Source organism: Protopterus annectens, chromosome 9.part0 (genome assembly GCF_019279795.1).
Source record: "Protopterus annectens isolate FY-2018-M chromosome 9.part0, PAN1.0, whole genome shotgun sequence".
NCBI classification, from domain to species: Eukaryota; Metazoa; Chordata; order Ceratodontiformes; family Protopteridae; genus Protopterus; species Protopterus annectens.
In genome coordinates, this window is record NC_056743.1 from 1,199,797,402 (window position 1) to 1,199,869,490 (window position 72,089).

Here is a 72,089-nt window from a genome sequence, read left to right on the forward strand (position 1 = left end):
TGAGGTTGACCAGGAAGTTCCTCCAATCATGGGATTTTACTCTTTTTGCAACAGTTTCTTTCTTCTGTTGTAGAGTTTGTTTATGGCAGAGGACCACCAGATTGGCTTCCTTTTTTTGGAGGATAACATCTTGGTTCTATTAGGGATAGCATGATCCATGCACTCGTGTAAGTGCTTATAAAGTGCATTTGTGTAGGATTTGTCAGTCATACCTCTATTGCCCGTCTGCATGGGTGTCATGAAGTTTGCCACTTCTGTCTTAAGAAGTGTGAAGTTGGCTTTGGAGAAGTTTTTTACGATGGTTTCCCTAATTGGGGCTGGGGGTGGGATGTGGATATCTAGGCTAATTAGCTTGTGGTCGGATCTGACCAATGTGGAATTGACCTCTGGTGTGGAACACCGGTTTCCCATGTTGGTAATGACCAGGTCTAGGATATTGCTGCCCTGGTGGGGGTGTGAATAAGTTGATCCAAGGCATTGGAATTTATGAATTCTAGAAAACGTTGAGCAAAAGAGTTGGTACATGAGTAGTTTTCCCAGTTAATGGTGGGGTAGTTGAAATCACCCATTATTAGGGTGTTGGGTTGTACCCTAATACTTTTCAGTGTATCAAGAAATGAGGAGTGTGAATCCTGGGGCATGGTGGGGGGTCTGTAGCAAGCTACAGTTTGGATTGTGGTCTTGCCCAGAGTTAGTTGCACTTGGATAATCTTGGATGCATTATGCTGTGCAACTAGCCTGGAGGTGTGGATATCCTTAATGAATATGGACACACCTCCACCTTTAGTGCTTCTTTCTGGGTTAGGTGGCCGAATGGTGTGGTTTGAATTGAAGCCTGGTAATGCAGGGCTTGCTCCCTGGAGCTTTGAACCAGGTCTCTGTCACTGCACAGATGTCAATGTTCTCCATTTTAAGGAGTGCCTCGAGTGAGTGAATTTTGAGGTTTAGACTTCTAGCACTGAGTAGCATTACCCTCAGATTTTGCTTGCTTGTACCTGTTACAGTGGTGAATTTGTCATTTGAACCTTGCCTAAAAATGGCACTATAGGAGTGGCAAGAGCCTTAGCCAGTATCCGAAATCCTAAGGGCGACAGGTGCAGGCCATCTCTGGCAAAGCATCGTGGACTGTCAATCATGTCGTCCCAGGCAGACAAATACTGGATCCCCTTAGAATGACACCAGAAGCTTAGCCAATTGTTGAAATCAGTCATTTTGTCCTTGTACTGTGGTATCATTCTGGGTGATGGCAAGATGCTACTCAGGGTTAGGGTCATACCTGCCTGGGATACAAGATTGGAGAGCTCCTCCTTTCATGTAGTCCAGGGAGGTACATCTCAGGTCATTCACACCAACATGGACAATGACAGTGTCATATTTGTACTTATTGTGGAGTGACCTGAGTGCATGCGTTATGTGGCGGACCCTGGCACCTGACAGGCAGCTGACAGTAATTTCTCCTTCTTTAATCTAGTGAGTGGAACATCAGTGTGCCTGACTATAGAGTCACCTATGACTAGAGTGTTGTGTTGTTATGCCTTGCGGGCTGTGGTTGAGTGGCACACTGAGTTTGTGGGCTATTTGTCATTTGGGTTGTGTTGGGGGGGGTGGAGTTTGCTTGCGTTTATGCTTTGGATGTCCCTGATGCTTGGGCAGGTTTTTATTGAGAGCCTCCGTGAATGTAGGTGTGTGTTTTGTGTTTCTATGTGTGTGTTTTGGTGGTGTAGGTTTTGAGGGACTATGTGATGAGTGTGGTGTGGTGCAAGTGTTTACCTTCTCCTCTTGACTGTCTAGTCCAGTCTTGGGTGAAGAGAGCTTTGCTTCCAGTTTGGCTATTATTGTAATGAAAAAAACTGTAATGAAAAAACAATGCAGTCTCTCATGCTGGGTCAGGTGCTTAGACAATTACATAACAAAACAGACATTAGACTCTGTTAGTTGTCCCTGGTGATTAGGTAAAAGGATTACCATAACATTAGTGGATACATAACATCAAAATATATCTTCTCTCTAAATATCCAAAGCATTGCTAACAAAACAACTGGATTGCACTCTTAGATCCAACTTAACTCCCCTCATATCTTAATCCTATCTGAAACCTGGTTAAAGCCTCACATATTTAACTCAGAAATCCTACCTCCTGGCTACAACATCTATCGTGTAGACAGAGCTAATAAAAGAGTTGGAGGTGTTGCCATACTATACTCCAACCAACTTACTGTCTCTCCACTCTCAACTCCCTTACCCAGCTTTGCTCCTGCAGAAATCCTTATCATAAACCACCAGCTTAGCCCCACAAATAATTTGCCATTGTCTCCATCTACATCCCTCTAGTCACAGCATTCCTGTTCTTGAAAGCTTTCTGTCCTGGCTCTCCAACAATGTTACCTATGAAACCATTATACGTGGTGAAGTAAGCACTGATTGGGCTTTACTCTCCTCCTCCTCCCCTACACATGGCCTCAATCTATACTGTTTCCATCAACTCATGTCCTCCCCTATCAGGACCAACAAAACCTCTACCTCTGGATCCTAACTGCCAGTCACTGTATTTATCATAACCCTGGCACACTTCCCAACTTTCTGACTGACCACTCCCCCACCTATGTCCATAGGTACTCTCAATCGCCCAAAGAACACCTTTGCAGAGTATGTCACAATCTGAACCACTTCAACCCATCAACTGGACCTTCCTTTATAACCTCCCCATAAATGATGCTATAACTGCATTCAACAAAATATTTCTAGACATATTAAACACCATGGCCCCATCTAGAAAAATCAGAGTAAAATCAAACTGTGCCCCCTGGCTCACCAAGCAAACATGCTCTCTGGAAAAGCTGGGTCAAAAATAAACCCCTCCCCTACTCCAACATTACAAAGAACGCAGAAACAAGTGTAAACATTGATCATTAATGATAAAAAAGCATTTTTCATGTCCAACCACTGCAGCCCATGTGCCAACCCCAAGATATTCTGGTCCACCATAAACACAATCCTTCACCTCAGTACCCCTCCCACCCCCAACCCCTTCCCCTCTCAATACTGCAACTGAAACTGCTGCCCTATTAAACAATTACTTCATAGAAACAATCCAAAACCTAACTCAACATACTCCCAAAGCCTCTCCTCTGCCTTCACCCCACAGCCCTTCTTCTTCTAATACCTTTTCCTTACGAGCTGTTCCCACTGCCTTTATCAAATCACAGCTAAATAAACTCAAACCCTGCTCTCCCTCTGTAGACAATGTACCCCCCCAATTCTTTAAAATTGCTGCCAGTTCAATTGCCCACCCAGTGTCTATCCTCATTTAATCATGCCATTACCAAGTCTGTTGTCCCCAATTTATGGAAATCCTTTTATACAATCCCTCTCCATAAAAGCGGCAACTTCACTGATCCCTCAAACTATCGTCCCATTGCTATACTATCCCCACTTTCCAAACTACTAAAAATATGTGTTCATTGTCAGCTACTCAAGCACTTGTTTGACACCAATCTGTTAACTCCCACCCAACACGGTTTCAGACCCCATCACAGCACATCAACTGCTCTACTCTCATTCACCCAAACTGTAGCAGAAGCCTGTGATAACAACTTACTTCTTTCTTGTGTATTCCTTGACCTCTCTAAGGCTTTTGATAGTCTCCCACTCTAAACTCTTAATTAAACCTTCTGACCTTCACCTTTGTACCCCTTCTTTAGACTTGGTTCACTAGTTATTTAACTAATAGACTACAATCTGTACACTGGCAAACTGTCACCTCTCCATTTCTGCCTGTCTACACTGGTGTTCCCCATGGGTCTATTTTGGGTCCCCTCCTGTTCAGTATCTTTAATAATAACTTAAACTCTGCTACTAATCTCTCAACACTCTTACAATATGCTGATGATTCCACCCTTATTACTACTGCCCACAGTATCCCTGAGCTCCTCTCTCTTACCCAAAACACTTTCTCTTCCATTAAAACCTGGCTCACTGATAATCAACTAATCTTAAATTCCCCCAAAAAAACTAAATGTCTACTTTTTCTTCCTAAAACACTAACACACCATCAGTCTTCTTTCACTATCACCTCCCTTAACAATACCATCATCAGACCTGAACCACATTCTAAATTACTTGATGTCACCATAGATGATGAACTAAAATTTGATTTACATATCAATAAATGCATAAAGAAAACCTACCAAAAACTTGGCCTCCTGTACAGTAATCATAGATTTCTTTCTCTCTCCTCCAAACCTTCCTTAGCCACATCTCTCCTTTTACCCTGTCTTCTGTATGCTGCTCCTGTACTTACTAACCTCCAGTCAACTCTTCTCAGCAAACTAGAGTAAACCTATAACAAAATAGCTAAGTTTGCCTCCAGTCTCCCCTATAAATCTCAACACTGCCATGCCCTGAAGTCTCTACAATGGCCTGAATTCCCCAAACAACTGCTCCTTCCTCACCTACATATAACACACTCAGTTCTTTATAACCCTACTTTCTGCCCCACTATCTCTAACATTGTAGCACTATACAACCCCAGTGTCAGCTTCATACATCTGACAGACATCCTCTGGACATCTACAAACCCAGGAAAAATATAGGGAAGTCACTATACAAATACTCAGTAGCTCCCTCCTGGAACTCCCTCCCACATAATATAATTTATTTATTTATTTAATTAATTAATTTCCAGTTTGATGACTGGGGAGGTCCACTGGGTTCAAAGAGCCCGTTTTCAGTGGAGGCCCGGGGAGAAAAGCTTCAATAATACATAGTACAATCTCCATAATATGAAGTACAATACATAGTGGAAACGGAAACAAACTAAGCAAATTTTACATACAAAATAGCAAAAACTAAACAAAAGTTAAACAGCAGCTTGGAGAAGGATGTAAAGCATATTTACACGTTTAGTGGTTGAGAACAGTAGTACAAGGTTAAATTAATACAGAGGTTTAAATCGTCTGAGAATGATATAGAAGTAACATTAGCATGGATGAGTTCTTTATGCATGAATATTAGCATGAATTAAATTAATACAGAGGTTTAAATCCTCTGAGAGTTGTACAGAGGTAGCATTAACATAAAGGCAGTACATAGGGTTAATCAATAGTGTGTAAGGAAGAACAAACTTTGTGTGTTATAAAGTATTTATGTATTAAGCAGGTTAGGTAGGTGGAGTGCAATTGCATTTCCATTTTTGGGAGAGGTAAGATTGCAGCTGGGTTTTGAAGTGTTCAGGAGCATCTGTAGGTTAAGAAACATCCCTCATAAGTCCCTGTTCAAACTTGAACTTAAACACCATCTCCTAAACATCTGGTCCTGTCCCTGTCAAGCTCCAACTTGATTCTAGCTACCTACTTCCTAAATCCACTCTCTTCTCTCACATCTCTCTCTCTATCCTCTGTTTCCTCCTAAATCTATTCTCTTCTCTCATATGTTACTCTTTCCTCATTTCCTGCTCCTCTCCATAGAGCTAATACTACAACACACCAACTCCCCATTTCCTTTAAATAAATCTTTACATCAGCCTTACTTGTTGCTACGATATAGATACACACTTAGACCTGTTCATAACTGTTAAATTGATTATTTTCACTTTGTTGTATAGTTGTCTTGTTATATGCCATCTCTAATATATATATGTTTGTCTTGAATGATTGTAATTGTAACTGGAGCTTTTTTCCTTGGGTCTCCACTGAAAACGGGCCTTTGGCTTAGCTGGACCAACCCGGTTAACAAATGACAATAAATAAATAAAAAATAAATAACTAATTGTCAGTGAAAGTGCTCAGCTCCCTAATGACTGAGTCAGTTTTGCTTAAAGACATAGTGCTATTGCTGCATTTCTTGGCATGTAGTTTTAGTGTGTGCTCCAGGCACAACCTATTCCTGTATGCTAGTCCTTCCTGAAAAATCGGGAAGTGAAACATTGGGGTAGTGATACTACAAGCCTTTGATGTCAGCTTTGACACTGGAAAAGTAAATACCAAAGACATGTGGTCCCTGAATTGATCACTGGGGGCAGCAGGTGAATACTCTATTCAAAGAGACCATGCCTCCCAACTGGTAGACATGGCTATGACCATTAATTAGGCAGTTTGTTACATATTAGGTAACATATGAGTTTACATTTAGTTTGGTTAGCTTATCGATTATGCCAGAATGTAGGGTGATATCAAGTGCCATCTATCTATCTATCTATCTATCTATCTATCTATCTATCTATCTATCTATCTATCTATCTATCTATCTATCTATCTATGTCTGTCTATCTATATATTTATTTACATATACACACGTACACACACAAAATAAACACATACTGAGACACACATTTGCTTAGTTGTAGGATTTATTTTCATATTGGTAACTGGGTACGTAGTCTGGTCAGCACTGCATCTTGGCCACAACAGAGAACCCATAGAGAAAAAGAAGATAATTATAGTAGTAACCTTGAAGTGCACTTCTAAAACAGTTATGTACACTGCATACATAATTTGAATAAAGACCTGCATTATCAGGTATGTAGCAAATACAGAATTTATAGATATTCAAGAATGACTTGAATTACAAGTCTGTCAGTAAAACATGTAGAATCTGTGGTTTTCAAACCACATGAATGTAAACAGATTGTGTTACATGCATACATATGCACATACATATTATTTATTTATTTATTTATTTTACATTTGTTAACCAGGAGAGTCCGACTGGATACATGTCCATTTTCAGCGGAGGCCCGGGGAGAAAAGCTCCAGGTACATAACAGACATATGAACATTGTTAATGCAAAAAAGGAAGATAGTTGAGTTCTAAATACAATATAAAGATACATCACATCTTGGGGAAAAAATAACAGCAGCATATAAAAAAAAAACATAGGTCAGTTACAAAGGCGAGGCACCTTGTTAAAAAGCGGTTAAGGATAGTGAGGTAAGAGAAGGGTAAATGATAGTGGTTAATCAGGTTTGGAACAGGGACATTGCCAGAGAGTATTGAGATGGGGTTTAAGCTTTCTTGAATTGTAGGAGTGAAGGTTCTGAGGTGAGCATGGTCGGTAGGGAGTTCCACATTTTACCTACAAAGTTTGAGAATAGAGAATCCCCAGCAGAATTATTGGCTTTGGTAGTTTGAGCTAAGATCTTATTGGAGGAGCGTAAAGATTGCAGGTTAATATAGGGGTGAATGATGTTTTCAGAGCTGGTGTTTTCTCTGGGTGATACAGTATCTGGTGAGCCGTTTTGAGTTGGTTGAAATGGAGTTGGCTGGAAAACTCTAACCACCCTAGTTGCTTCAAGTTAGTGCAGTGGTGCGTTCTAAAGGTGGAATTTGTGGCAAATCTAGCTATGTGATTGTAACAAGAAGCAAGTTTGTTAAGGGTTGTCTTGTTTAGGTTTGTAAAGGGGGGAGGCATAGAAAAGAGTTGATAGTAGGTGTGTGCTGGCAATTGTAATTTTAGCGTGAGGAGTGAGAAAGTGTTTTACTTTATAGAGAGCTAAGCTTTTATTGACGGTTTTGATGGTAAGATTGAAATGGGTGTCAAATTTTAAGGAGTTATCAATGGTAACACCTAATAGCTTTGTGTGAGCTTCTGGTGATATAGTGATTCCATTGGAGGATGTAATAGAGAAGGTGGGGGGAAGAGTCTTGTTAGTGGGTGAGAAAGTAAGTAGTTTTGTTTTGTTGGGGTTGAGAACTAGTTGACGACTTGAGAACCATTTTTCTATTAGGTTGAAGGTGTCTTGGGTTGAAGCAGTGAGGTCTGCCAGGTTGGAGGCAGTGCTGATGATAGTCGAATCATCTGCATATTGAATGCATGTGGCATGGGGGGTGATTGTGGGCAGGTCATTAACAAAGATGGTGAAGAGAAGAGGGCCAAGAATAGATCCTTGGGGAACTCCAAGTGTAACAGGTAGGCATGTGGATAATTTGTCCTGCCATAGAACAGCCTGTTGCCTATTGGACAGGTAGGATTGGAACCATTTCAGCGTGGAATTGCTGAGTGATAGTTTTTTTAATGTATGGAGGAGTTGAATGTGGTTCACCATATCAAAGGCCTTGGAGAGGTCTAAGAAAAGAGCAGATGATAGTTTATTATTGTTTCTGAAGTTATTGATGGTATTAGAAAAGGATAGTAGGGCTGATGTGGTACTGTGATTTGGCCTGAAGCCATGTTGGGAGTTAGCTAGAATTTTATTTTTGGTGAGGTGTTCCATCAGTTGTTTGTGGACACACTTTTCCATACTTTTGGCCAGGGTGAAAGTATAGCTATAGGTCTGTAGTTGGTTAGCTCTAGTGAGCTACCACCTTATGGAGAGGAATAATGTGGCACATTTTCCATATGGAGGGATGAAGGCTTCTGACAAGGTACGGTTTATGATTATGGAGACGGATAGGAAATGGCCTCAGCTGCTTTTTGCAGAAACTCAGCTGGGAGAAGGTCAGCTGCTAGCTTAGTGGGTTTTAGTTTTTCAAGAAGAGATGTTATAGAGGATATGGGTACCGGATCGAAGGTAAATAGATGATCTGATGTAGTTGTAGTATTCTGCTGGCATGGGTAGTGGAGTGGGCTGGTTGTTTGTTTGAATTCTGTGGCCAGGGATTGTATAGTTTCTGTGAAGAAACTATTGAATGTGTTAGCAATGTTTACAGGGCACTGTTGTTTGCAAGTTGTTGGAGTGGGGGTGGTTGCCTGGCCTGGGTGCAGGAGCTTGTTTAAGCCTGCCCAGAATTTTTGTGGATTATTAAGGTGTTTGTGTTGGAGGTGGAGGAAGAAGTTTTTTTATCATTTAAGATCATTCTTTTAGTTTCATTTCTAAGTTGCCGGAAGGTTTGGTGGGAGTGTGGATCTTTAGAGGTACGCCATGTGACCCACATCTTGTTTCTAGATAGGATTTTGGATTTTGTTTCCTTAGAGAGCCATGGTGCGGTTTTGGTTTTAGTTCTAATGGACCGTATTGGAGCATGGGAATCTAGAATCTTGAGGAAGGTGGTGTTGAAGTAGATAACTGCCTCTTCAAGAGGAAGAGACTTAAGTATTGTCCAGTTGTGGGCTTTAAGTTCAGTTTGAAAAATGGAGGCGTTGAATTTATTATTGTTCCTGATTTTTTTTATGGTTGTAAGAAGGGGTTGATTTTCTTGAATTTGATAACATAGGTGAGTGAGTGATCACTCATGTCCTCTGGGTGAGTACCTGCTGAGTACTGGTCAGGATCTTTATTAGTAAGGATCCAGTCCAGGATGCTGTCTTTGTTTTGGGGTTTACCTAGTCTGGTAGGAGTGGATATGAGCTGAGAAAAGCCATGTAGATTTATGCTGCTAGATGGGGAGCTAGATGAGAAGGAATTCCAATCGATGTTGAAGTGACCTAACACTATGGATTCCTGGGGGTGAGTTTGAGTTAACCAGTGGAGAAAGTCCTCTAAGGTTTTGTTATTATTGTTGCCTGGGGATGTAAATACATGCTATATTTATGCTTTTATGTTTGTTTGGTTGAAGTTTTACAAGTAAAATTTCGCATTGTTTGTTAGGAGGGGTTGTGGAGAGGCAAGGAGATTTGTAATGTATTTTTGTAGAGTATGGCTACACCGCCACCTTACGAGTTATTCGGTCTGCTCTTAGTATATCATACCCTGGTGGGATTATCTGTGTGTCTTTCGTACTTGGTTTAAGCCAGGTTTCTGTGAGACATAGTAGGTCTGGGGAACAAGTAGCTAAAAGGGCATGTAGGTTGTGAATCTTATTGTTTACACTTCTGATGTTTAGATGACAGGTCAGAAGATAGTTAAAGGGTCTAGAGTTTAGATTGAGAAGTGGAGGGGAGGATAGGGTGGAATTAGAATTGAGTGGAGGGGAAGGGCCAGGGTTGGGGTGGATATCACCATCTGTGGCTAGTCTGTGATTCAGAGTGGTAATGAATTTGAGGGCTTTGAGTAGAAGTTTGTAGTAATGTTTATCATTTGGACTAATATTGGTAGGTTTGATAATTACATAGTGTTTGAGTTCTAACAAGGTGGGTGAGTAGGGAGTTGAGTCATGGCCTCTGTTGTTAATTATGGGGGAGGGGTTGGTTTGGTAGCCTGGGTGGTGGAAGCCTATGTAAGACCAGGTTTCATATAGAGTAGCTAGGTAAGGGACAAGTAGGAGGGGAAAAAGAGTTAGTATGATGAGCTTCCTGGGTGGTGTCATATTCCGTTTGATCTTAGAGGGCGGTAGTGAGGTACAGGAAGTTAGTGGACAGTAGGGGGAGTGGTTTGAGGTTATAAAAGTACAAGTACTGGGGGCGGGTGAGAATAGGGGGCAGGGCGAGGAGCGGAGCGAGCACGAGCTAAGCGACTAGAGCCCAGGTTTCAAGATGTAACTCCTGAATAATTAACTTGCAGGTGAGTAATCTCGTCTAAACAAACATCAGGTTCAATTCCTATGCTTTGGGAGCTTGTTTTTAAAATTTTATAGCTGTTTGCCTTAGTTTTAGAGTGTGTTCTGTAGTTTAAGTGGAGTATATGCAAACAAGCTTGGATTTTTTGTTTGGGTAAGCCTAGGGAGATTCGTGCTAGTGCTGAGGACCCTTAAATAATACTTTACTTTAAAGTCTGTACTAAAATGACCAGATAATGACCTGTTTTATACTATATTAAAATAGCTACTATAACTTGTCAAAATATAGGGTCATCAATGGCATGAGATTTTGGTTGCAGAACTTAATGTTTACTGCCTTTAGTAAAAAAATAGCCCTCTAATTACCTACTGTAATATACTAGTAATAGGACCGGTGTTAGCATTTTGGAGGCCCCCAACAAATGTCAAGCTAGGGGCCCCCTAGGCACTTCCAGTCTATGTATCACTCTGTCACTGCCACCTCTCCTAAGCAACCTTTTAGATCATGCTGCAAACATTTAGGAGTAGTAAGCACAGAATGACCTGTAGCTACAGTGCTCCTGCATCACAACAGGCCTGTGTACCAGATTATGTTGGCCCATCTCAGAAAGGGGCATTTACAGTTATTGGCATTTAGTTGCATCAGTGATACTTTGCAGCATCTCTATGTACAAGTCTGGACTTGGGTGAAATGATGCCCTAGGCCTACTGTTTCAGCTGCCACCCCCAACATACACACACACACACACACACACACACACACACACACACACACACACACACACACACACACACACACACACACCTCATTCTCCAGTCTTCCACTGTTTTCCCCCGATCTTGGGCTCCCCATGCCATGCACATTACTTTTTTCTTCCTTTCCTCACATTTTGCCTTACTCTTCAGCTTTTTTAAGACGCCATAACTGCCTATGTGCTCTAAAGTGCATTTTAAAGTTTTTTTTTTCTTTTTTACAAAACCTTTTCATCCAATGGTGGCTTGAACAGAAATTATGTTTAAGGAAAGAAATTGTGTTACTGTTCAGCTTTAGTTTTCCTTGCATCTTTTCAACACACCTTTCCTGACCTTGACAGCACAGTAATAACCATTTAGGAAATAACTCAAACAAGCCAGGGCCCAAGAAACTATAGGGGTTATAGATGTTCTGAGATGTATTTTAGAGCATTTCCCCACACTTTTAATCCAGTGGTGAACTAAACAAAAGAACACGAGAAAGAAAAAAATTCAGTCTTTTTTTTTTCTTTCAAGGAAGACATAAGTTGTAACCAAGGCTTAATGTTAGAGGATGACAAAACAGTAGCTCACAATAAACTAAGAAGTCAGTTGTTGTCTGGATACACAGGTCTTATCTGGAAACTGCCTGCCTCCCTAACCCCTGAAAAAAGATTGCCTATGCATTCCTGTGGTATTAGAAGTTCAAATTGCCACAGTCATGTATTTCAAGTGACTGCTGTCATACATATACATAGCATGCCTCCTCACTCCTCAACCCAAACTGTCAAAGGCAACTACCTGTATACATGCCTGAAGTGTGACTGTGAGGAAAGTGAAAAAAATAATGATTATGGTAATATATTCTACTTTATTGCTCCTAGACAGAAGACTGCCCCTTCACAAGCTATAGTAACCTTCCTTGTACACCTCTGAGATCTGTGAGAAAAGTGAAAGAAACAATTATCACACTGTCCTCAGCCCAAACACAAGGTATAATAACCTTGTGTGTATACCTCTAAGGTTTGACTGTGATGAAAATTAAAGAAGTAATAACCACACATCCCCTCCCACATACACATAACCTACAGCAGCTTTCTGTGTACACACACATATCCAAGCAAGGCTGGTTTTGGAATGGGTGCAGATGACAGCAGAAGCCATTATTAGCTTTATCCTAACAGGGCCATATCACAGCCCTGTTCAGGTTAAGAAGTGTAATCAGAAAATATATTTTTCCTCCTCATTTTTCCCCAACCTGCAACAGGTTTTGTAGGGTCTCCACACAGTCAAAGATGATCAAGGGGACCCCCTTGCAGCCACGGGTATTGCAAGCACCTAAAGCTGGCTATATTGTTAGTTTTAGTGGAGTGAAAGTCCACTAGCAGGTTTTAATTAAGTCAGGGGCACTATGTCAGTAGTAAAATATTTAATGAAACTGTGAAGCCTGTTGCTTGATAAAACACTTGTTAGTATAATCAGAGATATATTTAAGTGTTAAAGGAGATATAAGTAAGAGTTATTATCCAGCTGGTTTATTAAGTGCACAAGATTGATATACTAGCTATTGTTGGTTTGACAGACGTATTACAAAATATCAAGATAAGATAACTTGCTGTGGTCGGGGGGCCCCCACTGACTGCAAAGTTTGCTGGTGCCTAAAGTTGGCTATGTCCTTGAGAATAACTGTTCTGTGTCATTCACAACACAAAGTATCCCCTATTCCTTCCACTTTTGTACTCTACGCATTTATTATATTCCTAAGAGTGCATGCCTCTATACACTAGCCACTTCAACCCTTATGTGGTTATTGTTTATTAGCAACCACTGCGTAATTCCTTACTTTCTGTCATTTTTCCTATAGAATATTCACTGGCTCAAATATTCTATATATAATTTTGGCACTAAATGAGATATGTTCACAGGTTGTTCTATAGACCTGTACAGTTTTATGTGAACAGAAGAAAACATATTTAAAATATCGGCTGCATATATGTTACTAAGCAAGAAAACAATACAGACATACTTGGCAAACTGGAGTTCTGAGAACCACAAAGAGATACTGTTAATTAGCTTCATAGATAATGAGTCGATTTTTTATTTAATATACTGTATGCAGTTCAAGAAGTACATCTGTCTTTAGTTCAGTCTTATTTAAAACATTGCTTTGTGTAGTCACAGTAAAGCAAGCATATAGTACAAAATGGAAAACATAACGTAGTTTTCACACACTGTAAAAAAATCTTTTGGCTTTTCCTATTAGGGGTCACCACACAGAAGGAGCGAACACAGACAGACACACACACACACACACACACACACGCACACAGTACTGCATGTCTTTAAAACCTCATTTGACTGCAGGGAGGACATGCAGACTCCTCAGAGAAGGTGCTCCAGCCAAGAATCAAACCAGAGGATCGCTTGCTATAAGGCGACAACGCTAACCGTTGTACCACTGTAGCCAATAGTTTTCACATTCTGTAATAGTTCTGATTTTCTGCTTTTGCTTTCTCTGGCTCTGCTGGGTATGTCACTAAACACTGTTAATTATATGCCATCAGATATAGTGCTGTTTCACTGGTTGCAATGCTTGTCAAATGATATTAACACTGTTGCTGCTGATATATGGAATTATTACAAGGAATTTATGATTCATACATTCATGTTTGAAATAATTGGTCTGCAAAGCTCCCATGGGATAGTAAAAATCTGGATTCTTTAAATATCCTATGCTGGTATAATTTGGAAGATGACTACTGAGGAAGAAGGCCAACATTTTCAGTTATAAGCTGTGTCATGTTTAATGCAGTCTGTGCTCTTGAGGGACATAAGGTCCCACATACTAGAAGTGCTTGTGGGTGTAAAGTATATATAAATTTCTGATTATGTCACATGACATTCTTTGTAATATTTCTGAGACAGGTAGCAGTTAGGAGGATAGAATTCCAGTACTGTGGTACAAAACTGATATTTCATGTCCTAACAGGTTATCTTTCAGGAAATTGCACATCTGTCGAAATAAATACAACCCAGGAGGAATATCATAGTTTAGGCATTTACCGAATAAGCCAGTGGAAAACAGTGGCACAAGAGATAATTCTATCCAAGCAAAGGACAGTGGAGACTAAACATAAACATTAATAAATAGTGCATGCATGATGTACAGGGGAGTGTAAATTAGCTTTTCTGTCATACCATTTGGAAACTGGTTTATGCACTCAACTCAGGCAAATATATACTGAGACAATAAGAAAGACTGCAAAAGTCTAGGAAAAGTTTGCAATAATGACAAAATGGTATTATAGGGTAGCATTTAAAAATACCAGACAATATTCTCTTACCTATAGCTGATACAACTGTCCCCAGCGAAGTCCCACCTGGGTTGCAGTAAATCTGCTCATATCCCTGCAGTCATTGCTGCTTCATAATCCCGTAGAAAGGCTCTCAGCTCTGCAATGTCAATGTTAAATGCATCGTTAAAGTTATTGAAGGTCCAGTTCCAGCACTTGTGACCTTTCACTTCTGCCTGCCCTTCCATTAAAGAAAAGACTGCAGCCCCAGCTAACTAATAAAGTACAATAACTATAGCTAAAGCAGAAAATGCCAATTATCTTCATTCGGATGTAACTGGGAATGACAGCCCCTCAATCCTCGCCCAAGCATCATCCCCAAGTTTCAGCACCAAAGTTCCAGCAGACAGCGACCAACACCTCATCCGAGAAACTGGCATTAGACTAAACAGTTGTCTGAAGTAACGCAGAGATTTGACAAAAATATAATCACACCCAATAAATTACCAGAAGAACCAGTGTAAAAAGGAATATTTTGTCTATCGATACAAAGGGTACCTGTTATCTAATCGACCGTCTTAAATGTCGAGTATTGGAAGTTCGAACGGGGAAGTTCAAAAAATAAAAATGTCGAAGCCACGGAAATTCAAATTCTTTCCCAGGGAAAGAATTTGGTTGTCTGTTTCCGCAGCTTCGACATTTTCTGTAATGTGGTGCAAAAGTTACGGATCGGGTTAAGGTAAGTGTGTGGGTAAGGTAAGTGTGTGAAAGTGACGGACATTAGGGTTAGGGAGCGGGTAAGGTAAGTGTGCAATAGTGACGGACTTTAGGGTTAGGACGTGGGTAAGGTAAGTGTGCGATAGTGACGGACCTTAGAGTTAGGGCGTGGGTAAGGTAAGTGTGCGATAGTGACGGACCTTAGGGTTAGTGCTTGGGTTAAGGCTAGTGCATAGATAGTTGTGTATGTAAGGTCTAGCGTAGGTTTATTAGGTTTTTGGTGTGCTGATGTTGTGTGTGTGTGTGTGTGTGTTTCGGAAAAGCAATTTTTTTCCCTGGGAAAAAATTTGCTGTTCTGAGGTTTTGTTGTTGTCATATTTCAAACTTCCAAGTTCAAACATATGGTGTTCGAAATTTTGGAAGTTCAATTATATGACATAGACCCGATACAAACGATTATCAGCTCTAGTCCAAAGATATTTTCATTTGATAGTGACTCAGAGCAACACGCGGCTGCTGGATGGGGGCCCTTGTTCGAACTGACATAATCTGGGGCTCCCCCCTGGCTGCGGGCTCCGTGGGTGCCTAACGCCAGCTATGACTAGGAATGGTACTGAAAAGTATATGAAGAAATGTGTAGACTGCATTTGTATCAACTTTCAAATGATAAATCAGTGTAAATAACTACTTCAGTCAAACATTCAGGAAAGGTGTGAAAGCTCAGAACATTTTACCACAATGAATTGTAGAAAAAGTGAGAAAAGAAATTCGGTAGGATATAATGAGTATTAGTGAAATAGCTATGGTCTGGACCAGGAATCAGGATTTCTGAAAGACAACATACATCATCAGATAATGAGAAAATACTTTTAAAACAATGATTAGGTTCCAGTCCAAAGCTGCATGACATCTTTAGAGAAAAGATGCAAAATATGTTATTGGTTTAGAATATTAGTACATTTGCTCCTCAACAGGTATCTTTGCAAGGCACAACTGTCCAAAGCAACGCTGTGCTGCAATGAGGGAAAATCTGTATAATTATAAAAGTGTACCTACATGAATACAGACACACTAGCAAGCAACACATAGCAGACCTTATGAAAAATAATTACCAGTGGAGAAAGAAACATATTGCCTAGGCTTGAATAAGTAGACACACTTTTGCAAAAGCAAGTACATAGCAAAGTAGATAGCATTTCATTGCTAAAGAGGCTCCAGGTCTGTGTGTGGTAAGATAGCACCTCTAGCAAAAAATCTGAGAAAATGCCCCTTTAAGGATCCAGATCTATGCTGCTTACCTATGTTCTTGAAATCTGTTAAGGGCAATAGAGCTGTAGCAATTTCTATTGGTACTGTGGGCAGTGGCCCATTTGGTTTGCTCCCTGGTGTAAAGTTGGGAACCAGGAGAAGAAAACTTTCTTCTCATAGGTAGGTACTAGGCTATCTGCCCAAAGGCATTTATAAGCCTAGCCAGAATGTGTTGGCTTTCGCCGCCCCCTTAGATTAGTTCTCTGTGCCTCTGTCCAGCAGAACCACTGAAGTGATCCCTGGGGTAAACTTTCTGTTTCCCATCCACTCGTCAAGGCTTCTCTTGAAGAGTGTTAGTGAGGAGCTCTGCCTAATGTAGATTGGAATCTTCTTCCAAAGCATGGGAAGTCTCTGGGACATGAATCTATCCCTCCAGCATGTCCTATTTATTGTTGTGGTGAGGTTTAGATCCCTAGAGCATGTGGCTTGAGGGGATATGTTTTTTTTTAGGTGGAGCATGTCCATCAAGTTTGGGTTGGACATGGCCTTGTATGTCAGGCAGAGATCACCTCTGAGTAGGCGGTATGCAACCGAGTACAGCTGGAGTTCCTTCAGTCGAGTTGCATATTGCATCTGTTTGTGGCCAGTGATCCTCTTGGTGAGGTACTTCTGTGGTCTTTCCAGCTGTTTCAGGTGTCTTGTAAGGTACATCTGAAATGGGGCGTTGTACTCTATGATGGGTCTGATTAGTGTTGTGTAGAAGGACACAATGACCTCTTTTGTTCTGGATGTGAACCCTTTTGTGATTAGGTGGGCCACATAGAAGGATTTTCTAACCAGTTTGGCAATGTGATTATCAAAGGAGAGATTACTATCTACTTTGGTCCCCAGATCCCTTATTACATCTTGACTACCACCTATGTGGTAGTTTGTGGGTACTTTGTTTTTTCCAAAGGGGATGACTATGCACTTTTTGGCATTTAGCTTGAGGCCATGATTTTGACACCAAGTATCCATCTCAGTGAGACCCTTTTGGAGGATGTCTGTGTCAGCCGGAGAGTCAATTATAGCCCCTAGTTTGCAGTCATCTGTGAACTTGGTCAGCCATAGTCCTCCTGTGCTTACCTGTACCTCTGAGAAGTATATGCTGAACAGGAGGGGTCCTAGGACTGAGCCCTGGGGAACGCCACTTGTAACCGGTTTAGAGTCAGACCTAGCTCCCGCAACTCTTACCATGTGGGTTCTGTCCGTGAGCCAGGTGGCAACCCATCTTGTGACATAGGGGTTTATGTTCAGGCTGGTGAGTTTGTCTATAATACCAGAATGGGGAATGGGGTTGAAGGCCTTTGCGAGGTCTAGGTAGGCTGTGCCACCTTTCCCTTGTCTATAGCCTTGGTAACTGTCTCAAAGAAGTCCACCAGGTTCAGGAGGCATGATTTGCCCTTAACAAAGCCGAACTGGGTAGGGTCCAGTGTTTGGAGGTTCCCAATGTCTCTGTTAATGAGTTCCATGATGATGCACTCCATAGCCTTGCAGACCAAGCCAGTCAGGCTTATAGGGCAATAGTTCTCGGGGTCTGTTGTGGCTCCATCTTTGTGAAGAGGAATAACCATTGCTGTGTGCCACTCTATGGGTACGTAGCCTATGGAGAGGCTGAGTTTGAACAGTGTGTTTAGGTGAGGGGTTAGTTCGTCTTTGATCTCATGTAGGATGCAGCCTGGGACACCGTCCGTTCCCATGATGCTGTGTTTTTGGCTTTGGAGAGGGCTGTTTTAACCTGAGTGTCTGTGATTTCAGGGGCTCTACATTCTTCTGGCATGGTTATGGGCCCTTTTGGGGGTGAGAGGGGTGAAGTTTGCACTGAATGTGTCTGCCATGATGTTGGCGATATCGGTCTGTTCAATGTATTTTGTGCCATTCTGCACTAACTCCGAACAGATCTGAGCATTGCCACTTAGATTCTTGACATAGCTAAAGAATGCCTTGTGGTTATCCTTGGAGTCCTTGGCAATTTTTCTTTTGAAGCTAGCCTTGGATGATTTTATGAGGGATCGTAGTTTCTTGCTGATACTGATCAGGGATGTCTTCCCTTCTTAGGATTTTACTCTTTTCTGTACTAGTTTCCTCCTTCTGTTGTATAGCTTGTTTATGGCAGGGGTCCACCAGACTGGTTTCCTTTTCTTGGAGGAGTGAGTCTTGGTTTTGCTTGGGATAGCATGATCCATGAATTCTTGTAGGTGCCTGTAGAATGCATTAGTAAAGGATTTTGCAGCTTGGACAGCGTTATCCTTTAGCATGGGGGCTTTGAAACTTTCCATTTTGGTCTTAAGTAACGTGAAGTTTGCTTTTGAAAAGTTTTTCATGGTGGTTTCCTTAACTGGAGGTGGAGGCGGAATGACGATATCCAGAGTGATTTGTTGATGGTCAGATCTAACCAACAAGGAGTTGATCTTCGGTGTGGAACACCGGTCGCCCATGTTGGTGATGACCAGGTCCAATATGTTATCACCTCTGGTGGGAGTGTTGACCAGTTGATCCAGGGCGTTTGAGTTTATAAAATCTAGGAAATGTTGGGCAAGGGAGTTAATACTTGAGTAGTTCTCCCAGTTAATGTTTGGGTAATTGAAATCACCCAATATTAGGGTGTTTGGTAGGACCTTTATGTTTCCAGAAACGCAGAATGGGGGTCCTGGCACATGGTGGGTTATCTGTAGCAAGCTACAATTTGAATTGCAGTTTTGCCCATTGTTAGTTGCATGTGGATAATCTCTGAAGCATCGTGCTGTGCCACTAACCTGGATGTGTGGGTATCCATGAATGTGGTATTGATGAATGTGGATAAGCCCCCGCCTTTTGTATTTTGGTCCTGGTTCTGTGGCCGAAATGTATGGTATGAGTTGTAGCCTGGTAGTGCTGGGGTGCTCTCTGGAGTCTGAAACCAGGTTTCTGTTACTGCACATATATCGATTTTCTCCATACTGAGGAGTGCCTCGAGTGCGTGCATTTTGAGGTTTAGACTTCTGGCATTGAGTAGCATTACCCTCAGTTTTTTGTTACTTGTGCTATTTACAGTGGTGGGTTTGTCTTTTGAGCCTTGCCTAAAAAAGGCACTATGGGGGTGGCAAGAGCCTTGGCCAGAATTCGAAAGCCTAAGGATGACAGGTGCAAGCCATCTCTAGCGAAGCAGCGTGGCTTGTCGAGCATGTCATTTGAAGGACAAAGAGAAGAGAAACAAGTTTTTAGTTAAGCATTCACATACATTAAAAAAATAAGACGAAGAATAGTAAAGAAGGTGGTTAGACTAAGCAGAAGGGCATTCCGTGGTAACTATGTTATACCATGTTACAACAGTTCCTAGCACTCAAAACACTAGATGACTTTTATTTCAGAGATCGTGATCGTTGCTGCTGAAGTGAAGGCCAGGTATGTTTGTAGGGACTGGTTGGCAGCTCTTCTAGATTTCCGGCTGCATCTGTGGTGGCCGCTTTCTTCATCACACCCCCTTTCAGCTTTGAAAGATGATTTGTTAAAAAGAGGCAGGAAAGAAAGAAAAAGGTGAAAGAGAAATAGTGATTGTGTGTATCTGTGCTCCAGAAAACTGTTTCTGACTTTCTGAATTGCTTTAAATTGTTGGTTGAAATCATAAATGTTTTCATAAGGCTACTAAAAGCTGAGTTGCAAGAGAAAATATCTAGTACAATTGCAGGTGTAAGCAGTGAACATGTACAGTGGCATAAAGAATGAATAAAAGAATCACCTTTTGGTTTCATGTGTTTATTGTGGGTGTCAGATTATTCCAGTGTGTTTTTTTTTTAAATCTTTTCAAGAAGATACTTTATGGAGGAAAAAATTAAAGTGTTCACTGCAGACATTTTGTATTGCAAATTGTGAACCTCTGATCCGATGTTGCCAATTTTCATTCATTCTTGACTGTTGGGTCTTGGTTCCTTCCTCAGAACCGACTCAGCCATTGTAACAAGCTCGTGCAAGCCAGAAACTCTCGAGCTAAGGCTACCCATAGTGCCTCTCTTCCCTTTTCCTCAGATCTCATTTGCAGGGTAGAATTTTAGGACACGTCAGCCATGCTTTCAAGCTAAGTGCTAGTTTTTTTGATGTATCTTCTTTAAATTTTTTTTCTTCCTGTAAAAATTTGTCGTTAACTTATCTTCTTGCCTAAATTGATATTTCACATGTGTGAGTGCTGTATCTTTCCCCATTTTTACCTTTTGGTATTTCTTGTTTACCATTGCTGGTATAGGCCCCTCTCTTCCCTCTTACCTTTGGTAAATCTTCAATACCATCGATGTTTTTTTCCCCCTTTCCCTCCTTTTACTCCTTCTGGGTATTATTTCTTTGTTACCATTGCTGGTACATTTAAAAAAAATCCTTTTCTGGTTTTCTGTTATCTTTCTGTTGTATGTGTGTGAATGGTTTGTTGATTGCCTTTCTAAGGTTCAATTTGGCTTAGAAACAGAAGGGTACTACTGGTTTTAAGCAATGCAAGGAATGTGGCAGAAAGATGCCCAACTCGGATGGGCATCTTTCTTGCGTATATTGTGCCGCATTTGGAAATCCAACCACCGTGTGAGCTCTGCAAAGGCTTTAGTGGTCAGACGCTTGCAGAGTGGCACAACAAATTGATCCTGAAGGGGCCTTAGGGGCTGTTAAAATGCCCTTTCTCAGTGGCTTTGTCTGAGGTGGAGATGTCAATGTCTCCAAAGAAAAGAAGCAAAAAAGAGGAGCCACTCTGTTCCAATGTCTGCTCAATCTCATGATTCAAAATCGTCCAAAGGGCAGGTTTCTACTTCAGAACAGAAGCCTAAACAATCAAATTTGATACCGACAACTGTTTCAGCACCGAAGCCTATGACTCCTTCCATGGTGCCGATGACAAATCCTATGGAACCGACAAAAGTTACTACGGTACCAACACCTTCATTGGTACCTATGACCGTCTTGGCACCAACAATAGTTTCTCCTATAGTGGTCACTTCCCCCTCCCACACAAATAATTGGTCAGCTGACCATGATGCCGAAGGTGGAATCCCTGCCCAGGACTAGGTACTCCCCATCTGTTGACCCTTTTTATGGTCAACAATAAAACCCTTTCGTAGAACATCCAGAATCGCTCTCAGGGATGTCTGTTCATTCCGCCAGGAGCCTTTTGGAGTTTCATGTAGTCAGGTTAGTGAATCAGCTCTTGACGGCCAGAGGTCTTTCAGCCCCCTCTAAGACTCCCCTCCCATCCGGAGCCGAGGTCTACTCTCCAAGGACTCCATCATATCTTCCTCCTTCAACCTCTCCACAGGTCTTGGAGCCCTCAACTTCGATGCCACTCCCTGTGCCACCCACTTTGGTGCCGATGGTGGACCTCACCATGGCTTCGGGATCCCTAGTTCAGCACTGATTTTTTTCCATGGTACCATGTGTGGTTCCGGGTCTGTTGACAGTTCCATGTCCTCTTGGGTCTCCTGCTCTGGGGGTGGGCTCATCGCAACAAGGCATGATCCCAGTTCTGAGGTTGTCTTTCTTGGTTACGGGCTCCCATCCTTCTTCAGGTGGGCTTGCCTTCTAAATTGTGGAGAGGGCTCTTGCCTCATGCAGTTGGCACCATCTCCATCGGAGTGTCACATCTACATATCCTCTGGCTCACAGCTGTCACAATCTGCTACATGGGGGCAGTGGGCACAAGAGCAGCAAGACACCCTGCTGCAGGGTACCCTTTCTTCGGAGTCCTCCTCAGACCTTCTCCCTGAGGAGCCACCTCGTAGGAGATCTTGCAAGAGGAAGCAACTAGATTCTCCGGAAGAATCTCTCACTGAGGATACTGACTAAATTGAAGGGGAAGGGTTCCCATGGTCACCCCCTGAAGAAGTCTCCTTCGAAGACATCCTGAAAATCTTGAAACAGGGGGGGTGATTGGAAGCCCACCACCCCTTCCTCTGAGGAATCTGTCTTTTTTCAGGCTTTTTGTGCTCGGCCTTCTACTTCTTGGGGGACCTCACCTGCTGATGAATTGGTCAAACTCATCATGCAGCATGCTTGGAAGGCCCCTGACACTCTAGAGCCAATTCCCTGGAGACGGGACAAAATTCGTAGTGCACCTCTAGACCAGCCTCACAGATCTAAAGGCTTAGCGGTAGATGCTATGGTGGTTGCGGCTGCCACAAAGAAGGAACTTACAGAGCAGAGTCCAACTGTTCATCCTCCAAACCAAGAGTCTCACATGATGGACAGATTCAGGAAGTGGGTCTATGCTTCAATGACCTTTGCCATACAAATGTTGAATTTCTTGGCATATTTTACCCATCTTTAAAGGGACCTGATCACTGAGCTGTCAGGCACCTTGGCAGGGGCAGTGCCTGACGAGGTATGCGATAAAGTTGCCTCCCAGCTTGCGACCCTAGAATCTATATCAAACTTGTCCATGCGGCTTATTGCACACACAGCCGAAGGGTCGGTCATGGCAGTGGGTAGAGGCATTGCCATCAGGCGCCACACCTGGATGTAGTTGTGTGATTTCATGGACTCTTCAAGTCTTCCTTTGTCAATGCTCCGTTTGATGCTACCTCACTTCTTGGCCCAAAAGTCAGAGACACACTAGCCAGGTGTGAGAAGGACAGAAAGACCCTTTCTGCTGTGGGCATGCCTTTTTTTGCTCCTCAACAACCTTACTCCAGGAATCAGAGAAGTGGAAAGATATGGTTCAGGAAGTCCCAAGGGCCTTTTCGTGACACACGTGGCGAGTTTTCCCCCCAGGGCAGAGGGGGGCCCACATAACCAAGGTTCCAGGGATTCCTTCTCTGGACAACCCTACCATTGCTCCTGAGTGGTGTCCTAATTGCCTACCTCTGGAGACAGTCAGGGGAAGATTCTCTCTGCACCACGTAGCCTGGAACTCAATAACATCAGATTCCTGGGTGCTAACAATAGTTATCAGAGGTTACCATATCCCCTTTAATCTTTATCCAAGACCACAAAGGCGAATCCCTGATGTTACACCCGGTCAGAAGGATACAGCAGCACAAGAAATTCAGAAGCTGATTATTCAAAAAAGAATCCTCCAAATAGTCCCACCTGATCAAATAGGATCCGTTTTTTACTCAAGATTCTTTTTAATGACGAAAAAGACGAGTGACTGAAGGCCAATTCTAGACCTCAGTGTCTTGAAAAAGTTTGCTTGACAGACAAAATTCTGGATGGCCAGGGTACAGTCTATCCTTCCATTTCTGGAGAAACATGATTGGATGTGCTGTTTAGATCTTTGGGACACATATTACCACATAAAATGGACAAGCGCTCCAGAAGATACCGCCGCTTCTGGCTGGGAGCCAGTCATTACAAATTTCGAGCAGTGACCTTTGGTCTCACCACAGCCTCCAGGGTGTTCACCAAATGTATAGCAGTGGTAGCAGCTCACTTAAGACTACAAGGATTCCGTATGTTTCCATATCTCGAAGACTGGCTTCTCACCCCCCCTAGCAGACATCGACTGCTTCATGCCTTGGACTCCGTCCTACACCTTGCAGAGTACTTAGGCATTTCAAACAGGAAAAAGTCAAAGCTGTCACCCACGCAAGAGTTAGAATTCATTGGAGCAACATTCATCACAAACTCCTGTATGGCTGCTCTACTTCATCATAGGCTACAGAGGTTAAGATCACAGCTTCAAGTGATACTCTCTCAAAACAAAGTCCCGGCTCACTTAGTCTTACAACTTCTAGGGTCAATGGCTGCCACGATCACTGTAGCTCCCCTGGCAAGGTACCATATGAGGCTGTTTCAATGCTCCTGGCATCACAGTGGTCTCTAACACACCCGATGTCTTACCTAATCTGCATAACCAACCGATGCAAGCAGGAGCTAAATTGGTGGATGAAGTCAGAAGAGGAATTATAGAGTCGCCCTTTCATGCCCAGTCAGCCCAAGGCCATAGTGAACACGGCTGTATCCCTGATGGGGTGGGGGGGGCATTTTTCAGGGAAAGACAGTCCAAAGCACTTGATCCCCCTCAGAGGCCAATTTGCATATCAATATCCTAGAACTGAGGGCTGTGCTTCTAGCATTGCAGGCCTTTCAGTTGGCCTGCCCATCAGGGACAATTGCTATGCAATCAAACAACATGTTGGTGGTCTGGTACATCAAAAAACAGGGAGGAACCAGATCCTACCCATTTTGTCAGGAAGCCCTAAGAGTGTGGCAATGGATGATAACATCCAACTGCTTTCTGATAGCTACGCACATTCTGGGGATTTCCAATATGATTGCGGACAAACTGAGCAGATGTATCCTCCTGCCTCATGAGTGGTCTCTCAATCCCAATATAGCAACAAAAATATTTCATTGATGAGGTCAGCCTTGCTGCAACATATTTGCATCTCCCATAAACCACAAGTGTAGCAGCTACACTGTCCTACATTGCCCTGCCCCCCCCCAAGTAAGACCCCGTGAGATGCTCTTCTACATGATTGGCCCTCGGGACTGCTTTATGCCTTTCCTCCTTTCCCCCCTAATCCCCCAGTTTTTGAAGAAAGCCCAATGGTTGAGAAGCAGAGTGATCCTCATTGCACCTTATTGGCCCCGCCAAGAATGGTTCCCCTTTCTCTGGCGTCACCTAGTTCACCATCCGTAGACTCTGGACCCAACCTCAGACCTGTTGTCTCATCCGCAGGGGTTGGTCCATCTCAACCTACACAGTCTCAAGCTGACAGCTTGGTACCTCCACTTCTAGTAATTGCCAGGCAGAACAATCTATCTCCCCCAGTAAAGAACATACTTCTGGCTTCCCATAAAGCATCCAACAGAAGACTTTATCTTAGTAAATGGAACAGATTTGTGCTTTGGTCTCTTGTAGAAAGAATTGACCCTTTTTCAGCCTCAATTAATAAGGTATTAGAATATCTATCTGCTATATTCCAATCAGGAGCCTCAGCTTCTACTATTAGAGTTCATTTAGCTGCTATTTCAAATTTTCATAATTATTTTGATGACCTTTCCTTAATGTCTCATCGCCTTTGCAAAACCTTCCTGAAAGGTGTTATGTATTTGAAACCACCCTTTAAAGAATTTTATTTATTATTTATTTATTTTACATTTGTTGACCGGGCTAGTCCAGCTGGATAATTTCCATTTTCAGTGGAGGCCCGGGGAGAAAAGCTCCACAAATAAAAACAAGGTTAAACATTTAAGCAACAATGCATACATATTAGTCTAGTAAAAACAGAAAAAAACACCTAACAAAAACACATAAAAAAACACATAGTACTATCTATATACTGAGAAAGGCCGTATATACATAATTGTTGAAGAAATTGTTGGTACCTTTTTTTATATGAAACAGTACAGTAATTAAGTAATTTGTGATAACAGAGAAAGATTGGCATATTTAAATAGGGAAATATGACTGAAGAAAGAAAAAAGTAGATTAATCTGGATTGGTACAGGAGCAGAGCCAGAAATTGTTCAGATGTGAAAGAAGTTGTTTTTTAAAAAGGTGAAAGGAGTCTAGTGAGGTAATGTGTGAGGGGAGGTTATTCCATATTTTCCCTACGGAGTTGGGAACCCATTGAACCTTGGAATTTAACATTAGTTTTGCAAAGTTTAATCCATCAGCCCTTTTAGCCAGCAGCCACCTGTGATTCGTATCTTGGAAGACCCTTTTCCTGGTGGCCATCAAATCTGCCAGGAGACTATCAGAATTACAGGCTTTGTGTGTGTGAAACATCCATATATCATTTTTCACAAAGAGAGAGTATCACTTAGGATTAACCCCTGTTTCCTTCCCAAGGTTGTATCAGTCTCAAATATTAATCAATCTATAGACCTACCAGTTTTCTTCCCAAACGTCTCAAATAAGGGAGAATATTGTTTACACTTGTTGGATGTACACACACAATTAAATTTGTTTTTGTGTTTTTTAGACACTAGACTAGGCAAACCAGTTTCTAAAGTTACCTTATCAAAATGGTTGAGAGATTGCATCACCTTTGTTTACGACCAAAATAAACTAAACCTATTAACTAAGGTCAAGGCTCATTCTACCAGATCAGTTTCCAATTCAGTAGCCTTTAATTCTAGAGCCTGTATGGATGAAATTTGTGCAGCGGCAAATTGGGCAACCCCGCATACATTTATCACTCATTACAACTTGGACATGGTCTCTAGGGGAAGAGCATTCTTCCATAGGGCCTCCCAGGACAAAAAGTAGCTATGGACTCTGTCCCAACAGTCAAGAAACAGTCAAGAATGAATGAAGATTGACAACATCAGATAAAGAACTTATGATGTTAAGTTGTCTATCTCGCCTTCATTCTTGCTGGTTGGGTTCGGAGCTGATCCTCGTCTCTGACTCGGCCATCTTCAAAAGCTCAAGAGCTGCTTACTGGCTCGAGGCCCCCCTATATCCCATGATGCCTGGCGCTAGATACCCAGATCTCGTTTGCCGCTTCTGCTGCGAGGTTGTTCTACTGGCTCAGGTCGTATAAAACTTTATTATTATTGTATTTTTCTTGTTAAAACTGCTAGTTTTAGTGTAGATTTAGTCATTAGATTAGACTGTTGTATTCTAACTACTTTTACTTTAGATTTCGATTGCTTCTCCCAAGAAACTCGTTTAAGTTAGAGAGTTTCCCCTCCCCCCTTCTCTCCCTTTCCTTACCTCAGAAAGATTTTCCGTTTAAGTTAGCGGATAACCTTTTTCTCTCTATCTCCTCTAAAAAAAAAAAAAAAAAAAAATCCTTATTATCACTGTTAGTTAAATATAGTTTTTTGTTTGTAGTAGTACTTGCAGTTTGGTTGTGGTAACTGTAGTGTGTTGTTTGTGCCTAGTTACTTTAACCTTTTCTGTGTCTGTTTCTTGTCCTTGGTTTTCCCTCTAGAATGTCCAAGGATCCTAAGCCGTCCGGATTAAGAAGTGTGACTCATGCTGTCAGAAGATGTCTCTGACAGATGGTCACACTTTTTGTGTTTATTGTCTGGGCGCCATGCACCTGCAGGACTCTTGCTCGATTTGCCATGCTTTCAGTCCAAGAGTCCTGCAGGAGCGCAAAAACAAATTGATCCTGAGGGGTTTGCTTAAACCCCAAGATTCACTGGCGAAGGCTCAGCCCATGAAATCTTCCAGGCCACCTAAACCTTCGGCTCCCAGTTCGGAGCCGACGTTGGGTGAAGCCACACAATCAATCTCTGCTCCGGCTGGAACCGATGTTCCTCCCTCCCAGTCAGCTCCGACACGTTCTTTGGAGCCCTCTGAGAGTCGGAAAAGATCCAGGTCTCCTTCTCTGGAGTCGATACGTTCGGCTCCGAAGTTGCCTCTGCTCCAATCGGAGCGTAGTCATCGATCATCCCACTCTTCTCGGTCCTCTAGACTTTCAGACCATGACTTGGAAAGAGTGGTCAGTAGGCTGTTAAAATCGCAGGCCCTAGCCAAAATGTTGCCCAGCCCCCCTCATCAGGTGTCGGCTCCATCCACAGCTGTAGATATTCCTCCTCCGACTCATCCTATGAGCTCAGAGCCGGAGTTCATTGGGGTTCGAGTCATGCTACCGTCAGCTCCGATACCCTCTCCTTCGGTTCCGTTGTCGGCTCTGATCCCTTCCATGGTACCTTCCCTGAGGGATCTGGGCGCCGAGACTCCCTCGTCGGCTCCGAGGGGGCGAGTGGCATCGGACCCTTGTCTGACCCTGCTCTCCCCCTCGGGGCTTCGGCTCAGGTGAGCTCGGCTCCCACATCTGCCTTGGAGCCATCCCCCTCAGTGTGGGGAGGGGTTCTGGTTTCTTCGGAAATGGAGCCCTCTCTATGTCCAGGCAGGGACGCCTTCGAGGTGATGAGGAGTGTACTGGCCCCCAAGTCAGTCCCACAATCGACCCCATTGGCTCCAGGGTGCCTGCGTCAGCCTCTGCCCCTCTTCCAGACCCCAAGCATGGGGATCCAGCGCTCCAGGACACCCCATTGGGTGTATCCTCCTCTTCCGAGGCCTCTCCTGATCATTCAGAGGAGCCACCTTGCAAGAGGAAATGCAAGAGGAAGCATGTTGACTCCCCCGTGTCTGTCACATCGGATACCGACTTAGAGGAGTTGGAAGGGTCCCCAAGATCCCCCTCTGAAGATGTCTCCTTCTCAGACATCCTTGAGATGCTTAGGCAGAGGGGAAACTGGACTGCTCTAAGCCCTTCCGAGGATGAGTCGGTATTCCTGGACGCGTTTGGATCCTGACCTTCCACCTCTTGGGTGTCTCCGCCTTTCGACCCACTGATGTCTGTGGTGGCTCAGAAGGCATGGACGGCTCCAGACACAGTGGAACCGACCCCCTAGAAGACCTGCCAAATTCATTACTGCACCACAGGACAAACAGTTCTTGACCAAAGGCGTCCCTGTTGATGCCATGGTGGTAGCGGCGGCCACAAAGGAGTTGGCTGAAACTTCTTCATCTGTCCATCCCCCTAACAAGGAGTCCAGGACGATGGACAGATATGGGAAGCAGATGTTCTCTTCAGCGACCTTTTCCATGCAGTCCCTGAATTACCTGTGCCACTTTACCCGTCTTCAGAGGGATCTCCTTAAGGAGCTTGGAGATGCCCTCCAAGATCCATCAGCTGAGGGGGCCCAGGCTAAGACAGCCTCCCAGCTGGCGACTCTTAATTCAATGGTAAAATCCTCCATGAGGCTCATTTTGTATGCAGCCGATGGTGCGAGTAGAGCCGCAGGCACAGGCGTGCCCCTTAGGAGGCATGCTTGGATGCGGCTATGTAACTTTGCAGAACCTTTCAGAGCATCTTTCACCAACACCCCTTTTGATGGTTCCTCTCTCTTTGGATCACAGGTGAAAGATACCCTTACCAGGTGTGAGCAGGAAGGCAAGACTCTCTCTGCCATAGGAGTCTGTTTTTCCACTCCTTCCAGACCATATCCTAAGGGTCAGAAGAGTGGAAAGCTGTGGTTCTGTAAATCCCAAGGAGCCTTGCCTGACACACGTGGTGAGTTCCCATCCAGGGGCAAAGGAGGGAACAATAACGGACACCGCCCTCAGGGCAGAGGGGGTCCGCAAAATCAGGGCAGCAGGGAATCTTTCTCTGAGAAGCCTTTCCAGCATCCCTGAAGTTTTGCCTGGCTGCCCACCTCTGGAGGTAGTCGGGGGAAGATTATCACTGTACCCAAGAGCCTGGCAAAACATAACACAAGACACATGGGTACAGTCAGTCATATCCGGAGGCTACAAAATTCCCTTCCTTCACACCCCCTTAAGGTCAAACAAGTCCCTTCCAGATGTTCCACCCAATCTAAGGGACCAAGCAGTGCAAGAAGTCTCAAAACTGCTAAGAAAAAGGGCCACCCGGCAAGTCCCAGCAGACCAACAAGGATCCGGAATTTACTCAAGGTTCTTTTTGATACCAAAAAAGACAGGGGACTGGAGATCCATTCTGGATCTCAGCAGACTGAATAGGTCTGTACAAAGAATGAAGTTCCGGATGGTCACGCTACAGTCCATTTTGCCCTTCCTAGGTCAGGACAACTGGATGTGCTCTATAGATCTTCAGGATGCGTACTACCACATCAAAATGGACAGATGCTCCAGAAGACTCCTTTGCTTCCAGCTGGGAGCCAGCCGTTATCAGTTCAGAGCTCTGCCCTTTGGTCTCACCCCAGCCCCCAGGGTGTTTACCAAATGTATGGCAGTAGTTACCACTCACCTGAGATGGCAAGGATTCCAGGTGTTTCCATATCTCGATGACTGGCTCCTCATTGCTACCACCAGACATCACCTTCTACGAGCCAGAGACTGCACTATCGATACTTGCTCCAGGCTAGGTATCACAATAAATTTTGAAAAGTCTGCATTGTCGCCCTGTCAGTCTATCACCTTTATAGGCGCAAATTTAAATACCAAAGACATGTTAGCGAGCCTCCCACCAGACAAGAGTGTTAGTGATTCGTCAGCATGTGAAGGTTTTATTAGCATGCAAAAGAATTCAAGCCAGGTTTGTCCTTCAAACTCTGGGTCTCATGGCAGCAGTGATCATACTTGTCCCGCTAACTCGCTTTCACATGAGGATTCTCCAGTGGCTTCTTTTCACCCAGTGGTCCTTCCAGCAGCTTCCCATGTCTTACATGATTATGATCACACAAGCATGCAAGAAGCACCTTGTGTGGTGGATGGTCTCCACATCAGTGCTCCACAGAAGACCATTTGTTCTCCCCCCTCCAGCTGCTACGATGACCACGGACACCTCCCTGATTGGGTGGGGGGGCATTATCAGGACAGAACAGTCCAAGGCACCTGGCAACCTCACGAGTACCATCTGCACATAAATGTCTTGGAGATGAGGGCCGTGCTCTTAGCGTTGCAGGCTCTTTAGAACTCTCCTTCTACCGGGACCATTGCAATTCAAATGGACAATATGTCTGTAGTGTGGTACATCAACAAGCAGGGCGGAACCAGGTCCTACCCCCTATGTCGAGAAGCATTCAGACTCTGGCAGTGGGCGATCTCTTCCCAACGGTTTCTGATTGCAATGCACATCCCTGGGAGGTCCAGCATCATAGCAGACAGACTGAGCAGAGCAATTCTCATGCCTCATGACTGGTCTCTGAACCAGGTAGTTGCGGACCAAATCTTCTGCAAATGGGGCCAACCTTACTGCGGCCTTTTTGCAACTCCCTTCAACAGCAAGTGCAGCAATTTCTTCTCTCTCCTTCCACTTCCCAGACATTCCCCCAGAGATGCTCTAGTCCACGATTGGCCTCAGGGACTTCTTTAAGCATTCCCTCCTTTTCCCCTAATCCTGAAGCTAATTCAGAAAGCTACCATATTGGGTTGCAAAATGATCCTCATTGCTCCTTACTGGCCTCGACAAATATGGTTCCCATTCCTGCATCGCTATCTTCTCGAGCAGCCTTGGACTCTGGACCTAGTTCCAGACCTCCTGATTCATCAATCGGGTGGGCTGCACCAATCCCTACAATCTCTCCAGCTCATGGCTTGGTTGCACCACTTTCAACTTTAGCCAGGCTTCCAGATATCTCCCCCTCTGTGCGCAAAATCATTTTGTCATCACACAAGTCTATGACTAGAAAAACTTACGCTAGTAAGTGGAAACGTTTTTCTTCCTGGGCCGAGGCTAAAAGTATAGACCCCTTTTCAGCCCCTGTACACTACATTTTGGAATTTCTTGCGGAACTCTTCCATGCTGGGTCCGCTTCCGCTACAATTAGAGTTCAGTTAGCTGCAATTTCAAATTTTCACATTGGCCTGTCGGAAAACAATATCATGTCTCATAAGCTGTGTAAAGCTTTTCTCAAAGGAACCACTCTGCTCAGGCCCCCAGTGAGAGATCCTCCACCACCGTGGGATCTATATTTGATTTTAGCTTCTCTAATTTTGCCCCCTTTCGAACCAGCAGCTTCTTGTTCATTGAAGTTCTTATCTTGGAAAACCCTTTTTCTGGTAGCTATTACTTCAGCCAGAAGAGTTTCGGAACTACAGGCTCTTTCTAGCTGTCCCCCATACTTCGTGTTCCACAATGACAGGGTTGCTCTTGGGACTAATCCGTCCTTCCTTCCTAAGGTCTCCTCAGAGAGTAACTTGAATCAGTCCCTAGACCTTCCTGTGTTTTTCCCTAACCACTCCAACAGGCCGGAATATAAGTTGCATCAGTTAGATGTCCACAGGCAGCTACGCTTCTATTTACATAGAACCAAGGACATTAGAAAATCAGATCAACTTTTCCTGTCTTATGCAGTAGGTAAACAAGGGCTTCCGGTCTCCAAGTTAACCTTATCCAGGTGGTTGACTTCTATCATCACATTCATATATAAACTGAGGAATAAAGAATTGCCAGTTAAACCAAAAGGTCACTCCACCAGAGCTTTAGCTACTTCAGTGGCCTTTCAGGCTAAGTTGCCCATGGAATCTATTTGTGCTGTGGCTACATGGGCCAACCCACATACTTTCATTTTGCATTACAAGTTGGATTTGGTTTCCAGAAGCAGAGCTGATTTTGGTTCCACTGTTCTGAAGAGTCTTTTCCGGTGAGCCACCCAGGATTTTAGGTACTAGGGATGCTGTCCCAACCAGCAAGAATGAAGGCGAGATAGACAACTTAACTTAAAGAAGTTATGTACCTACCATAACGTTCCATGTTAGTTGTCTTCTTCTCGCTTTCTTTCTTGTGTCCCACCCTCCATCCCCCTATCCTAGTGGACCGAGAAGAGTTCTTTTTGAATTTACACTAGCTGAGTCTTCTCTGGCTATTCCCTTCTGACTAGTAGTCTCTCCAGTAGGATTTCTGCATTCTAGGATAGGATTCCTTTATTATTATGTCTGCAGCTAGACTTACCAAACGAGATCTGGGAATCTAGCACCAGACATCATGGGATATAGGGGGGCCTCGAGCCAGTAAGTAGCTCTCGAGCTTTTGAAGATGGCCGAGTCGGAGCCGAGGACTGGCTCTGAACCCAACCAGCAAGAAAGAAGGTGAGAAGAAGACAACTAACATGGAACGTTATGGTAGGTACATAACTTCTTTTTCTTACCATAACATTCCATGTGAAGTTGTTCAATCTGGCCGTTCATTCTTCACTGATGGGTTCGGAGCCGATCCTCGGCTCTGACACAGCCAACTAGCAAGCTCAAAGTTCACCAGTAGCTCGAGACCCAACCTTTTATCCCACAATGCACTGCTGGAATTACCTCAGATCTAGTTTGCTGTGGCATGGATCTCTTGGTTTCCAGCATTGCTCGAGACTATTATTGGGAGTTTTCAACTTTCAGCAAGTTTTATATTTCAGTTTTTGTATATCTTTGATTACTATATAATACTAGATGTTACTAGCTAGTAAATAGTTGTTTTCTGTGTTCTACCCCTTTCCTCAGTAAAATCTTTCTTTGCCTTTGGCCTTAGGATCTCTTCTTATAATTGTTAGTCAGTGTTCCCTGTTTGGGACTCTTGTTATTGGATTACTTAATCCTGTTTATATTGATATATTTGTTAGTTGCCCCTTTTGGGCTGTGTATGTTTTGTGTGAGTTACTTAGTTAGATTCTAAAATAGCTCATAGTTAAATAGTGTGTTCCATTTTAGTGGAAATTGTGAAATGTCTGAAGAAAAAGATAAACATCCATAGTCTGGGTTTAAAAAAATGCCCAGACTGTGGACAGAAAATGTTTGCCACAGAGGCCCATGTGCAGTGTGTTTATTGTTTGGGTGAGGTGCACCTGCAAGAGTCATGCAGTATCTGTCACTCCTTTTCCACCAGACTGCTTGCAGAAAGGAAGAGGAAGTTAATTGATAGGGGTATTACCAAACCCCCTTTTTCTGAGGCATTGTCTGACCAGGATGGGGCCAGCAAATCATCCAAATCTTCCTCTGAATCTAGGTCTAAAAAAGGGAAGAGGTCAGAAAGTGTGGTGACTTTGGCTCCACTGCCTTCAGAGCCGACAGTCTGTTGTTTTCGGAACAGGGACACTGCTCTGGGACCGGTTGCTGAAAACCCTCCATCCATACTGCTCCAATCAGCTCCATCTGTTCACTCTTCCAGGTCTTCTGTCAGCCTTTCTGATCTGGATATGGACCGGCTGGTTCAGAAACTCTTAAAGGCACCAGGCCTAGCTAAATTGCTGTTTGCTCAGACCCAACCGTCGGAGCCGAAGACCACTACTCTTGAATTGTCTGCTCCTCCTCCGAGCCATACCGGACCTTCGGAGCCAGAGGAGGCCGACCTGATGATTGTGGATCCTTTGGAGCCGACACCTGCTCCAGTGTCGTCGGCTCCATCTGCTCAGATGTTCTCAGGGCCGACTGGGGACTCTAGGAGCCGACACTCTCTGGTCGGGTCCAGGGAGGATAGCTGCACCAACTTGTTGGTGCTGACTCTTCCTCTCGGGGCCTTGGCTTGGGTGAGCTCGGCTCCTACCTCGGGCTCGGAACCCACAGCTTCAGTGCGGGAGGAGATAGAGGCTCAGTTGGATCCATCGACTACTTCTCATTGGAGCCGAGGTGCATTCGAAGCCATGAGGCAAGTGTTGTCTCCTAAGACTTCCTCATCTCAAGGTCTGGCCTCTTCTTCCCCTAAAGTGCCTGTGTCAGTTTCTGTCTCCTCCGGTCATCCCAAGTGTACAGACCCTGAGCCTCAGGTAGCCCCACAGGGTGCTCCCTGCTCTTCTGAGACCTCTCCAGAAGTTCCCCCTGAAGAGGTTCCCAGGAAGAGATTATGCAAGAGGGGGCATTTGGACTCCCTCCAGGAGTCTCTCACATCGGACACTGACTTGGATGAATTAGAAGGGTCCCCTAGATCCCCCTCTGAGGACATCTCCTTTGTGGAGATTCTTGAAATTCTTAGGCAGAGGGGTGATTGGCAGTCCAAGAGCCCTACTGAGGATGAGTCGGTTCTCCTGAAGGTGTTCAGGTCTCAACCTTCCACCTCTTGGGTATCTCTGCCCTACAATGAGCTTATGGATCTGGTCTCTCGTAGGGCATGGGAGTCACCAGAATCTATGGAACCTGTTCCTAGGAGGCCTAATAAGTTTATTTCTGCCCCGTGGATAAGTCCTTTTTGACCAAGGGATTCCCTGTTGATGCCATGGTGGTGGCGGCAGCCACCAAAAAGGAAATGTCTGAGATTTCCTCATCTATCCATCCTCCTAATAGAGAATCTAGGATCATGGATAGATATGGGAAACGCATGTTCAATTCAGCGACTTTCTCACTCAGATCACTGAACTACTTGACACATTTTACCAGACTGCAGAGAGATCTCCTTAAGGAGTTGGGAGATACTCTTCAGCGTGCTGTAGCTACGAGTGTATCCGACAAGATTGCCACTCAGCTCTCTACCCTCAATTCGATAGTCAACTCGTCCATGCGTCTCGTATCTTATGCAGCTGATGGTTCGAGTAGAGCTGCAGGTACAGGAATCGCTCTTCGTAGGCATGCCTGGATGCGACTCTGTTCCTTCACGGAACCCTTCAAGTCTTCCTTTACTAATATCCCATTTGACGGTTCATCTTTGTTTGGGCCAAAAGTGAAGGAGACTTTGACCAGGTGTGAGCAAGAAGGAAAGACTCTGTCTGCCGTTGGAGTCCGTTTTTCCACCCCCACTCTACCCTTTCCTAAAGGTCAGAGGGGAGGAAAGATGTTGTTCCGGAAAGCCCAAGGAGTCTTTCAAAACACACATGGAGAGCCCCCCTCCAGAGGCAGAGGAGGGGGTTTCAATGGAAGACGCTACCCTCACGGCAGAGGGGGTCTGCAACACCAGGGTGACAGATATCTCTTCTCTGGTCAGTCCTACCAGCGCTCCTGAAAGGAAGCCCGGCTGTCCTACTCTGGAGGCAGTCGGGGGTTGCTTATCATTGTACCCAAAAGCCTGGCTAAATATAGCAAATGACAGTTGGGTACAAAGTATCATTTCCAGAGTGTATTTCATACCGTTCTCCACCCAGCCCCTTAACGTCAAAAAAATCCCAGACGTTCCACCCAGTGACATGGGACAAGCAGCAATAGAGGTATGCTGATTGCTAGAAAAAAGAGTCATCCAGCCAGTCCCGGCAGACCAGACAAGATTCGGAACTTACTCAAGATTCTTTTTGGTTCCAAAGAAAACAGAGGACTGGAGACCCATTTTGGATCTCAGCAGACTCAACCAATTTGTGAGAAAAGAGAAGTTCCGAATGGTCATGCTACAGTTCATACTCCCGTTTCTAGGGAAGGACAATTGGATGCGCTCGATCGATCTCAAGGATGCGTACTACCACATAAAGATGGCCAAGCCATCCAGAGATCACCTGCATTTCCGGCTGGGAGCCAATCATTACCAATTCCGAGCTCTGCCCTTCGGTCTCACTACAGCCCCCAGAGTGTTCACCAAGTGCATGGCAGTAGTCATGGCTCACCTGAGGCATCTAGGATTCCAGGTGTTTCCATATTTGGACGATTGGCTCCTTACCTCCACCACCAGGCATCAACTTCTTCAAGTGAGAGAGGCTACTCTGACACTTTGCGATCGGCTAGGCATTACAGTCAACTTCGAAAAGTCTGCCTTGTTGCCATCACATCATATCATTTTTATAGGGACAGAATTAGACACGTCAACCACCACTCTTCGTCTTCCACCAGAAAGAATTTGTATTCTTCGCCAACACATCATGTCCCTGATATCAAAGAACAGAGCACCAGCTGCAGAAGTATTGAAAGTTCTAGGACTGATGGTGGCAGCTATTTTAGCAATCCTGTTAGCAAGGATGCATATGAGAATCCTTCAATGGCTTCTATTCATGCAATGGTCTTACCAAGAACTTTCAATGAGTCACATGATCCTGATAATGAATTCCTGCAAGAAGGATCTTTAGTGGTGGTTGATGTCTCTTCATGTCACAACAGGACGTCCCTTCGTGCTCCCCCCTCCAGTTGCCACTGTGACCATGGACGCTTCCCTGATAGGGTGGGGGGGGGGCTTTTTTAGGGAAAGTCTGCCCAAGGCACATGGACACATCAAGAATCACATCTGCATATCAATGTCCTGGAGATGAGAGCAGTACTTCTAGCATCGCAATACTTTTAGGACTCTCTTCCTCTAGGGACAATTGCAATACAGACAGACAACATGTCAGTGGTCTGGTACCTGAACAAGCAAGGTGGGACCAAGTCTTATCCCCTTTGCCGAGAAGCCCTCCAAGTATGGCAGTGGGCAGTATCATCCCAGCACCTTCTGTTAGCAATGCACATCCCGGGCAAATCCAACATCATAGTGGACAGACTGAGCAGAGCAATTTTATTGCCCCACGAATGGTCCCTCAAACAAGAGATAGCGGACAGGATCTTCCGCAAATGGGGCCAGCCTTCCTGCGACCTGTTTGCCAGTCACATCAACAACAAATGCAGAAGCTATTTTGCCCTGATTCCCACACCAGGTCACTCCCCGAGGGATGCTCTTGCCCACGATTGGCCCCCGGGTCTCATCTGCGCATTTCCACCAATTCCCCTGATACCCAAATTCTTGCAGAAAGCAAAGTCGCTGGGACAGACGATCATCCTTATAGCCCCTCATTGGCCTCGGCAGATTTGGTTTCTGTTTGTTTACCATCACATTCTGGAAGATCCATGGATCCTGGACCCAGTTCCGGACTTGTTGACACATCCGTTAGGGGATCTTCATCCATCCTTGCACACACTGAAGCTAACCGCTTGGCTGCTCCAATTCCCCGCATAGCCAGGCTCTATAATCTGTCCCATGACACTAGTGAAATTTTGTTGGCTTCCCATAAACCTTCCACTTGAAATTGTATCGTAGTAAGTGGAAGAGATTTTCCATTTGGGCTTCTTCCCACAACGCTGACCCTTACCAAGCGCCATTGTCTTCTATCTTACAATTCTTGACAGAAATCTTCAACAAAGCTGGAGGTCACCATGTAGAGGGGAACTTTCCCACTAGAAGGAACTGTCAGCAACTAACTAACACTGCTACACCAACTATGGAGATTATTAGAGCAGCAGCCTCGAGTGAGTTCACACAGCAGCAATGTTCTAACTTTTGAATTGGATTAATGTTAATCCTTCTTTTATCAATATGTTACTGTTGCTCAGGGTAACATGGGTGAGCCTGACATTTCCCCAACTTAAAAACTTAAAAACAAATTTTTAACCCCTTCAGGTCAGATATGGAGGGTAATTCTGCATCATCACTAACAGTTCTATTCTTAATCAGCCACAATGATGTGAATGTTTCTGTGTTTCTTCCTTGTCTACAACAACAACAAATGACACTCAGAGCGACATGCACGTAATCCTGTGTAATGAATGACCTTTTTCCTTTTGAATTAGGGAGGAGTGATCAGAATAGGAATAATTGTATTGTAATAACAACAACTCTCTAGGTTTTTAGAGCAAGACAATCAAAGGAGAAACAATAATCGTATATTTTCTGCCGTTCAGGCTTCTTGCAATTGATATTGTGTACTATACTGCATACTTTATCCAGCCTTCATTATAATTTTCTAACACTGATATTTCCATGGATATGGCAGACCTAATGATGGGGGGGCTTTTGTATGTTCCACACCACCAAATGGATCAAAAAAAGCCATCATATGTTAAAAAATTTTCACTATACTGTAACAGATTCACATATTTCACTTTCAATCCCCCCCACCTCTCCCACCCTCTCTTGTCTATTTTTGAACAGATGTGTTAGAGCCATTAGGAGCCACATTAAGAATTGTAAAAAACTCCATTCCGTAAAAGACGGAAGAAATTATTGAGAATAATTGTATCACTAAACCCTGATGACAAACGTGGGGTACCTGTTATTTGGTGGGTAACGATTACTTTGAAACGATTACTTTGACCGTATGACGTTGTTACATTGACACACTTGAGTTCTAGGCAGAGATTAACCAGTTCTCCTGAGATTATCTAAGAACTTTTTTCATGTTGAAACTAACTACTGCAGACAGACAGGTTGGAGTTATGGGTTCACACATATATAGGCGCTAGTGTGGTCATGGCCTTCATGGCCCACCAATTCATACCCAATCCTTTCATCTCAGATCATTTGGTGTACTACACTTGTTACCTTGACGACATTTTCATTTTTTTTAATTTTAATTACTGGGAAATGAAGTACAATTATTTTTTTATTGATTCTTTTACAACTCTACCCGTTTCTGGTGTTCACCACCAACTTCAGTGGTGGCAATCTCGCTTATTTGACACTAATCTTGTTAGGATTCCTGTTTTACATCTTTTACATCAAGATCTTTGCAGGAAAATACTTTGTCAGATTTCTGCATTCATAGTTGTCAATAACATCTATGTACCACTATTACAAGTGAGGAAGAAGTGAGTGTCATGCATTTATTACCCATTTGGACAGCCAGAATCATGAGCGCGTAAATGTGGTAGATGTGGTGGATCTACTTGCCAAACCTATTTTAGATCATCCTACTCATCAATTCAAATTTATTGGGATTGACCAGGTGCTTTTACTAGAGAGGGGGGGCTCGTTCAAAACTGTTAGCTCTTGAACTTTCAGTGGCAGGGGCAGAATCATATCATTCCCTCTCCTTGGAAATGAGGCATGTTCTATTTCTTGCCTTGGTGCTTTGTGTCCTGGCTCATCTTTTGAAATTAGCTGCTATATCTAATTTCCATCTAGGAATCGATGGTTTGAATATTATAGCTCACCAATTGCTAAGGCTTTTCTAAAAGGTTCTTTTCACATGAGGCCTCCAGTGAAGACACCTTACTCTCCCTGGAATTTGAATTTTATGTTATCTCTTATCATTCTTTCTCCTTTTGAGCTTGCATCATCTTGTGAACTAAAATTTCTGTCATGGAAAACTATCTTCTTAGTAGCCACCACTTCAGCCCGCAGAGTGTCAGAGCTCCAAGCCCTATCCATCAATCCCCCTTATATGGTCTTCCATGCCAATAGAGTATCTCTCAGGACAAATCCATCCATTTTTGCCTAAAGTATGTTCTGAGATTGACATTAATCAAGTCATTGAGTTACCTGTTTTCTTCACTAATCATACCAACAAATTGGAATATATATATAGCACAAACTCGATGTTCATAGACAACTTAGATTTTATTTGGACAGAACAAAAGACATTAGGAAATCAGATCAGCTCTTTGTGTCATTTTCTGAGGCCAGGAAAGGTAAAGCAGTTGCTAAAACAACACTGTCTAAGTGGCTGTCAGATTGTATCACCTACACATATTCTTGCCATAACTTGCCCTTGTCTAGTAAGGTAAAGGCTCATTCAACCAGAGCAGTTTCTACCTCTTCAGCCTTTCATCAAGCCAAATTACCTTTAGACAACATCTGTGCAGCAGCCACATGGTCTAAACCTCACACTTTTATAACTCATTACAGAGTGGATAAGGCCTCCAGGGACAGGGCTTCATTTGGTTCTACGGTTCTGAAGAGTGTACTTCCGTGAGCCACCCAAGATCAAGGTGCTAGGGACGCTACCCATCAGTGAAGAATGAACGGTGAGATTGAACAACTTCACATAAAGAAGTTATGTACTCACCGTAAAGTTCCATGTGAGTTGTTCCATCTCGCCTTCATTCTCAATTCCCTCCCTCCTTCCCCCTCCTGGCTGGCAGTTGACCTGGACGCTGTCTTCATCCTGGTTTTTCAGTGTGTCTTCATTCCTAGGCAGAATAATTATTGTACTTCTATATGGTAACGCAGCAAACAAGATCTGAGGTAATTCCAGCAGTGCATTGTGGGAGAAGGGTTGGATCTCGAGCTACTGGAGAACTTTGAGCTTGCTAGTCGGCCGTGTTGAAGCCGTGGATCGGCTCCAAACCCATCAGTGAAGATTGAAGGTAATATGGAACAACTCACATGGAACTTTATGGTGAGTGCATAACTTCTTCATCTGTGTTGTCGATCTTAATTCATTCTTGACATCCCACCCTCCAGCCCTTTCCAAAGACTCCTGGAGGTTCGGGTCTAGTCCTGGTTTTGTAGTAGGGCAGTTCCTCAGACAAAGCTTCTACATTTTTTTCAACTGGCAAAACTCTATCTGAGGAGAAAGGAAGAGAGGCACTATGGTTAGCCTTAGCTCGAGACTTTCTGGCTGGCACTAGCTTGTTACAATAGCCGAGTCAGTTCCGAGGACAGAACCGAGACCCAACAGTCAAGAATGAATGAAGATCAACAACACAGATGGAACGTTCTTTTTTATGCAGTTAGACTTCTGTGATAAAAAGAAAACAGAAAGTGTAAACTGAGTAATATGATATGCATTGATCCTTTAATGGCAGTTTAATACTGTCTTCACCTTTATGTAATCATTACAGAGCTCCAAGTCTCAAATACTCATCCGTGTGTTAATTGAATTGTGATTTTATGAGAAGGATCTTGTGCTTTCTTTTGTGTACAGTACAGTTTCTTGCTTCTAACATTGAAAGAGCTAATGAAGCCCCTCTTGCTTCCTTGGGAAATTACGTTTCTCAAAACAATTAAAAACAAATAGTGTGGAAGAGAGAACTGCCTCGGCGAAAGCACAATACATATCTCTTGCAGATCCTACTTAAAAGTCACCAGAAGCAGACACTTGAAGAAACTGCTTTTTAGTATGTCACATTATGAGGCATACAGGACATGGGCCTGTTTGCTACTCATCTCAAGTCAGCTCCAAATATTTTGTTCCTTGCTTCTCATTATGCTGGAGACCAGAGTCTGTCTCATTTCTTTGGCCTCAGATTGTTTGCTTTATGTCTCTCCCCTCTTTCCTCTGCTCCAGAAAGGAAGTCAGAATCTGTGTTAGTTAATGGTTTACTCTTGGCCAAGACTGCAGTGGTCTTTTTTTTTGGTCAAACTAGCCACTTTTCGTAGCCCTTACCTGTGTACAACTCCGTACAGAAAAAGTGCTACAGCCAAACATCAAGACACTAAACCTCTAAGCTTGAAATACTGGATAAGTAAAAGTATAAATGAGACATTCCGTGCATATCATTTTTCCTCAGGATGTTCTTTATATGTTGTGTGAAAAACCAAAGAGGGTGGCGAACAGTAGATAGTACATGGAATTCTCAAGCTACTTACCTCGCATCTTCAGGGGAAGGAGACTGACGATCTCTTAGAGAACAGAGCCGCTACTGGAAATATCTGGCCAGATTTTGGGAAAACAGAAAGTGGATATCTCCAAATGTTACTGTCATTGCATCCTATCCTCACACTTGTGGTGTTATGTTAATCACCTCACACACCTGCAGTTTCTGCACTGAATAGAAGGAAAAATTACAAAGTAGAAGTGTAAGAAAATGTATTGTTTTATTTTTATTTCTTTGAAGTTGTTGACTGGGATGGAGTCCTGATCAGAGTAGACCAGTTTCAGCCTCTAGCTGGATAAAGCAGACAGAAAGGCAAGCAAAGTGAGGGCATTGCAGTATGTGGAAGGTAGAAATACAGATAACCTTAATGCATTACGGCAATCAGTCTTATATAGGCAAACCAGTAAAGACAGTACATGCTGCATTAGGACTACATTTCAAGGGTACATTTATATTACAAAAAAGAGGGAGATAAGTGAGGACAGGTGGTGTGGTAGTAAGCAAGGTAGGAAAGTAGCACATCAGCTGAAGTAAAATTCTGCTGGCAGATTCCAGCTTTTTAGGAGAAGATGCTATTGACAAAGGTGGAGGAAGGTGTTATATGCCAAGCTTGAAGGCTGCTCAGTTTCCATTGGAATAAAAGCTGGGACTTCCAAGGCATGCATAACGTTGAGTATGACATCATTTCATTAAGTTAAAGAGGGAGTGATTCCCAGAGATTGGGACCTAGTGATGAGAACGTCTGCTTGTTGCATTGAAGGTTGGATGACTGGGTTTCAAGTAAAGGTCCTTTGTGGTCTTGGCTTCAGAGATTATAGGAGGGCATCCTTAGGATATGTTCAACAGCTAAGGGAGTGAAGTTAGGTGGCCATTTTGTTTCAGAAACTGAGAAGCCTGTGAGAGGAAAACCTTAATCTGATTAGAAGCTGTGTAGCATTTGCTATTGTATGACAGTAGTGGTCTTGTCTGGGGAGAGAGTGCTGAATCCAATTATTTTATTAGTGATGTTTTGAGTTGCTTTTTAAATCTGTTTTGATGTAGCCACAATTAAAGGTAGGACATATTCCAGCCATGATAGAAGGGTGCCTTTCCCTATTGAAGATCTGCCTGCATAGGATAGAAAGTGGATGATTTTTCTAGCCTGGGAGAAGACTTGGTTTATTTTATGTCATTCTTTTCTTGGTGGAGAGGAATGGCAAGGGAGTTATCAAGCCATATCCCTAGATGTGTTATTTTTTTTATTTTTATGTATTTTTATTTTACATTTGTTAACCTGCATAGTCTGTCTAGGTGGAAGCCCCTTTTCACTGGAGGCTGATGAGAAAAGCTCCAAATACAAAAATACATTGTGAATTCTGCACTGTAACTATCAAAGAATTTGCAGAGAAATTTGAAGTAAATAAAACAAAGTATATCAATTATACAATGAGCCCTTAATGTGTATAAAAGACAGTTATTTCAGTTCTATTCTAGACATTTAAGTGTAACAGTAGTATGTATTTTTTTAATGGAGCAGCTGTAGACCTTTAGGTATGCATAGGTGTACATTTTAACATAAAGACAGAAGAAAGGATTATGAAGGAACATTGTAATTGTTATCACCTTAGTTTAAGTAGCTGGAAGGAGCTGGTAGCTCTGCTGGTATAGGTTAATAGAGTAGGGGGGTAGATTTGTGGGTGGTGGAAAATGTGGGAGAAGAGTCTTTGAGTGGTGACTGTTGTATGGAGGGATAGAAACATCCTGTGGGGGCTGAGTGCTATTAGCCTGAGCTGGTACAGGAGCAAAGTCATTTACTAGAGAGTAAAGGATGTGAAGAAATTGAGGTCACTACTGCTCTTTGATTTGTAAGGAGTTGCTGACTTTGGCGAGGATTTGTTTAGTGCTAAAATAGCACACATTAACTTTTTAGAGAGTTGAGAGGACATTTCTATTATTAATCCAGTTGAGGAGTGTGTTAAAAAGAGGTTGTAGTTGATGCTTAAGGCTAAATAGAGGGGCTAGCTTTGACAAATACCATATCCACTGTGTAAGCTATGAGTTACTGCTATAGCACGTTGTGCGTGAGTTTGTTGGTGAAAATGGGAAGGAGAAAGGTGGCCAGGACTGATCACAGAGGAAGAGGTTTGAGTAGAGTTTTTTTATGAATTGGACAGTCTAATTGTGATGGAAAATGCACAGTTGGAGCAGTAGTTTTGGAACCAGTGGATCACCTTAGGATGCCTAACGCAAAGTTGTAGCGTGTGGTTAATGAAGCTGGAGTGGTCAGCGATGAGAAAGGCTTTAGTTAGGTCAGTAAAGATTTCACCACTAAGTAGCACTTTGTCCAAATGAAGGAGTATTTCATACGCAAGTGCAAAGAATGCCATCGTTGTTCTACGTCCTCTCCAGAATCTGTGTCGTTCATGGGAGATTAGATTATCTAGTTGGATGCCCTGTACTGGGTGGGTGAAAAATAAGAAAATGAGATAAAAGAAACAAACCTTACATATCAAGTATTTTAATTTAAAAAAATGAAAAATAGATTAAAATCCATAGAGTAATGGAAATGACAAGGCCTCTTGTGTAGAAATTTAGACTAGCGCAAAATAAAATGAGTAACGGATAAACTAAGAACAGAAAGGATTCATTAGTGGCCTATTTAGACTGTGGGAAAGTTGTCCTCTCCCCAGTTAAATCTTATGAATTAGCCAGTAAGGAAGAGTTATGATGGATGATTCTATCCTAGACGCTTTAATGATGTGTTTGTTGTGCAGAAAGTAAAGGCTGTAGTGTTAAGACACAGCAGTATTAAGAAAATGCCTTAATTTCAGTGCTGGATTTCCTTTCCAAAGCCTGACATTTTAGTCACATTTGTTCATTTGGACAGAGAAGTAGCACTTCTTCCTTATTTTTGTCATATTTCTGAAACATTGCCTTATTTATACAATGAGCTGACAGTTGTGTGCTTCCTTCAGGGCCTGTTCCCTGAATTGCAATTATATAAAAATAAAAAAGATGAAAATCCAAACATCCTACAAAGAAGCTGCCATATGACTGCTTGTTCTAGTTTAGAGCAAGTTGGTACCCTATTTACTTTCTTGCTTGTTTTGCAGTTATAACAAGTGTCACTATAAAATTGTACCATAGGAGTATGCTGCCCTGTTTGTCGTTAGAGATCACAGAATACCTAAACATGTTTGTAAGATCAGCAAGGTTTGTAAGACAGTGACTGCTTCCAAATAACAGACGTTATCTGTCAATGGCTCAATTTTTTAGTTTCCTAAGACTATTTACAGTGTGAGATGAGCTCTTCGGTGTTTTATCCAGAAACAAATTTGGTCTCCTTTGTTGAGAAGTTTTACATACCATCACAGCTCTCACATAAAAACACAAACTACACACCCACCTTCGTGGAGGCTCTCGATAGAAATGTACCCAAACAGCAGAGACCTCCAAATCAGAAAAGCACTCTACCACCACAACACAGCATAAATCACAAGACACATAGCTCACCTACACAGTGTGCCCCTCAACCTAAGCCAAAACAGCTTGCCCAATACACTAATCATAGGTGACTCGATAGTGAGGCACGCTGATGTCCCACTGACTTGGTTGAATAAGGAGAAGGTAACAGTCAGCTGTTTGTCAGGTTCCAGGATCCAACATGTAACACACGCACTCGGGTCACTCCACAACAAGTACAAGTATGACTCTATCATTGTCCATGTGGGTGTGAATGACCTGAGAAGTACCTACCTGGACTACATGAAAAGAGACATGGAGGAGCTCTCAGATTATGTGGTGCAGGCAGGTATAACCTTAACCCTGAGCAGCAACCTACTGTCACCCAGAATGATACCGCATTACAAGATGAAAATGATTGACTTCCACAATTGGCTAAGTTTCTGGTGTCATTCTAAGGGGATCCAGTATCTATCTGCTTGGGATGACATGACTGACAGACCTCTATGCTTTGCCAGAGATGGCATGCATCTGTCACCCCTAGGTTTCCAGATACTGGGTAAGGCTCTTGCCACCCCTATAGTGCCTTTTTTAGGTGGTGTTCTAAAGACCAAATTACCACCATAACACCTATAAATAAATGCAATGTGAGGATCATGCTGCTCAATGCTAGAAGTCTTAATCTCAAGATGCACTCACTCGATGCACTTCTCAAAATGGAGAACATCAACATTTATGCTTTAATGGAGACCTGGTTTAAAGCAGCAGGAAGTACCCCTGCGCTACCAGGCTATAACTCATTCCACACCTTTTGGCCCCAGAAAATGGACCAAAGCTCCAAAGGCAGTAGCGTCTCAATATTCATAAGGGATGCGCACACCTCCAGACTAATAGCCCAGCATAACTCATCGGAGATACTTCAGGTACAACTAACAGTGGGTAAGACGGCGATTCAGGACGTAGCCTGCTATAGGTCCCCAACCATGTCCCAAGACTCTCATTCCACATTCCTAAGCACCCTGGAAACTATTAGGGTCCAACCCAACACCCTCTAATACTAAGTGACTTCAACTATCCCTCCATCAACTGGGAAAACTACTCATGCACCAATACACTTGCTTCCTGGAATTCATTAATTCCAATGCACTGGACCAGCTCATTCTTACCCCCACTAGAGGAAGCAACATCCTTGACCTGGTTATTACTAACATGGGCAACCATTGCTCAACACCAATAGTCAATTCCTCCCTGGTTATATCTGACCACAAACTAATTACCATGGAAATCCACATCTCACCCACACCAACAGCAAAGGTAACCACCACGAAAAAAATTTCCAAAGCTGACTTTGGGCTGCTAAAAACAGAGGTGGCTAACTGCATGGCATTCATGCAAATGGAAAATAGGTGCATGACTGCTGAATCATACACTAATGCACTGTACGAACACGTACATAAATGCATGGAACTAGCCATACCCAACAGAACCAAGATGCTTTTCTCCAAAAAAAGGAAGCCAATCTGGTAGTCCCCTGCCAATAACAAACTTTACAACAGAAGGAAGACACTGTTACAGAAAAAAGTGAAGTCCCAAGACTGGAAAAACTCCCTTGTTAGCCTCAACAAAAAGTTGAGATCCCTCATCAAAACCTCTAAAGCTATCTATGAAGGCAGAATTGTGACGGACACTAAAAACAACCACAAGGCCTTCTACAGTTATATCAAGAATCTCCACAGCAATACCCAGATTTGCTCTGAGTTACTACACAATGGTACATCCCATACTGAGCCAACAGATATTGCCAACATACTGGCCGACAGATTCAGTACCAAATTTATCCCTCTCTCCCCAAATGAACAATCAGAATACCGGAAGAATGCTAGGCACCCAGCATTACTGCAGCACAGGTTAAAGCTGCATTGTCCAAGGCCAAGAATACAGCTTCCATAGGACCCAACAATATCCCTGGCTGTGTTCTGCATGAACTACAAAGTGAACTGGTACCACACCTTTGTGCCCTGTTCAGTCACAGCTTCACCTCAGGCTTTGTCCCTACAGAATGGTGTACTGCTACAGTCATCCCTCTCCAGGGGGAGCAACTACAGACCCTGGAAATTATCATCCCATTAGCCTGATGAGTCTGATATGTAAGGCTATAGAGCACATCATCAGCGTCATCATCATCATCATGGACCTAATTAACAAGGATATAGGGAATCTCCAAACTCTGGATCCCACACAGTTTGGCTTTGTGAAGGGTAGATCATGCCTGCGCAACCTGGTTGACTTCTTTGAGTCAGTCACCAGAGCTCTGGATGAGGGCAAGGAAGTTCATACAGCCTACCTCAATCTGGCAAAGGCCTTTGATACCATTCCCCACTCAAGAATTATTGATAACCTCCCCAAACTAGTACGCTCCTCAAACAAAATGTTGATTAATACTACCAAATTAAAAAACTCAGCAGGTGACTCCTTGTTCTCTTACGCTGTTGGAAAATTATGGAATCAACTACTGCCTGACTTCACATCTCAGACCTCTCTCTCACTTTTTAAAAGGAATCTAAAAGTATTTCTCAATAAACAGTGGTTATGCTTCTGCACCAACCCTGACTAACTTTTTTCCTTTACTCTAATTTTCATCCTACATCCTTTACAATCCTCCCTCTCTATGTTTCAATATACTATGTTTACATGTATATTGTACCTTCTTTAGTATATTACCCTTTACAGATTTTTTATTGTTATTATTTACATTGAGTAGTATAATTATGTTCATCTAAAAAAAAAAAAAAAAATTTATAATGTTTTTATGTAACAATTGCTGTTTTTACATTGTTTCTGTCATAACATCTATTAAGTTTGTATGTTTTCCTGGAGCTTTTCTCCCTGGGCCTCTACTGAAAATGGACATGTATCCAGTTAGACTAGCCCAGTCAACAAATGTAAAATAAATAGAATAAATAAATCAAATAAATCAACCCCTGTATTACCAGGTGGGTTGCAAATTGGCTCACAGATAGAACCCACAGTGTGAAAGTAGCAGACTCCAAGTCAGACTGCTGACCAGTCACGAGTTGAGTCCTACAGGGATTGGTCCTAGTTCCTCTCCTGTTTGGCATCTACTTCTCAGATGTCCAGGACAACACAGAGTGACTCTGGCTGACCAAGTTCGCTGACGATTGCAAGCTGGGATCAATTATTAAATCCCCAAATGATGTAGACATCCTACAGAAAGGAATCACTGAGACCAGCGACTGGTATCGAAACCATGGCCTTAAGCTTAATGCCAAAAAAATGTGTTGTCATTCCCTTTGGGAAAAACTCAGGTCCTACTAATTACCACATTGATTGTAGCCCACTGAACACTCAAGGCATTAAAAGAGATCTGGGGACACAGGTTGACAGCAACCTCTCCTTCGACTACCACATTGCCACTGTGGTCAGAAAGTCCTTCTATGTGGCACATCTTATTACCAAGGGTTTTGCGTCCAGGAAGAAAGAGATCATCATATCTGTCTACTCTTCCCTCATTAGACCAGTCATTGAGTATAATGCCCCATTTGACATGTACCTTACTAAACACCTGCAACAGCTGGAAAGAACACAAAAGTACCTCACAAAGAGGATCCTAGGCCTTAAACACATGCCCTACATTGACAGACTCAAAACCCCCCACCTTTTCTCTGTCTTTTATCATCTATTAAGCGGCGATCTCTGCTTGACTTACAAAGCCATGTTTGACCCAGCCCTGTTAGAAATGTTACACCTAAAGAAATCCCAATCCCTCAGCAAAACACGCTCCAGGGACCTCAGCCTCATTACCACAATCAGCAGAACATGCTGGAGGGACAGGTTCATAACCCAGAGACTGCCCATGCTCTGGAATAGACTTCACATACATGTCAAGCAGAGCACCTCACTGGCCCTTTTTAAGAGAAATCTTGATGAGTGGATGGGAAATAGAAAGTTTACCCTGGGGATCACTCCAGTGGTTCTACTTGATAGAGGCTATGGGAACTAACGGCAGCATGATGCCAGGACACTTTTATTGGCTAGGCTTGTAAAGGCTTCAGGGCCATTGACCTAGTACACACCTATGAACCTATGAAAGTTAAACATAATTGTACTTTACTGGTCTTTCTTAAAAATGAGTGTGCACATAGCAGGAATTTGACATAGAAATTTCAGTAGCTTTAATTAAGCATTTAAAAGGGAAGTCATTCAGAGTGTAGGAAATAATTATCAGAGCCACTCCTTGTTAGTATAGTGGTAAGTATCCCCGCCTGTCACATTGGAGAATGGGGTTCAATTCCCTGACAGGGAGGCAATTTGTTTTGCAGTCTAATCTTAGTACTTGGACACTTTGTCTGTTAGCCACCTTTTGAAGGTCATTTGAAAGGAAGATTAAGGATCCAGATTTATGCTACTTACCTATGTGCTTGAAATCTGTTAAAGGACCACTATGGGCAAATGATGAAAAAACATATATTTTTTATCAAGTCATGAATTTCTTCACCTTTCAAAAATGCTTGCCACAAAATAAGTATTCATTCCTAATTTTATTTTTCTTTATCCTTGTCTGCCCTTATGGGGGCAGACATCCTGATGAGAGTTTTTTCCTTTGGAAAGCTAAATCTGTCACAAAATGCAGTATGACAGCCCTGATTGTGAGAAAAAGTAGCCCTACCATTTGCTGTCAGATTAGACTTCCATTCACTTAAAATGGAAAACCTGAAAAAAACGGCCAAGTTTAAGAGTCTGCAAATCAACTGTCATTGACTGGTCTTCGCTGAGTTTTACAAATGTCATTCCTACTAATGTACTACATGCTCTCTAAAAAAAGCTTGCAAAAGTGTCAACAAATTACTGAGATAAAAAAGATTTTTTACAAAGAACAGTTTTGTTAGTTGCAGTTCCTGACCAAGTTACTCCTCCCATCTGTCCTCCTTCAATGAGTCAGAATCTCACATTTCCAGCTCGGCTAGGTTTAGCTACTTAGTCAGATTTGCATGACAGTAGACATCAAGCAGATCACAGCCTGGTGTGCCTCTAAAAATCTTCCTTCATATGTCTCTTTACTCCTGTCTTTTGACTAGCGCTTTCTCAGACAATTAGGAGTTAAAAAAAAGAAAACACAAATATCTTTAGGCCTATACATCAATTTTTTAAAATATACACAGTGATATATTTACTTTGGATTGCTTTCTGGCTGCTCACATGGTTATTTTGCATAGCAATTCTGCCATAGCATAACCTGAACCATTTTATGTAATGCCAAGCTGACAATAAAATAGTTTTGTTTCTTCTTAACAACAACCTTCCAAGCCTCCTATGGGACCCACTACTTTCTGTTATGATTGCTTTATGCAGCTTGTCTTAGTTGCACATTTGCAAGCATAGGTTCATTGGTTCATAGGTAGGTACTGGAGCATGTTCAACAGTTCTGGGTTGGACATGGCTCTGTATGTTAGACAGAGATCGCCTCTGAGAAGGCGGTATGCAACAGAGAAAAGCCTTAGTTTTTTCAATCGTGCTGCATAGGGCAACTGTTTAAGGCCAGTAATCCTCTTAGTGAGGTACCTCTGTGGTCTCTCCAGCTGCTGGAGATGCCTGGCCAGGTACATTCCAGTTGGTGCATTGTACTCAATAATAGGTCTGATGAGGGAAGAGTAGAGGTGCACCACTACATCCTTAGATCTTGATGCAAACCCTTTCGTGATCAGATGGGTCACATACAAGGATTTTCTAACCACCTTGGCAACATGGTTATCAAAGCAAAGCTGACTATCTACTTGGGTCCCTAGATCCCTTATTACTTCTTCAGATTTCAGGAGGTTACCTCCTATGTGGTAGTTCGCGGGTACTCTGTTTTTTCCAAAGGGGATTACTACACATTTTTTAGCATTTAGCTTGAGACCATTGCTTTGACACCATGCATCAGTCTCATTAAGGCCCTTCTGGAGGATATCCATGTCGGCCGGAGACTCTACTATAGCACCCAGTTTGCAGTCGTCCACAAACTTAGTCAGCCACAGCCCTTCAGTGGTTGCCTGTACTTCTGAGAAGTATATGCCAAACAGGAGGGGGCCCCAGGACAGAGCCACGAGGCACACCGCTCGTTACTGGTCTGGATTCGGACATAGATCCCACTACTCTTACTTTGTGGGATCTGTCTGAGAGCCAGTTTGCGATCCATCTTGTGACATAAGGGTTTATGCCCAGGTTGATGAGTTTATCAATAATACCCAAATGGGGAATGGTGCCAAATGCTTTAGCAAGGTCAAGGTAAGCCGTGTGTACCTCCTTTCCCTTATCTATAGCCTGAGTAACTGTCTCAAAGAAGTCCACCAGGTTCAGGAGGCATGATCTGCCCTTGACAAAGCCAAACTGTGTGGGGTCAAGTGTTTGGAGGTTCCCAATCTCTCCATTTATGAGTTCCATAATGATTCGCTCCATTGCCTTACAGATCAGACTGGTCAGGCTTATTGGTCGGTAGTTCCCAGGGTCGGTTGTGGGCCCACCCTTGTGCAGCGGAACCACCGTTGCTGTGCGCCATTCTATGGGCACATATCCTGTCGAGAGGCTGAGACTGAACAGAGTATTCAGATGCGGGGTTAATTCATTTTGGAGCTCACGTATGACACAGCTCGGGACACCATCTGGTCCCATGGAGGCAGTGTTTTTAGCTTTAGATAGAGCCTTATTAACCAACGTATCAATAATGATTGGAGTTACACAATCCCCTGGAATAGTAATAGGCTCTGCAGGTGGGGGAATTTGCACTGAACCTGTCAGCCAAGATGTTGGCAATGTCAGTGGAGTCAGTGTATTTTGTTCCATTTTGTACTAGCTCAGAACAGACCTGAGCATTGCCATTTAGGTTTTTGATGTAACCATAGAAGGCCTTATGGTTATCCTTGGCAACTTTCTTTTCGAAATTGGCTTTAGTTGACGATGAGGGCCCTCAATTTCTTAGTAATGCTGATCAGGGATGATTTTTCTACTTGAGATTTGGCCTTTTTTTGTATATGTCTCCTCCTTTTATTGTATAGTTTGCTTATGGCCGGAGTCCACCAGACTGGTTTCTTCTTGCTTGAGGAAGGAGTCTTGGTTTTATTTGGGATAGCACGGTCCATGCAATCTTGAAGATGTATATAAAGTACCTTGGTGTAGGATTCTGCATCCTGGATATCATTATCCTTCTGCAAGGGAATAGTGAAGCTTTCCACTTCTGACGCAAGTAGTTTGAAGTTTGCTTTGGAAAGTTTTTTTCCGATGGTTTCTTTGACTGGGGAGGTGGAGGGGTGAGGATGTCCAGGGTTATCAGTTTGTGGTCTGATCTGACCAGAGAGGGAGTGATAATGGGTGTGGTACAATGGGTGCCCATATTTGTGATGACTAAATCCAATATGTTGTCCCCTCTAGTGGGAGAACATACCAGTTGTTCAAGGGAATTTGAATTTATAAATTCTATGAACCGCTGGGCACAGGAGTTAGAACTTTGGTAGTTCACCCAGTCTATACCGGGGTAGTTGAAATCACCAAAAATTATGGTGTTGGGTAGGACCTTTATATTTTCCAATGCCTCAAGGAATGCTGAGTGAGCATCTTGGGACATGGTGGGCAGGCTACTACTTGAAATGTGGTTTTGCTTGCTGATAGTTGTGCATGGATGATCTCTGGGGCATCATGCTGCGCCACTAACCTGGAGATGTGGGTATCCTTGATGAATATGGATACACCTCCACCCTTTGTACTGCAATCTGGTAACTGAGGCCGGAAGGTATGATATGAATTGTAACCTGGTAGTGCTGGGGTGCTCTCTGGAGCCTTGAACCAGGTTTCCGTCACTGCACAAACATCGATTTTCTCCATACTAAGGAGTGCCTTGAGTGCGTGCATTTTGAGGTTGAGATTTCTGGCATTGAGTAGCATTACCCTTAGTTTTTGGTTACCTGTGCTGTTTACGGTGGTTGGTTTGTCCTTTGAGCCTTGCCTAAAAAAGGCACTATGGGGACGGCAAGAGCCTTGGCCAGTATTCAAAAGCCTAAGGGTGACAGGTGCAAACCATCTCTGGTGAAACAGCGAGGCTTGTCTATCATGTCATCCCAGGCAGACAGACACTGGATCCCCTTAGAATGACACCAGAAGCTTAGCCAATTGTTGAAATTGATCATTTTTTTCTTTGTATTGTGGTATCATTCTAGGTGAAGGTAGCATGCTACTCAAGGTCAGGGTCATACCAGCTTGGGCTACATGATTAGAGAGCTCCTCAATGTCTCTTTCCATGTAGTCCAGGGAGGTACGTCTTAGATCATTCACACCAACATGTACAATGACAGCGTCATACTTGTACTTGTTCTGGAGTGACCTAAGTGCCTGTGTTATGTGGCAGATCCTAGCACCCGACAGGCAGCTGACTGTAACCTTCTCCTTGTTCAGCCTGGTGAGTGGAACATCTGTGTGCCTTACTATAGAGTCTCCTATTACTAGCGTGTTGGGTATGGTGTTTTGCCTTAGGGGCTGTCATGAGGCACACTGCTGAGGTGAATTATGTGTTTTCTGGCTTGTGTTTGGAGGTGCAGGTTGCTTGCTTGTCTGCTTTGGAGGGCCCTGTTTCTTTTTCATATTGGTACATAGTGCCTCCGAATATGTTTTTGTGTATTTATGTGTATGTTTTGCCGGTGCTTGTTTTGTAGATCCATGTGTGACTGGTGGTGTGATGCTAGTGTGTCTCTTCTCCTCTTGACTGTCTGTTACAGTCATAGGTTGAGAGTGCTTAGCCTCCAGTCTGGCTGTGTATTTGCATCTCTCACAAGTGTTTGTGTCTAGAGGTAAGAGTTGTCTGTATACATGAGGCAGTTGTGACATTGCCTCAGGATGCCCAATTCCACCAGATGAACTGGAGAGTATACCTGAAGCTGACCTCTGGACATCCTTGGGAAAGTAAATTTCACTTGTCTTGCGGACAATCGAGGGTCTTATGCTGTATTATAATAGTGTTGTTTAGGAGATTTGGAAAATAATAGTGCTGTCTAGGAGATTTGGACAAGTGCTGATTTGGGTAATGCAAGTGCTGCAATAAGAGCAGTTGATCTGAAGCACTTGAGTTGAGGCTTGTCTATTTCTAAGGGAAAATTTGCAGCGCAGACTTTGTGGAGCCAGGAATAGTATACCCTAGCTAACCGACGCTGCTCTGTGTGCAAGACCGCGTAAAAAGAGAGTTGCAGGGTTTTAAGAGAGAGATCAAGGAGTGTGGAACTGACCCAAAATGGCCGATAAAACTACAGTTTCTAGGCAGTAACCACTCCTACAGGGACAGGCAGGCTGCTCAGTGTTAACCACTGCCACTGGTGAACATAGAGACTTCCCTTTAGCCCAAGTAAGCACTGGCCTCCAAGAAACTTACAAACAGTTCAGAACAGCAACTCTGTAACGGAACTTTTTTTTTTTAATTGTAGAAAGTGGGAAAATAGCAATATTTTTTTGTTTTTTTGTTTAAGGATAGCAGAGACACACAAGTAGCAAACTAGTCAGAACAGTGGAATAAATGACCCCAACACATGTGTGCTAGGTCAGAGGCAGTTAAAATGCAATTTTAAGTAAAAACTATTTTAAATTAAGTGCAACACAAAAAATGCAATAAACAGGCTCTAGGTATGTTCTAAATACTAGCCCCCTTTGCAAAAGTGTCAACAAATTACTGAGATAAAAAACATTTTTTACAAAGAACAGTTTTGTTAGTTGCAGTTCCTGACCAAGTTACTCCTCCTATCTGTCCTCCTTCAATGAGCCAGAATCTCACATTTCCAGCTCTGCTAGGTTTAGCTACTTAGTCAGATTTGCATGACAGTAGACATCAAGCAGATCACAGCCTGGTATGCCTCTAAAAATCTTCCTTCATATGTCTCTTTACTCCTGTCTTTTGACTAGCACTTTCTCAGACAATTAGGAGTTAAAAAAAAAGAAAACACAAATATCTTTAGACCTACACATCAATTTTTTAAAATATACACAGCGATATATTTACTTTGGATTGCTTTCTGGCTGCTCACATGGTTATTTTGCATAGCAATTCTGCCATAGCATAACCTGAACCATTTTATGTAATGCCAAGCTGACAATAAAATAGTTTTGTTTCTTCTTAACAACAACCTTCCAAGCCTCCTATGGGACCCACTACTTTCTGTTATGATTGCTTTATGCAGCTTGTCTTAGTTGCACATTTGCAAGCATAGGTTCATTGGTTCAAAGGTAGGTACTGGGCTATCTGCCCGAAGGCATATATTAGCCCAGCCATGTTGTGCGGTATTCACCGCCCCTTTGGTTAGTTCCCTAGGCCCTTGATCTAGCAGCTAATACCCTTGGCCCCTATCTAGTAGAGTTGTTGGTATGATCCCTGGTGGTGAACTTTCTGTTACCCATCCACTCGTCAAGGTTCCTCTTGAAGAGTGATAGTGAGGGGCTCTGTCTTATGTAGATCGGGACCTTGTTCCATAGCAAAGGAAGTCTTTGCGAAGGGAATCTATCCCTCCAGCATGTTCTATTCATTTCATTGTTATGCTGAGGTTTATATCCCTGGAGCATGTAGCTCAAGTAGATTTGTTTTTGCTAAGATGGAGCATGTTCAACAGTTATGGGTTGGACATGGCTCTGTATGTTAGACAGAGATTGCCTCTGAGAAGGTGGTATGCAACAGAGAAAAGCCTTAGTTTTTTCAATCATGCTGCATAGGGCAACTGTTTAAGGCCAGTAATCCTCTTAACGAGGTACCTCTGTGGTCTCTCCAGCTGCTGGAGATGCCTGGCCAGGTACATTCCAATTGGTGCATTGTACTCAATAATGGGTCTGATGAGGGAAGAGTAGAGGGGCACCACTACATCCTTAGATCTTAATGCAAACCCTTTCGTGATCAGATGGGTCACACAGAAGGCTTTTTTAACCACCTTGGCAACATGGTTATCAAAGGAAAGCTGACTATCTACTTGGGTCCCTACATCCCTTATTACTTCTTCAGATTTCAGGAGGTTACCTCCCATGTGGTAGTTCGTGGGTACTCTGTTTTTTCCAAAGGGGATTACTACGCATGTTTTAGCATTTAGCTTGAGACCATTGCTTTGACACCATGCATCAGTCTCATTAAGGCCCTTCTGGAGGATATCCATGTCAGCCGGAGACTCTATTATAGCACCCAGTTTGCAGTTGTCCACAATCTTGGTCAGCCACAGCCCTTCAGTGCTTGCCTGTACTTCTGAGAAGTATATGCCAAACAGGAGGGGCCCCAGGACAGAGCCCCGAGGCACACCGCTCGTTACTGGTCTGGATTCGGACATAGATCCCACTACTCTTACTTTGTGGGATCTGTCTGAGAGCTAGTTTGCGATCCATCTTGTGACATAAGGGTTTATGCCCAGGTTGGTGAGTTTATCAATAATACCCGAATGGGGAATGGTGCCAAATGCTTTATCAAGGTCAAGGTGAGCCGTATGTACCTCCTTTCCCTTATCTATAACCTGAGTAACTGTCTCAAAGAAGTCCACCAGGTTCAGGAGGCATGATCTGCCCTTGACGAAGCCAAACTGTGTGGGGTCAAGTGTTTGGAGGTTCCCAATCTCTCCATTTATGAGTTCCATAATGATTCGCTCCATTGCCTTACAGATCAGACTGGTCAGGCTTATTGGTCGGTAGTTCCCAGGGTCGGTTGTGGGCCACCCTTGTGCAGCAGAACCACCGTTGTTGTGCGCCATTCTATGGGCACATATCCTGTCGAGAGGCTGAGACTGAACAGAGTATTCAGATGCGGGGTTAATTCATTTTGGAGCTCATGTATGACACAGCCCGGGACACCATCTGGTCCCATGGAGGCAGTGTTTTTAGCTTTAGATAGAGCCTTATTAACCAAAGTATCAGTAATAATTGGAGTTACACAATCCCCTGGAATAGTAATAGGCCCTGCAGGTGGGGGAATTTGCACTGAACCTGTCAGCCAAGATGTTGGCAATGTCAGTGGAGTCAGTGTATTTTGTTCCATTTTGTACTAGCTCAGAACAGACCTGAGCATTGCCATTTAGGTTTTTGATGTAACCATAGAAGGCCTTATGGTTATCCTTGGCAACTTTCTTTTCGAAATTGGCTTTAGTTGACTTGATGAGGGCCCTCAATTTCTTACTAATGCTGATCAGGGATGATTTTTCTACTTGAGATTTGGCCTTTTTTTGTATAAGTCTCCTCCTTTTATTGTATAGTTTGCTTATAGCCGGGGTCCACCAGACTGGTTTCTTCTTGCTTGAGGAAGGAGTCTTGGTTTTATATGGGATAGCACGGTCCATGCAATCCTGAAGATGTATATAAAAAGTGCCTTGGTGTAGGATTCTGCATCCTGGATATCATTATCCTTCTGCAAGGGAATAGTGAAGCTTTCCACTTCTGACGCAAGTAGTTTGAAGTTTGCTTTGGAAAGGTTTTTTCCGATGGTTTCTTTGACTGGGGGAGGTGGAGGGGTGAGGATGTCCAGGGTTATCAGTTTGTGGTCTGATCTGACCAGAGAGGGAGTGATAACGGGTGTGGTACAATGGGTGCCCATATTTGTGATGACTAAATCCAATATGTTGTCCCCTCTAGTGGGAACCCCCAGCCCAGAAAACCACAGTGAAAAACTTCTCAAAAGCGAACTTCTCACTTCTCAAAACCGAAGTGGAATCCTTCAAGGCCCGAGGGCCAGTGGAAACTACGGCCCAAACTGCAGAATGCTATATAAACACATTCTACGGACATCTCCAGGAATGCATGGCTCATGCTATCCCAAACAAAACCAAGACCCAATCATCCAAAGGCAGGCGTCCAGTCTGGTGGACCCCTGCTATAAATAAACTGTACAACAGAAGGAGGAAGCTACTACATGATAGAGCAAAATCCCTAATAGGGAAGGCATCTCTGATCAGTACTAGATTACGATCCCTCATAAAATCCTCCAATGCCAGCTTCGAGAGAAAAATTGCACAGGACACCAAAGACAATCATAAGGCTTTTTTCAGTTATGTTAGAAACCTGGGATGCAACTCCCAGACTTGTTCTGAGTTGATTCTAAACGACAAAAAATACACTGAACCCACAGACATCGCCAATATCCTGGCAGACAGGTTCAGTGCAAACTTCTTCCCTCCCCCCCCAAAAGAGCAAGTATCTATCCCGGCAGTGGGCTGCCTCCCAAACATCTCTGATGCACAGGTGAAGGCTGCCCTCTCCAAAGCAAAAAACACTGCTTCCATGGGACCAGATGGCATCCCAGGTTGCGTCCTACATGAACTCCAAGAGGAACTAATCCCTCAAATAAAACAGCTATACAATCTCAACCTCACTACAGGATATGTGCCCACAGAATGGCGTACAGCAACAGTGGTCCCACTCCACAAAGGTGGAGCTTCTACGGACCCTGGAAACTATTGCCCCATAAGCCTGACTAGCTTAGTCTGCAAGGCTATGGAGAGGATCATCATGGAGCTCATAAACAAAGACATTGGGGACCTACAGACACTAGATCCTACCCAGTTCGGCTTTGTCAAGGGCAGATCCTGCCTTTTGAACCTGGTTGACTTCTTCGAAACAGTCACCAAAGCCATAGATGAAGGGAAGGTAGTCCACACAGCCTATCTGGACCTTGCAAAGGCATTTGACACAATACCCCACTCGGGCATCATAGATAAGCTATCCAGCTTAAATATAAACCCCTATGTCACAAGATGGGTCGCAAACTGGCTCATAGATAGAACCCACAGAGTGAGAGTTGCTGGAGCCATGTCAGACTCGAAACCGGTCACAAGTGGCGTCCCACAGGGTTCTGTCCTGGGACCACTCTTGTTCGGTATATACATTTCCGAGGTACAGGCAAACATGGGAGGACTATGGCTCACCAAGTTCGCAGACAACTGCAAACTGGGCGCCATAATCAACTCTCCAGCTGACACAAACATCATTCAAAAAGGTCTCACAGAGACAGATAACTGGTGCCAGCACCACGGTTTAAAGCTAAATGCCAAAAAATGTATAGTCATACCCTTTGGCAAAAACAATGTGCCCATAAATTACCACATATGTGGAAACCCATTAAGTACAGAGAAAGTTATTAGGGACCTGGGGACCCAAGTTGATAGCAATCTCTCCTTTGAAAACCACATTGCCCAAGTGGTTAGAAAGACCTTCTACATAGCCCACCTCATCACGAAGGGTTTCACATCTAGATCAAGAGAGGTAATCGTGCCCCTTTATTCATCCCTCATCAGGCCCATCATAGAATACAATGCCCCTTTTGGGATGTACCTTACCCGACACCTGCAGCAATTAGAAAGACCCCAAAAGTATCTCACCAAGAGGATCAAGGGTCTCAAACAGATGCCATATGCTGCTCGGTTAAAAACTCCAGCTCTACTCAGTTGCATACCGCCTACTTGAGGCGATCTATGCCAGACATACAAAGCTATGTCAAATCCAGAATTAATGGACATGCTCCATCTCAGTAAATCTAAATCCCTTAGAGCCACAAGCTCGAGGGACTTGAACCTCAGCACAGAAATAAATAGAACTTGCTGGAGGGACAGGTTCATAACCCAGAGGCTCCCTTCGCTCTGGAATAGAATTCCAGTTCATGTGAGGCAGAGCACCTCACTGAATCTCTTCAAGAAGAATCTTGATAGGTGGATGGGGGATCATAGGTTTGTCCCAGGGATTACTCCAGTGTCACTATTAGACAGAGGCACAGTAAACTAAACCTTAAAAAGGGCACAGTATACTCAAATCAAGGGGTGGCGTAAGCCACACAGAATCGGGCTAGGCTTATAATTGCCCCAGGGCAGATAGCCTAGTATGAACCTATGAACCTATGAACATACCAGTTGTTCAAGGGCATTTGAATTTATAAATTCTATGAACTGCTGGGCATAGGAGTTAGAACTTTGGTAGTTCACCCAGTCTATACCAGGGTAGTTGAAATCACCCAAAATTATGGTGTTGGGTAGGACCTTTATATTTTCCAATGCCTCAAGGAATGCAGAGTGAGCATCTTGGGAAATGGTGGGCAGGCTACTGCTTGAAATGTGGTTTTGCTTGCTGATAGTTGTGCATGGATGATCTCTGGGGCATCATGCTGCACCACTAACCTGGAGATGTGGGTATTCTTGATGAATATGGATACACCTCCGCCCTTTGTACTGCGATCTGGTAACTGAGGCCGGAAGGTATGATATGAATTGTAACCTGATAGTGCTGGGGTGCTCTCTGGAGCCTTGAACCAGGTTTCCGTCTCTGCACAAACATCGATTTTCTCCATACTGAGGAGTGCCTTGAGTGCGTGCATTTTAAGGTTGAGATTTCTGGCGTTGAGTAGCATTACCCTTAGTTTTTGGTTACCTGTGCTGTTTACGGTGGTTGGTTTGTCCTTTGAGCCTTGCCTAAAAAAGGCACTATGGGGACGGCAAGAGCCTTGGCCAGTATTCAAAAGCCTAGGGGTGACAGGTGCAAACCATCTCTGGTGAAACAGCGAGGCTTGTCTATCATGTCATCCCAGGCAGACAGACACTGGATCCCCTTAGAATGACACCAGAAGCTTAGCCAATTGTTGAAATTGATCATTTTGTCTTTGTATTGTGGTATCATTCTAGGTGAAGGTAGCATGCTACTCAAGGTCAGGGTCATACCAGCTTGGGCTACATGATCAGAGAGCTCCTCAATGTCTCTTCATGTAGTCCAGGGAGGTACGTCTTAGATCATTCACACCAACATGTACAATGACAGCGTCATACTTGTAACTTGTTCTGGAGTGACCTAAGTGCCTGTGTTATGTGGCAGATCCTAGCACCCGACAGGCAGCTGACTGTAACCTTCTCCTTGTTCAGCCTGGTGAGTGGAACATCTGTGTGCCTTACTATAGAGTCTCCTATTACTAGCGTGTTGGGTATGGTGTTTTGCCTTAGGGGCTGTCATGAGGCACACTGCTGAGGTGAATTATGTGTTTTCTGGCTTGTGTTTGGAGGTGCAGGTTGCTTGCTTGTCTGCTTTGGAGGGCCCTGTTTCTTTTTCATATTGGTACCTAGTGCCTCCGAATATGTTTTTGTGTATTTATGTGTATGTTTTGCCAGTGCTTGTTTTGTAGATCCATGTGTGACTGGTGGTGTGATGCTAGTGTGTCTCTTCTCCTCTTGACTGTCTGTTACAGTCATGGGTTGAGAGTGCTTAGCCTCCAGTCTGGCTGTGTATTTGCATCTCTCACAAGTGTTTGTGTCTAGAGGTATACATGAGGCAGTTGTGACATTGCCTCAGGATGCCCAATTCCACCAGATGAACTGGAGAGTATACCTGAAGCTGACCTCTGGACATCCTTGGAAAAGTAAATTTCACTTGTCTTGCGGACAATCGAGGGTCTTATGCTGTATTATAATAGTGCTGTCTAGGAGATTTGGAAAATAATAGTGCTGTCTAGGAGATTTGGACAAGTGCTGATTTGGGTAATGCAAGTGCTGCAATAAGAGCAGTTGATCTGAAGCACTTGAGTTGAGGCTTGTCTATTTCTAAGGGAAAATTTGCAGCGCAGACTTTGTGGAACCAGGAATAGTATACCCTAGCTAACTGACGCTGCTCTGTGCGCAAGACCGCGTAAAAAGAAAGTTGCATGGTTTTAAGCGAGAGATCAAGGCGTTTGGAACTGACCCAAAATGGCCAATAAAACTACAGTTTCTAGGCAGTAACCACTCCTACAGGGACAGGCAGGCTGCTCAGTGTTAACCACTGCCACTGGTGAACATAGAGACTTCCCTTTAGCCCAAGTAAGCACTGGCCTCCAAGAAACTTACAAACAGTTCAGAACAGCAACTCTGTAACTGAACTTTTTTTAATTATAGAAAGTGGGAAAATAGCAATATTTTTTTGTTTTTTTGTTTAAGGATAGCAGAGACACACAAGTAGCAAACTAGTCAGAACAGTGGAATAAATGACCCCAACACATGTGTGCTAGGTCAGAGGCAGGTAAAATGCAATTTTAAGAAAAAACTATTTTAAATTAAGTGCAACACAAAAAATGCAATAAACAGGCTCTAGGTATGTTCTAAATACTGTTTCTAACACAGATATCAACTTTTGCAAGCAAGAAAACGCCGAAAAGTAGGCGGCAATGCAGTTTTTCTAAGAAATAAATCAGAAGAAAATACTTAAAATCTCAAAAGTGGCTCCTTTCTTCTCTCAGCGTTTTCTCCTCTTGGTAGGTGCTTCAACAACAACTATCAAGCCTGGAAAGATGCCAAAACCACACGGCTGCAGGGTTTTAAGAGAGAGAGATCAAGGAGTTTGGAATTGACCTAAAATGGCCAATAAAAGATCTTTTCAGCAACAGACTCCAGTAGAAAGCTTCTAAATCAGAAACTTTTCAAAATAGCAGTACTACTAGTTTAGTAAGCTCGCAAAATAAGACTATACGAATTGACATCTCTTTTATGAAACAGAATTGGTAAGTGGAATAAATGTCATTATTTGCTCATGAGACTCCAACACCTTATTCAAAAATCATTATGGATTGTACTATGTCAGAGCAAATGTGTAAGCCAAAAGTAGGGACACTTGTGTGGACTCAATGTATATATACATAAATTATATAAATGTATATATATGAGTCACGGGACTTTTTTGTTGAACTGTCTTTAAATACATTCCATGTCTGTTTCAACCAACTACTTTATCTGTGATCTTTGTATAAATTGTCATACTTTTTTTTTGTATTTTTTTAAACTTTTGTTTATATTCATACTTTCTGTAATTTTTTTGCTATCTGTTCTTTGTATAACATAGAGCTTTTCTCCCCGGGCCTCCACTAAAAATGGGCCTCTGGCTCAGTTGGGCACTCCTGGTAAACGAACAAAAATAAATAAATTGTGTGTGTATGTGTGTATATATGTATATATATATATATATATATATATATATATATATATATATATATTCTTCCCTTAATTTATTAATTCCCAAACACACTTGTGTAGATGCAATGTTTATATGGAATTACAGATACAGAACTCATATAATATGTGTGTGTGTACGTATACACACACACACACTCACACACACACACCCCTCATCAGCCAGTAAGCTAGTGAATACTCCACTGAATTCAAGGGGAGTTCACTGTCAAATGTAATGACACGTTTTCTTTCTCAAGTGTTTATATATTAAATTATCTGTCCTTGCATCATTTCCCCCTTCTCTCATATTACCTTCCTTGCCCTCTTCTTCACACCCAGTTTCTTTTTCCTGAATGACTTGTCCATCTTGTATATAGAAAAACGTTAAGTTTATAGGATTGCACTCAGTATTTGTGCCAGAGTAGTTCTAACAAATACTTGTATGCCTTTCAGCAAATGGTCTATATTTTTACTTTGATTTCTACACGGTATATTCAGTTTGTTGTGACCACCTTGGATGAAGTTGAAAACAAGCACTAGTTTCATTTTATTCATTTAATTTTTTTAATCTGTTGGGTGGCATTAAAGAGATGGTTACATTCAGTGTACTGGTCATCACTCTTTTCTAAACATGCACTATTACTAAGACATGTGAGAAAGATGCCTTGGATTACGCATATGCATATCAAATGGCAGAGCTGAGGTACAGAAAGAAAGAACCCTGTGGAGGTGACAAACATGAGCTCTCAGGATTCAAATTGAAATGAATGTTTGTGAATGTATTTGATGCAAATAAGATTACAAGAGAACACAGCAAAATTTCTTCTGAAGTGCAGAGCTGACACCTCCTTACTTTAGCAAGAAACACAGCAGTCATATGTCTCTGAATGATTTCAGAAATCATGTGTGAGGGCAGTTGAATAACAATGACCCAGAGTGTTTTCAATAGGAAGGGAGAGGTACTGTAAGGAAATGTCAGTGATTCCATCTGAAAAGCAACTACAAATATTGGGACTCCTATGTGAGTGAGTGTGCTTGATTTTTGAGAGAGAGAATGGAAAAACAGGTTTGACAAAAGATAATGGGCTGGCAGTTATCTCACAGGTAGACATGACCCCACACCCCCTTGGGTGTCCTATTTGCGTTATCTGATGACTTCTGATACATATTTCTTAAAGGAAATAAATAGTATCATCAGACTGGGTCATGTTGAAGAGAAAACATGTATTTTGCTCAGGTTGTGATTTAAAATACAAATACATAATCGTTCCAAAGGAGAAATGTGTGGATATGTACTTATACCATCATTCTGCATATGAACGTGTCATATTTATTTATTTATTTATATTTTATATTTCTTGACTGGGAGTGTCCGGCTAAGCTATTTACGTTTTTCAGCGGAGACCCAGGGAGAAGAGCTCCAAAGATATATAATGCAATAAAAATAGCTATACAGATACATTTCAATAAAAATAGCAATAGAGAATTTTGGTAGTTAAAATATGTAAGCTACATACATGTATACTGTTGACAGATAAAACAGTACTATAAACAAAAAGGAGAATGTTAAAAAAGTAGAATAAGTTGTATGTTTTGGTTTAAAAAGAGAGTTGGGTAAATATAAAGTTTTGTATGCAGAGCAGCAGAAACTTAAAAGGTTACATAAGAATTTCATGGTATAGAGTATAGAAGAAGCTTTGGAGGTTGCATAGGAAGCATAGGTTGAAGTAGTTAATGGTAACTTTTCATAAGTTAGTTTGACTGTACTATAAAGGTAGGTAATAATCAGGGAGGGTGAGTACAATGGCAGGACCAGTGTTTTTTAAAATGGTCTTTAGTTGTTAGCTTAAATTGTTTGGGATGAGTCAGGGTCCTTATTTCTAGTGGGAGTTTGTTCCATGCAGTAGATGGATGATAGCTATACAAGTTGCACCCTGTGTTGGATTTGGGTTTATGGATTTTTAGTAGGTCTTGGGTTGAGCTTCGGAGAAGTCTGGTAGGGGTGTAATGTGAGATGAGAGAAGATAGACTTGGGCAGAAATCCGGATGATATAGGATAGAGTGTATGATTTGGAGTTGAGATTGCAGGAACAGGTGAGGTAGTTTGGGTCAGTTCACGTATTTTAGGGAGAGACAGTGGTGAGATTTATATGTTTGTTGAGCTGCAAATCTAGCTATTTTGTGGTAGGTTGATTCTAATTTGGTAAGTAGGGAGGAGTTCAGATTTGTGAATATTTGGGAACAATAGCTTAAGCATGGTAAAGGGTAAGCATAGGTAAGAGAAATCCTAGCTTCAGTAGTTAAAACACTAAGTGAGAAGGTCACTGAAAAACCAATCCGTAAAAACAAAATGAAAACTCCAGCAAAGCTAGAACCTCCACTGAGTGACCTCCCAAACCTCTTGTATCAGAGGCACATGGGATATATGCAAATTACCCTTATGAACATCAGGTGTTTCAGCTAATTGGTGATTATGAATGCCCATGACTTTTTTTTGTCGTTTTAATGGACAATTTCAGGCCAATAAAGCCAAACCCCACTAGCTGTGGATATGCATATTTCAGCCTTGTTATGACTTTGTCACCAGAGCACAAGCAGAGTGTTTGACTAAGCATAAGAAACACAGGGCTGTTATTCCCAGCTGATGTTCAGTATAATTAGGGTCACTGCAAAAGTAGTTAGGAATTTGTTGTTCCTGTATAGTAGTCCTATCTTTTGTTGGGTTTTTTTTATACAATTGTTAATGTGATGATTGAATTTTAGCTGGTTGTCAATGATAATGCCAAGGAGTTTTGTGCTAGTTTCGACTTCTATAGGAGTATTGTTTAGGGACCTTGTGGAGAAGGAAAGTTTAATGTGGTTTGCAGATTTAGGTAGAAAGAGTAGTAATTTTGTTTTCTTAAGGTTGGAGATGAGCTGATTATTAGTGAGCCATGTCTCTACCGAGTTGAAAGATGTCTGGGTATTTGTTAGGAGTTCTAAGGGGAAATTAGCAATAGTTATGACTGTAGAGTCATAGAGTCACATGCGTATTGGACAATGTTAGATTGAGGGCAAGAGGAGTGGAGTGAGTTGGTGGAGATATTAAAGAGTAGCGTTCCAAGAATGGAAGCTTGGGGAACACCAGTTCTTACTGAGAGAGGGGAAGATAGTTCTGAGTCCCATCGTACTGAGAGAGGGGAAGATAGTTCTGAGTCCCATCGTACTGACTGCAGCCTATCAGAGAGATAGCTAGAGAACCATGCAGCTGTATCAGGTGAGAAGTTTAGGTCTACAAGTTTATTAAGTAGCAGAGTGTGTAAGACAGTGTCAAAAGCCTTAGAAAGGTCAAGGAATAGACAGGATATGAGTTTGTGATCAACTTTAGCAAGGGCTAAGGTGTTGAGAAATTATAGTAGAGCTGTGGTTGTACTATTTTTGGGACGGAAGCCACGCTGTGTTGGAGTGAGAAGTTTCTCTTGTAAGAGATAATGCATAACTTGTTTGTGTATACATTTCTCAAGGATTTTGGAGAAAGGGGAGAGGATAGCGATAGGTCTGAAATTAGATATTTCTGTGGGGTTATCTCCTTTATGAATAGAAAGGGTGTAAAACTGTTTCCAGATAGAAGGAACATTAGACTCAGAGATGGATAGATTGATTAATATAGATACAGACATAGCAAGGGAGTGTGCAGCAATCTGGAGAAAGAAAGAAGGAATATTGTCTGCTGATACAGAGCATGGTTTGAGCTTTGTGAGTAGACTTCTGATATAGTCAGTGGAGACAGGTTTGACAGAGAGAAGGCATTTACTGCGATAGTGATTGAGGGGTGTATAGGGATGTTTGAAGTGTTGTTGTTTGATAGGTTGGGGTTAAATAGTTTGGAAATGGATTTGATAAAGTGGGTGTTGAAGATATTGGCAGTTTCTTCAGGTGACTTGTCAGGACATGGGTTTGGTGAAGTTGGGTTACCGCGATGTAGTATTTGGTTTACAGCATTACAAATTTTTTGAGATCAGATTTTATAATGTTTTGGGGGGATTATAATAAAAGTCTTTTTTGTCTTTGTTAAGTTTTTTTTTGTTGTTGTCGTTGATTAACAACTATATCTTTAAAGCCATAAAGCCATATGCACAAACTGTTTTACCTTTACTACCTGTACTCTCACTGTCCCCAGTACTAACTTACCCTACACTCCCTTCCCCTACACATACTCCCCTGAGGTTACACTCATACCTCTACACATACTCCCCTGAGGTTACACTCATAGCTTTTTCCACATCTATTGCTACTATCCCCTCTGTCACACCCTACACTTCTCCACTTGTACTACCCTATGACTTCAACAATATAATCTGTTACCATTTTTCATGACTTCTAAGATATTAATAATCATTATGATAATCATCACTCATGCAAATAATGCTGCATCTTCCTATTATCAGGCTTTCCATATAGTTTATGCTTGAACACTATGACTTTAATATGTCTGAGTTTTTATTATGACAAACTAATGTGTAGTTTTTTGAAATTTGTGCTCCAATGTCATGACTTCATTATGTCTGTTAAGTTCCCATTCTGTTAACTGTATGTATCTGGAGCTTTTTTCCCCATGCCTCCACTGAAAATGGGTACCTCAAGACCCAGTCAGTCTTTCCCACCAAACAAATGCCAAATAAATAAATAAGTTTCAAAAACACTGAAACACAGTCTGTGTTGGCTGCTGAATTGTCATATAGCAAAGAAAAGGAATGCACAGCTTTCATAACATGTCATATGCGGTTTGCCTCAAATGTCCCATCACTATACTTGGTCCCCTGAAGAATGTTCATAGGTTCATAGGTAGATACTAGGCTATCGTCCCTGGGGCATATACAAGCCCAGACAAAAAAGGTACCCTGGCTTTTGCCACCCAAGAAAATTATTTTCCTGTGCCACTGTCGAGCAGAGCCACAGAAGTGATCCCCGGGGTGAATTTCCTATTTCCCATCCAATCATCAAGATTTTTCTTGAAGAGTGCTAATGAGGAGCTTTGTTTGATATAGATAGGTAGTTTATTCCAGAGTATGGGAAGTCTCTGGGACAGGAATCTATCCCTCCAGCATGTTCTGTTTATTGTGGTGACAAGGTTTAGGTCCCTAGAGTGTGTAGCTCGGAGGGATTGGGATTTCTTTAAGTGGAGCATGTCCAGCAGCTCTGGGTTTGACATAGCTTTGTATGTTAGGCAGAGATCACCTCTGAGTAGGCAATATGCGACGGAGTAAAGCTGGAGTTTTTTTAGACGGTCTGCGTAGGGCATCTGATTGAGGCTGGTAATCTTCTTTGTGAAGTCTTTCTGTGGCCTTTTCAGTTGTTGTAGATGTCTTGTGAGGTACATACCAAAAGGGGCGTTGTACTCTATAATTGGTCTAATGAGTGATGAGTAGAGGGGAAGAGTTACCTCCTTTTTTCTGGATGAGAAACCTTTTGTGATGAGGTGTGCCACATAGAAGGATTTCCTGACTACTGTGGCGATATGATTATCAAAGGAGAGACTACTGTCCACCTGTGTCCCAAGGTCTCTTATCAAACTTTCAGTGTTAAGTATATTACCGTCTATGTTGTAGTTCATGGGTACAGAGTTTTTACCAAACGGGATGACAATGCACTTTTTGGCATTGAGCTTGAGGCCATGGCTTTGACACCAGGCATCTGTCTCAGTGAGGCCCTTTTGTAGGATGTCCACATCGTTAGGAGTTTCAATTATGGCTCCTAGTTTGCAGTCATCTGCAAACTTCATTAGCCAAAGACCTTCTGTGTTAGCCTGTACTTCAGAGAAGTAGATACCAAACAGGAGAGGTCCCAGAACTGAACCCTGTGGTACTCCACTTGTCACTGGTCTGAAGTCAGATTTGGAGTCTGCGACTTTCACAATGTGGGTTCTTTCAGTGAGCCAGTTGGCAACCCAGCTTGTGACATAGGGATTTATACCTAGTTCAGTGAGTTTATCTATAATTCCAGAGTGGGGGATGGTGTCGAAAGCCTTTGCAAGATCTAGATAGGCTGTGTGAACCACCTTACCCTCGTCTACGGCTTTGGTGACTGCTTCAAAGAAGTCTATCAGGTTTAGGAGACATGATCTGCCTTTTACAAACCCGAACTGGGTGGGGTCCAGAGTTTGGAGATTACCAGTGTCTTTGTTTATAAGTTCCATGATGATACGTTCCATGGCCTTGCAGACCAGGCTCGTCAGGTTATTGGGGTAGTAGTTTCTGGGGTCCGTGGTAGCTCCCCCTTGTGGAGTGGGATAACCATCGCTGTGCACCATTCAGCAGGCACAAAGCCTGAGTCGAGGCTATGATTGAACATGGTACTTAGGTGGGGTGCCAGTTCATTCTGTAGTTCATGTAGAATGCAGCCTGAGATGTTGTCTGGTCCTCTGGATGCTGTGTTCTTGGCTTTGGAGAGTGTGGTTTTTACCTGTGCAGCCGTGATTACAGGAACTTTGCATTCTTCCGGTATAGAGATGGGCTCTTTAGGGGGTGAGAGGGGGGTAAAGTTAGCATTGAACCTATCTGCCAGGATGTTGGCAATATCAGTTGGGTCTGTATATTTAGTGCCATTGTGCTGTAACTCAGAGCATATCTGAGTGTTGCCATTGAGATTCTTGACATAGCTATAGAATGCTTTGTGGTAGTCTTTAGAATCAGTGGCGATTTTGTTTTCGTAATTAGCTTTGGAGGATTTTATCAAGGATCACAGCTTCTTACTGAGGCTGACCAGGGAGCTCCTCCACTCATGGGATTTTACTCTCTTTTGCAACAGTTTCTTCCTTTTGTTGCTCAGTTTGTTTATAGCAGGGAGCCACCAGATTGGCTTCCTTTTTTTGGAAGATAGCATCTTGGTTCTCTTTGGAATAGCACGATCCATGCACTCGTGCAAGTGCTTATAAAGTGCAATTGTGTATGATTTAGTAGCTGTAACTGTATTGTCCATCTGCATGGGTGTTATGAAGTTCACCACTTCTGTCTTAAGAAGCATGAAGTTAGCTTTGGAGAAATTTTTTACCATGGTTTCCTTAATGGGGGGTGGGGGCGGGATGTGGATATCTAGGATAATTAGCTTATGGTCGGATCGGACCAATGAGGCATTGACTTCAGATGTGGAACACCGGTCACTCAAGTTGGTAATGATTAGATCTAGAATATTGTTGTCCCTGGTGGGGGTGTGGATAAGTTGATCCAGGGCATTGGAGTTTATGAATTCCAGAAAGCATTCAGCGAAGGAGTTGGTACATGAGTAGTTTTCCCAGTTAATGATGGGGTAGTTGAAATCGCCCATTATTAGGGTGTTTGAACCCTAATATTTTCCAGTACATCACGAAAAGAGGATTGGGAATCCTGGGGCATGGTGGGGGATCCGTAGCAAGCTACAATCTGGATTGCAGTTTTGCCCAGAGTTAGTTGCACTTGGATAATCTCGGCTGCATTATGCTGAGCAACTAGCCTGGAGGTGTGGATATCCTTAATAAATATGGACACACATCCGCCTTTGGTGTTCTGGTACAGGTTACATGGCCGAGGGGATATCTAGGTCTGTCATGCTAATACATCCCCAGATCCTGCTCTGATGGACCAGATTCACATTTACAAAAGAAATACTATCAGAACTACCAGCTCTAAAGACAAACTTTGCTTGGAGCATAAACTGGATGTATTGGAGGTACAGGTATGTGTCTCAGAGAATACCCCCTACTATGAAACAGGCTGCCCATCTATGTGAATTAGAGTTTTTCCTTGATCCTAGTTAAGCATAATGTGCACCTGTGGATGGGGAGATAGTTGTAGGCATACTTTATTACATCTGTTTGAAAGACACTGTGTTATAAACAAGTGCCTTTACCATCTTTACATCTGGGGTAAAGTTTTTAGTCCTTGGTTCTACTAATGGTGAAGATATTGGTACTGTGCAGAAACCAAACTTCCCAGATGATTGAGTGTGTAATGGCAAAGGTACCAAACTGGAGATCTCCCAACCCCAACAGAGTATAAGACTAGGAATGAAAGAATAGATCATATCCCATGTTACTGATGACCAGATGCAGCATGTGTCAACAGCTAAATGCCTGATAGGGAACAATAAATGAATTCTGCCATGGCTATTAGAGGTACTCCACTGTCTGGGCCAGACATTAGGCCTGATGAAGAACATTGGCCCATACCATTAACCATCTAAGTGAGTTGTTGACCTCTGGGCTGGCCTGTATCCTTGGCACATGTACCTGCAACAGATGGACACCAGTAACACTGATACCTAAATACATTTATAGTTTATTTACATTTCAGCACTAATGTGGTGGATACAGGGGCTTTCTAAATATGGGCAGCAGTGTCCTGCAGACCTGCACCACCTTCTACACTTGAGCAGTTGGCCACAAGGGCTACTGATACTTTTACAGTCATGTTGCAATAAAACATTTCTGCAAAATACAACCAAAAAAATAATAATAATAAAAAAAAAAATGTATATATATATATATATATATATATATATATATATATATATATATATATATATAATCTGTGTGTGTGTATTAATTTCAGAACTTTTCCCACCTTTAATGTGGCCTATAACCTGGACAATTCAATTGAAAAACAAATCTGTTAAGGGAATAAAAAAAAAAAACGTACAATAAGCTGGTTGTGTAAGTGTACACACCCTTCCTTAAACTAATACTTTGCTGAAGTACCTTTTGATTTAATTACAACATTCAGTCTTCTTGGGTACATACCTGCCATCAATTAAAAAGACTCTGGTTTACCCCAA